This window comes from Coregonus clupeaformis, unplaced genomic scaffold, assembly GCF_020615455.1.
Source record: "Coregonus clupeaformis isolate EN_2021a unplaced genomic scaffold, ASM2061545v1 scaf0695, whole genome shotgun sequence".
In the NCBI taxonomy this organism is placed as follows: domain Eukaryota; kingdom Metazoa; phylum Chordata; class Actinopteri; order Salmoniformes; family Salmonidae; genus Coregonus; species Coregonus clupeaformis.
The window spans coordinates 190,201-262,289 of record NW_025534150.1 but is presented as its reverse complement, the minus strand read 5'-3'; the positions used below and the strand labels follow the sequence as shown (position 1 = coordinate 262,289).

The window sequence follows — 72,089 nt, the reverse complement described above, 5'->3', positions numbered from 1 at the left end:
GGGATTATGCGGGACGGAGAGGATATAATGATATTGGGACGTAAAGCAGATGATGATGACACGGTCGTGATCGCAGAGATGATGATGACATTGTGACGGGGGCAGAGATGAGATGACAGACACGGAGACAGGGACGTGTAAAGATGATGATGTGACATTATGACTAGAAGCAGAGATGATGAGTGAGAGTCAGGATCGGAAGTTTATTGGACGGGGCAGAGATGACAATGAATGGTGACGCAAAAGAGGATGATATGCAGGACGCAAAGCAGATGAGATGACGATGGACTTCAAAGCAGAGGGGATCAGTGTCAGCAGGATAACATTTGATGATGGTATAAGGAATGACATCATGGACGGGGACAGGAGATGATGATGATCATGGGACGTAGCAGATGATGATGAGGCGTTTACAGTGGTGGACGGGGGCAGATGGATGATATTATAGGCAGTTGATGAGAATTTGACAGAGTATGAATGATGACATTGCGTGGACGAGCAGATGATGATGGGTAGAGTGGGGAAGAAGGATGATGCATTATGTGACCAAAGCAGAGATGATGATTACTATGTGACGCAAAGCAGATGATGACGACATTTCAGGACTCGGGCAGAAGGGATATGATATTTATATATGGCGCAGACATATGATGATGATGAGACAGGATCAAATATGATGATGATGACATTATGTGACGCAAAGCAGAGATGGAACATATTATCATGTGATCAGCAAAGAGATGATGACACGACATTATGGTGTGACTGCAAAGTATATGATGATGATGACACTTCGACGTGTAAAGGCAGAGATGATGATGCGACATTATGTGTGACGGGGGCAAGAGTGATGATGATGGCGACATGTGATCATCAAAAGATGAATTGATGATCATGTGATCGGTAGCAGATGATGATATTATCATTTGTGACGCGGGCAGAGATGACGATGACATTGCGTGACCGGGGCAGGAGATGATGATGCGACATTATGATCACGCAGATGATGATGTATCTATGACGTAAAATGACATGATGATATCATGGATCAACAAAGATGACATATAACGCGACGGGGAGAGATGGAGAGGAGACATGCGCATCGTGGGCAGAGATGATGATGGAGACAGGACGCTAAAGATGATGATGGAGACAGGGACGCAGAGATGATGATGACATCAGGACGGGGGCAGATGAAGATGAGATTATGGACGGGGGCAGAGATGATAGGAGACAGACGGGGCAGAGATGATGATGAGACTGATTATCGACGGGAAGATGATGGTGGACGGGGAAGGAGATGATGACACAGGGACGGCGCAGATGATGATGCACATTATGTGGACGAGTGCCAGGAGAAGCAGGATGAGGACATTATGGATCGGGGCAGAGATGATGATGATATCAGGATCTAAAGCATGATGATGGACACAGGACTGGGCAGATGATGGGGAAGACTCATTGACTGTAGCAGAGAAGAGGATGACAGGAGTGACGGGGGCAGAGATGGTGGAGACAGGTGACGGGGCAGAGATGAGATGGAGATTATGTGGATCGGCAGAGAGTAGGTGACCGTGGACGGGGGCAGATGATGATGCGACATCAGGGACGTAAGGCAGAGATGATGTGAGACTATGGGACGCGGGCAGGAGATGATGACGATTGCTGGACGGGGGCTAGATGATGATGACGATTATGTGCGAAGCAGAGATGATGATATGTGTGGGCTAAAGAGATGATGACATCATGACGCAAAGCAGAGATGATGATGAAGGAAGGGACGGCAGGATGATGAAGGGATGATGTGCGGGGACGGAGAATGTGAGATGACGGGCAAAGATGATGGGATGGCGAGGCAGTGAGTGATGCAGGTACGGGTGGATGATGGGGACATTATGTGGCGTGGGCAGAGATGATTTATTTTACAGGTGCGTGACGGGGAAGATGATGCAAGATGACAGGATAGCGAGATGGATGACATCGTGGGACGGAAAGTAAGAGATGATGATGACACGGATCGTACAGATGATGATGAACTTATGTGGCGAATGAGTAGAGGGGTGATGATGATGAGATCAGTGGACGAGGCAGAGAGAGGATGACACGCGTGGGACTGCGGCAGAGATGATGACATTGCGGACGGGCGGGGGGAGAGATGATGAGACAGGACGGGCGCAGATGATGCGACGATTATGTGATCAAAGGGGAGAGATGATGAGGAGAGTATGGGGTGTGTGACTGCAAAGAGATGATGATGACATTGCCGGACGGGGCAGAGATGATGATGTGACTGAGGTGACGGGGGCAGATGATGATGGAGCATTATGTGGATCGTGGGGCAGATGTGATGATGGACATTTATGTGTGACGGGGCAGAGATGATCGATGATATCGCGGTACGGGGGCAGATGATGATGGAGACAGGACGGGGCAGACATAATGACATTGGGACGGGGGCAGAGATGATGATGCACATTATGGATCGGCGGAGATGATGAGTAAACAGAATGGGGCGGGGCAGAGATGATGGATAGACAGGGACGGGGGCAGAGATGAGGACATCAGGTGTGACGCAAGGAGATGATACGGAGAGGGACGGGGCAGATGATGATGATGACATTATAAAGAGATGATGACGGAGACTATGGGACGGCAGGTGATGATGATGAAGAATATGTGGCGCAAAGACATGATGACACGATAAAGGAGACTAGCGGACGTGAAAAAGATGATAGGAGAGCACATTATGTGACGGGGCAGAGATGATGATGACATAGGATCGCGAAGCAGAGATATGATATTATTTGGTGTGATCGGGGGCAGAGATGATGTGTGACATCATGTGGGATCGGGCAAAAGATGATGAGACAGGGACGCGGGCAGATGATGATGACATTTGATGATGATCAAAGCAGATGATGATGACACTAGGACGGGGGCAGATGATGATGAAGATGACGTTATGATGATGATGATTATGCGACGCGGGCAGATGACAATGACATCATGTGGATCGGAGTAAGATGATGAATGGCAAGAATATGACAAAGCAAAGACAAGATGATGAAGACTATGGACGGGCAGAAATGATGATGATGAAGATGTGACTGTTAAGAGGATGATGTGACATTATGGACGGCGAAATGAGATGATGATTTATGACATGATGAGACGCGACGTGCGATGATGGTGACATTATGTGGACGGGCTAAGCAGATGATAAAGACGTACTGGAGACCAAAGCAGAGATGATCATGTGGAAGATTATGTGACGGGGGCAGGATGATGATGACATGCGACGCAAAGAGACGATGATGGACAGTTATGGACGCAAGAGGAGATGATGAGGACATTATGGACGGCTAGAGCATGATGACACTATGTGACTAGACAGAGATGATGATGGGACATCAGTGACGTGCAGATGATGATGTGAGACATCGCACAGTGGGCATGATGCAGATTATGGAAGGGCAGATAGGATGTGACATTATATGGGGCGGGCATAGAGATGATGATGCCACACGGGACGGCAGATGATGATGGACATCAGGAGACGGGGCAAAGATGATGGTTTTTATGGTGACATGGGTAGATGATGAGACACAGGAGCGAAGATGATGATGACATCATGTGATCGGCTAGATGAACGAATGATGACACAGGAGCGGATTATGATGATGATGGTTCAGGACGGGTGAAGATGATGATGATGGTATGTACGAGCAGATGATGATGATGTTATGCTGACGGGCGCAGAAAGCAATGATGATGACATTTATGATCGAAGCAGAGAATGATGCCAACATGGGACGAAGCAGGAAGATGATGCCAGATTATGTGACGGGCAGAGATGATGATATTATCAGATCGAGCGAGATGATGAGCGAGATCGCAGGACAGTGATGATGATTGAGTGACGTGCAAAGATGATGATGATGTTGGTGTGGACGGTGCAGATGATGATGATTGAGGTGAACCGAGGCAGAGATGAGTGACATTATGTGATCGGGCAGAGATGATGTGACATTGCGTGACTCAGAGAAGATGAGGACATCAGGGGGACGGGGGGCATAGATGATGAGTGAAGATCGTGACTGGCAAGAATGATGATACATTGCGCGATCGGCAGAGATGATGGACATGATGGACGTCAGAGGATGATGACACAGGGACGCGGGCAAGATGATGAGAGATGACATGCGTGACGGGGGCAGATGATGATGATTATGTGATCGGCAGAGACGATGATAGCAAGACGGCGGAGATGGATGATGACACAGGACGGGGCAGAGTGTGGTCGGGGGCAGAGATGATGATGGGACGGGCGGGGGCAGAGATGATGCACGATGATGTGATCGGAAAGGAGATGATGATGAGAGGTGGGATCGGGCAAGAGATGATGATGCGACATTATGAGGCTAGCAGATGATGATGACGATGAGTGATCGTGCAGAGATGATGATGAAGGACTGTGGCTGGGAGAAAAATGATCGATGATCAAAGAGACATAATGACATCACGGGACGTGGCTATGACATGGCGCATATTGGCGTGACGCGGGCAGATGATGATGCACATTAGTGACTAAGAGATGATGATGATATCATGGGACGGCATAAGACGATGACAATGCGTGACTGGCGAGATGACATTGATGGACGGGTAAAAGCAGATGATGATGTGACATGCGTGATCGGGCAAGAGATGATGATGACATCACGTGACGGTGGCAGAGATACGATGATGACAAAGGAGTGAGCAGAGAAGATGATGAAGAACGGGAAATGGGGCAAGGCGATGATGATGCACATTGCGACGGCAGAAATGATTATCATGTGACCAAGCAGAGATGATGATGGATGATTGTGGGACGGGGGCAGAGATGATGCGACATTGAGGCGGGATCAGGCAGATGATGATGGCGACATTTGGACGTAAAAGACATGATGACATGCGACGGCAGAGATGATGGCGACCATGTGACGCGATGATGTATGTATTTTATGATCATGAACTGCGGCAGAGATCGATGACGTGAGGCACTGCAAAAGCAGAGATGATGTGACATTGCAGGACGTGTGGCTGCAGATGATGATGTGACAGACGTAAGAGGGGGCAAGATGATGAGCACACAGGAGACGAGGCAGAGATGTATGATGGGGAGATATGTGGACGCAGCAGAGACGATGATGTACATTGCGAGATCGGCAGAGATGATGATGACATCATGGACGCAGAGATGATGAGGAAGACAGGACGGGGCAGAGGATGATGACACAGTGACGGGCAGATGATGATGACATTTCATGTGATCAGCAGAGATGACATGATTATGTGGACGGCAGCAGATGATGATAGACACAGATGGGGAGGTGAAGATGATGATGGTTATTATTTGCGTGCGGCAGATGATACAGGGACGCGAAGAGATGATGTGAGATGATGTGTGATCGGGGGCAGAGGATGATGACATCAGGACGGGGGCAAGAGATGATGATGACATAAGTGGACCAGCAGACTATGTGAGATGATGCCACACTAGACGTGGCAGAGATGATGACAGATGTATGTGACCAAAGCAGATATGATGATAACATGTGACTAGAGATGAATGTGAAGAATATGCATGAATCAACAGAGATGGACACAAGATTAGCTGACTAGCAGAGATGCATGCCAAAGACTATGTGACGGCAGGAAGAGATGATGATGACAGTGATGGCTGGGCGGGGCAGTGATGATGATGGAGATTTCATGGTGATCGGGGGCAGGACATGATGATGACTAGGACGGCAGGATGATGATGACAGGCCAGCGATGCATACAGATAGACATTATAAAGTGACGGGGAAGAGATGATGACATTATGTGACTAAAGACACAGATGATGACTGATGACTGCAAGACGATGATGAAGACAGACGGGCAGATGAGATGTTGACACTATGTGACCAAAGCAGAATGATGATGCATTTATGTGACGAGGCAGTGATGATGTGAAGATTATGGACGACAGCATGATGATGTGACATGTGGACGGGGCAGATGAGGATGACACAGTGACGTGTGCAGATGATGATGTACATTCGTATCACGCAGACATGAATTATGACGTGCAGATGATGTGGATTGGGGGCAGATAGGCAGATATATGATGAGACGGGGCGCGAAGAGAGGATGCACTATGTGATCGTAGCAGAGATGATGATGATATTAGGACGGGGGCAGATGATGATGATGGACACTTGGGACGGGGCAGAGGATGATGATGACATTATGTGACGGGCAGATGATGATGATGCGCACAGGACGGGGGCAGAGAGGGCAGAACACATGGAAGGGACGCAGAGAGATAGAGACAGGTGGACGGGAGGCAGGAGATGATGTGGACATTGGACGGGGGCAGAGATGAGATGGACAATCGTGGACGGGGCAGAGATGATCGATCACAGGCATGGGGCATGGTATATGAGTGACGGACGGAAGCAGTAGATGATGAGGGACATTTGGAAAGACGAAGGAGGGCAGAGATGATGATGGAGACAGGGGACGGGGCAGAGATGAGATGGTGAGACACAGGGACGGGCAGAGATGATGATGGGATATTATGATGCAGATGATGAAACAGGGACGGTGGCAAAAGATGATGTGGGAATTATGGACGGGGGCAGAGATAGAGGGAGACAGGAGGAGAGATGATGGAGGGATGGGAGCAGGAGAGTGATGAGGAAGACATTTATGCGACGTAGAGCAGATGATGAGTGAACATGAATAGCAGAGGATGATGACATTATGTGACGGGGCGAAAGATGATGATGACATCATGGAAAAAGCAGATGAGTGACTGAGGCATGATGGCAAAGCAGATGAGGATGACATTTGGTGACAAGGCAGATGATGATGGAGATCAGGACAGGCAAGAGTGATGATGACGATCAGGACGGCAGAAGAGAGGATGACACCGGGACGGGGCAGGATGATGATGGACATTATGACAGGGGATGGCAAAGAGAGGATGAGGAGACAGGGGGATGGGGGCAGAGATAGATGTGATGACAGGCGACGGCGAAGAGATGTAAAAAATGGCAGACGCAGGAGGAGAGAGCAGGACGGGGGAGAGAAGAGGAGACAGGGGATTGGAGAGGATGGAGGATGAGACTAGGGAACGGGGCAGATGAGGATGGGGAGGACATTGGGAGGGGGGGCAGAGATGAGATGTAAGGCCATGGGGACGCAGAGATGATGAGTGGAGCATTATGTGGGACGGGGCAGAGAGTGATGATGAGACGGCAATAGAGAGCGAGATGAGGCCAAGATCAGGGGACGGCGTAAAGAGAGATGATGATGACATGGGATGGAGACAGATGATGGGACTATCGGGGGCAGAGGATAGTATGACATTGACTGGGTAGAGAGATGATGTGACATTTGACGGCAGCAGATGATGATGATGATATTATGGGACGGGGTAGAGGAGGAGGATGATGCTATGTGAAACAGAGGAGGTGGACACAGAGGCAGAGATGAGGAGAAGTGCAGAGGACGGAGTAGAGATGAGAAGCGAAAGAGATTATTGACATAGTGACGGGGCAGAGGGAGGAGAATATGCGCGAGGACGGGGCGGACATGATTTCCCAAGCTGAAAGATGGGGAAGATGTGATGAGACGCGGACGGGGAAGAGCAATGAGGCAGACGGGATGGCAGAGAGGCGGACGGGAAGGAGATGATGGGATGACTATGTGATGGGAGGGATAGAGAGGATGACATTATGGACGTAAAAAGCAGAGGATGATGAAGATTATGTGACGCGAGATGATGATAGAGACATTGGGTGATGGGCAGGAGATGATGATGAATCACGTGATGGGCAGAGAGATGATATGGAGACATTGCGAAGAGATGATGATGACATCTCGAAGGCGCAGGAGATGATGAACATAGAGGTGGATAAAGAGACGATGGGAGACATTTGGGGATGGGAGAAGCATATGCATATGGACGGGGCAGAGATGATGGGATGACATCAGGAGTGTACGGGGCAAGAGATGATGAATTGGGAGCGTGTTTGTGACGGGGGGGAGAGAAGGAGATGATGTGATAAGTTCTGGGACGGGGCAGAGATGATGACGGGATGAGCGAGGACGGTAGCAGATGATGATGATAGACGCAAAGCAGATGATGAGATGCAGTGGACGGGGCAGAGATGATGATGATGTATGTAGACGTCAGAGATGATGTGAGATTGAGGACGGCAGAGATGATGTACATTTGTGAACGGCAAAGGGCCGATGATGATGAGCGGGCAAAGCAGAGATGATGCGAGATAATGAGGACGGCAGAAAAGATTATGTACGGACGAGAGGATGGATGCATTATGCGACGCAGAGATAAGCACATGGGACGGGGCAGATGATGATGACATCAGTGGATCAGGGGGCAGAGATGATATGACATCGGGCGCGGGGCTAGAGATGAGAATGAGGACAAGGCTGTGGTAGAGATGATGATGACGACGACGGGGCAAAGAGATGATGATGCCAAGACTATGTGACGGGGCGAGAGATGATGCGGGACTATGTGGGGGAGATGATGATGCCAGCATCATGGGACGGCAGATGAGCACGAGGATTATGTGACGGAATGATGATGCCGACTGGTGACGGGGGGCAGAGATGATGAGACAAGCGGACGGGGCAAGGAGGGAATGATGTACACTAGGACGGGCAGAGATGATGTGATATACGGGGCAGAGACAGCAGGACGGCGCAGGGATGATGAGGCGGGCAGTGGACGTTATGGGACGAGGAGGGATGATGATGACATTATAGGGGACGGAATGTAATGATGACGACATCAGAGACGGAGGATGATGCATTATGATGCAGAGATGATGATGGAATTGGTGATTAAAAGCAGAGAGGACATGATCGACGGCAGTATTATGAGATGACGAATGAGAGCAGAGATAGAAGATGGGACGCCAGCAGAGAGGAGGAGGAAGACAGGGTGACGGGGTTAGAGAGGAAGGTAGAGAAGTAGTGATCGGTAGCAGAATGATGACAAGGGATGGGACGGAGAGGCAGAGGATGATGATGAGACAGGATCGGGGTAGGGAGGATGATGACAGGGCGGACGGGGGCAGAGAGGATGATGAGATCAGGACGGGGCAGATGAGAGACGATGGTTCGATCGACGAGGGGCGAGATGATGGCCGAGCACAGGACGGGGGCAGAGATGATTTGAACAGGAGGGACAAAGACATTCGGACGACAAGGATGATGGCAGAGGAGGGGGGAGAGATGGGACCGGACGAAGCAGGGAGATGAGGTAGGAGGGCAGGAGGTGATGTGACATGGACGGGGTAGAGGATGATGGATGAAGATTATGATGACGCGGAGCGGAGGATGATAGGGGGATTATGGAGCAAAGCAAGCGATGATGGGGGGACGCGCAGAGAATGATACAGAATAATGTGGACGAGGGCAGAGATTGACGGGCATTTATGGACGGGGCAGGATGATATGGGACAGGGGTAGCAGATGAGGGAGACAGTGAGAGAGACGGGGCAGAGGGGATGTGAAGGTCACAAGATCGGATGATGATAGGGAATGTGACAGTAGATGAGGATTGATGAAGAATATGTGACGGGGCAGAGATGAAATGACATCAGGATGGGGCAGAGATGATGATGGAGACATTGTGACGGCGGCAGAGATGATGAGACCAGGCGACGGGGCAGAGATGATGATGGGACACAGTGGACGGGGGCAGGATGATGATGGCATTATAAGGGATGGGTAGATGATGAGAGTGAGACAGGGACACACGCAGAGATGATGAGGGACATTATGTAGACTCCAAAGATATGATGATGCGGACATTATGTGGGACGGTGGCAGGAGATGATGATGACATTATGGACGGGGCAGAGGAGTGAGGGATGAAGAGACAGACGGGCAGAGATGGAAGGGATGAGAGGATGATGATGACAGCGGGATGGGCAGAGAGGGGTAGAGAAGAAGTAAGCGTATGAGATAGAAGATGATGATGACAGGATGGCGCGGGGCAGGAGGAGGATGACACAGGTGACGGGGGCAGATGATATAGGAGACATTGGATGTAGAAGACCAAAGTAGGGGTGATGGTGACAGCAGGATGGGAGAGGGATGATGATGACATGAGACAGGTTAGAAGAGGGAACTGCGGGCAGACAGAGATGGCATACAGACGGGGCAGATGAGGATGCGGAACACGTGACGGGGCAGATGAGATGGGAGACAGGGACGGGGCAGAGATGATGAGATCAGGGTGGGACGCGGGCAGAGATGAGGGGAGAGGGACGGGGCAGATGATGAGATCGAAGGAGATCAGGAGGGCAGAGATGATGATGACACTGGGGACGCAGAGGATGATGATGACAATTCGTGACGGGGCAGAGACAGATGATGAGACAGTATAGCGAGAGATGATGATGACACAGGACGAAGGGCAGAGATGATATGGACGCAGACGGAGAGGGGCAGAGATGGATGTGACATTGGTGTGATAGGAGAGATGATGAACAGGACGGGTAGAGAAAAGCAGATGATGATGATGACATCATGCGACAGTAGAGATGATTATGACATATGAGGACGGGGCAGAGAGGTGATGACATTATGTGACGAGGCAGAGATGAGGATGGGACATCATGTGGACGAGGGCAGGGATGATGATGACATCAGGTGGACGCGTAGAGAGAGATGACAAGGATGGACAGGGGCAGAGATGAGGAGACATATGGGGGAGAGCAGAAAGGTGACATCATGGCGTAGACAGGAGGGATGATGCGACATGGGATGGGGGCAGAGATGATGGGAATTATGTGGACGGGGGCAGAGAAGAAGAAGGGACGGGGGCAGAGAGGAGGATAGACATGTATGGTAAAGAGATGAGAGACAGGACATTGTGGAGAGGCAGGGAGATATGAGGACATCGTGGAGAGGGCAGAGATGATATAGCGGGACGGGCAAGAGATGATGATGAGCATTATGCGACGGGGCAGAGATGAGATTTCATGGACGCAAGAGAGTGATATGGATACGAGGACGCCAGATATGTGACATCAGAGCAGATGAGATGACACAGGACGCAGAAGAGGAATGATGCGTACGGGGGCAGGATGATGGGCAAGTGGGGGTAAGGAGTATGCACATCGAGCGGACGGGGCAGATGAGGCATGTATTGGGTGACGGGGTAGAGAGGATGATGATACTTGACATGGCGGCAGAGCAGCGGATATTATACAGGCGACGGCAGATGATGATTGCAAAATTATGTGGGATGCAGATGATGATGAGTACGGCGATCGGCAGATGTTGAGAGGGGAGAGGGAAGAGATGAGGCATGATCGGCAGAGAGATGATGTGACATTATGGATCGGCAAGAGATGATAATGAAGCTATGTGACGGGGCAGAGTAGGCAGAGATATGATGGAGACAGGACGGGCAGAGACGGAGGATGAGCACGATGCGGAGATCGGCAGAGATGATGATGACATCATGACGAGTAGAGAGATGATGATATGATACAGGGATAGAGACAGGACCAGAGATTAGATGATGACATGGACAGGTGATGATGACTGTGCAGAGCAGCAGATTTGAGACGCGATCAGCAGAGATAGGAAGTAAGGACGGGGGGAGGATGAGGAAGCATTCAGACGAGCAGAGATGATGAACACGAAAACACGGGAGAGATGATGATGGAGACGATGCGCGGGCGTAGAGAGGAGATGGAGGACATCATGGACGCAGAGACGATGGTGATGGACATCAGGCAGAGAGATGGTGAGATATACGTGACGGCAGAGATGAGTTTATGAGGGCGGAGTTTCGGGGCAGGAGAGATGAAGATGACATTAGACGGACGGCAGAGATGATGAATGAATGAACACGGCAGAAGATGATGATGATATTATCAGACGGGAGCAGAGTGATGTGATTATGTGGACGGGGGCAGAGATGAAGGGATGTTATGATGAGCCGGCGGACGAGAGAGTGGGGCCATGGGACGGCAGAGTATGATGATGAGACGGGGACGGGGCAGATGATGATAAGACATTATGTGACGGGGGCAGAGATGATGAAATCAGTGACGGGGCAGAGATGATGATGGAGATTAGGAGTGCAGCGCCGGCAATGAGATGCAGTGCAACGGAGTCGGCAAGCAGAGATGATGATGACATTACGTGGACTAGCAGATGATGAGCAACACTGGACGTACAGAGAGAAATGAATCGACGGGCAGTGATGATGTTTACATTGAGGTGCGGACTAAAGGAGATGATGGAGACGTGTGACGCAAAGCAGAGATATTTATGCAGAGTGATGACTACACTGACGGGATAGATGATGATGACATGTGTGACGCAGGGCAGATGATGATGGGCATGATGTGACGGGGAGAGAATGATGACATTATGGACGCGGCAGAGATGATGATGACATTGGTACAGCAAAAAAAGATGAGATCGCCGCGAAAGAGATGATGATGAGCATATATGTGGACGGGCAGCAGAGATGATGATGGACACTAGACGGGGGGGAGATATGATGACATCAAGAGGAAGCAAGATGATGATGATGGATATTTCACGAGGACGTCGCAAGAGATGATGATTTCACTGTCACAGGAGGCAAAGCAGACGATGATGAGACTCGAGGACGGGGCGCAGATGATGACTGCACATATGTGACAGGGGCGGATGTTGCATTATGACGGGGAGATTAGACATATGTGAGGCAGATAGGGCAGAGAGTGATGATATGGGGACAGTGCGCGGGAGAGATGATGTGAACCGAGGATGGGGGCAGATGATGATGACATTGGGACGGGCAGAGATGAGTGATGGAGACGACAGGAGATGATGTGACATTATGTGACGGGGGCAGAGAATAAGGATACGTAGACGCCAGGGGGAAGGACGAGGGGCAGAGATGAATGAGCAGGGAGGGGTACGAGGCAGAGATGAGGAAGGATTTGGGACTTGGGAGAGGATGATGAGAGGCAGGACGGGGGCAGAGGATGATGAGACAGGGGGACGCAAAGCAGAGATGAGGATGACATGCAAGTAGAGGATGACAACGAGTGCGGAGTGATGATGATGGAGATCATGTGACAGTGCAGATGAGGATGACATTGGTGACGCGACGGTGAGAGGGGGGTAGAGAAACAGGTGACAGGCAGAGATGATGTGACATTTGGGGACGGGGGCAGAGAGATGAGACAGGGAGATGAGGGTGAGGGTGAGATATGGGACAGGCAGAGAGTGATGATGTGAACAGGGATGTGGCGGCAGATGATGAGAGGGACGCTATGGGGGGGAGAGATGATGAGAGGAGACAGGGACGGCTAGAGAGGAGTGGAGACAGGGATAAGCAAGAGATGATGAGGGAGAAGGGGATGGGGTAGAGAGGAGATAGACAGGGGTGTACGCGGAGGAAGAGCAGAGGGTGGTACGGGGATGAGAGGATGATGGAGACAAGGGGATGGTCAAAAGAGATGATGATTATTAGGGGGACGAGCAGAGAGTGATGATGGAGACATGGTGGACGGGGCAAGAGAGGATGATGATGGAGACGGGAAACGAGGAGATTAGACGCGGTGGGAGGAGAGATGACGGAGGGGGGAGGATTATGAGAGAGACGGGGATAGGAAGAGGGAGCAGAGAGGAGAATGGGGGAGAGGACGGGGGCAGAGGAGGGAAGGGGATGGGGCAGAGAGGATGAGGATGATAGGTGATGGTGTATGAGAGTGATGATGGGCAGGTGGACGCGGAGCAGAGATGAGTGATGGGCTATGGACGGGCAGACATGTAGGAAGAAGGTGTGGGGCAGAGGAGAAGATGACAGGTGGCAGAGCAGAGGAGGGAAGGCAGATGGGGATGGGAGATGAGTGATATGGAGGGGGCAGAGAGGAGGGGAGACAGGGGACGGGCAGAGGGCGACAGGGATGGCGAGATGAGAGAGGGGGGACAGGGACGGGGCAGAGAGGATGAGACAGTTGGGGAGCAGAGATGATGATGGAGACATAGGGCAGAGTGGCAGGATGGGCTAGAGGAGAGAGGGACAGTAGGAGGTATGATACAGTGGGCAGAGAGATGATGAGACAGGGGATCGGGCAGAGATGATGATGAGAGGACGGGGCAGAGATGATGATGGGAGACTAGATGGGCAGAGAGGATGATGCAACGGTAGGGGGCGGAGAGAATGCACACAGGCGGGGCAGAGATGATGGTGACAGGGCGGATGATGATACATGGGACGGGGCAAGGGATGATGGAAGCGAGATGCAGGGAGGGGGGAAGGGATGATGTGGCGGCAGGATGATGATGGAGACATGTGACGGGGGCAGAGATGATGATCGGGGGCAGAGATGATGATGGGACAGGAGGGATGATGGGGTATGGGGAGAGACGTGGGCAGCAGAGATGATGGACACAGGGACGTGGCAGGATGATGATGACTTGGGACGGAGAGAGGATGAGAGACAGGACGGGGGCAGAGATGATGTGACATTATGTGACGAAGGGCAGTAGATGATGATGACATGTTATGGGACGGGTAAAGATGATGATATATTATGGAGGCAGGCAGAGATATGAGGATGTATATCTATGGGACGGGGGCAGGAGATGATGGGAATTATAGGGGACGTGGCAGAGATGATGTGAGACAGGACGGGGGCAGAGATGATGGGGACAGGAGTCAAGAGGATGTGATGAGGGGGCAGAGAGGATGGGACGGGGACGGGGGCAGAGAGTGATGGCAGAAGACGGGGAGGGGCAGAGATGGGGTGCAGAGAGGACGGGGGAGGCAGAGATGAGGAAGCGAAGAGATGAGTGGGGAGGGCAGAGGATGGAGATTGGGTAGAGGGGTGACATGTGGGAAATAGATGTGACCGGGGGCAGAGATGAGGGGATAGAGACGGGAGGGGTATGATGACCGCCGGCTGGGCAGAGAGGAGGGATGAGACGGGGAGGGGTAGAGAGAGGGGAGGGATGGGACGAGAGAGAGAGGAGGGGAGAGGGGAGACGGACGGGCAGAGAGGATGGGGGAGAGGGAGGGGGTAGAGGATGGGGATGGGGCAGAGGAGGGGGAGACGGGGGGGCAGAGGATGCATGGGGGACGGGGCAGAGAGGAGGGAGGATGGGCAGAGATAGAGGGGACATTGGCGACGGGGCAGAGATGAGGCAGGGACAGGGGATGGGCAGAGATGTGAGAGGGGACGCAGATAGATGGCAGGAGCAGGGGATGGGCAGAGCAGGAGGGCAGAGACGTGTGACGAAGAGAGAGTGATGGGGACAGTGGACGGCAGAGATGATGATGGAGACAGGGGACGGGGCAGAGAGAGAGGAGGAGACATGGGGACGGGGCAGAGAGGAGGGAGACTGGGGACGGGGGCAGAGAGAGGATGGAGAAGGGGGATGGGGGTAGGAAGGACAGAGGATGAGGGGACGGAATGAGAGCAGACAGATGGGGTAGGAGGATGGGAGATTGGGAGGGGGGGAGTGACAGGGACGGGGCAGGGAAGGATGAGAGGAACAGGGGACGGGGCAGAGATGATGGGTGAGACAGGGGACGGGGCAGAGATGATGGGGTAGATCAGGTGGGCGGGGGCAGAGATGTGAGGGGCGACATGATTGGACAGCGGCGGGATGTATGAGACGGGGGCACAGATGATGTGACACAGACGGGGCAGAAGAGATGAGGAAGGACGGGGCAAGAGATGATGATGGGACATTATGACGGGGCAGATGATGATGATGGAGATCAGGACGGGGCAGAGATGATGATCACATGAGGACGGGGCAGAGATGATGATGAGATTATGTGACGGGGGAGGAGTGATGATGGAGACAGGGGGACGTAGAGCAGATGATGCGATATGGGACGGGGCAGGTGAGGACATCGTGTGACGTGGGCAAGAGATGAGGATATCAGTGACGAGGGGCAGATGATGATGACATCATGTGACGGGCAGATGATGATGACACAGTGACGGGCAGAGATGATGATGAAGACTATGGACGGCAGGGACGATGATAGGAGACTGCGGACGCGGCAGAGATGATGACAGACATGTGGACGGGGGCAGATGATGATGGAGAACAGGTGACGGGGGCAGATGATGATGACATTAGACGTGGCAGGATGATGATGTGAGATCATGGACGAGGCCCAGATGATGATGGAGACAGGGACGGGGCAGAGATGATGTGACATTCAGGGGGAGGGGCAGATGATGGGCGTGACTAAGAGAGGATGGGAGACATGATGTGGACGCAGAGAGAGAGGGTGATGATATTATGTGACGGGGCAGAGAGGATGGACATGATGGGGACGGGGAGCAGAGAGGATGGTGGAGACAGGGACGTGGGGTAGATGAGGATGCGAGATCAGGGATGTAGGGTAGAGATGATGGGGATGGGCCAGAGAGGGGGATCGGAGGCAGAGAGGAGGGGGGCAGGGGCAGAGAGGGGGCAGAGATGATGGGGACAGAGACGGGGCAGAGGAGGAGGAACAGAGGCGGGAGGCGGAGGAGATGGGGGTGGGGAGAGGGGGGGGATGGGGCAGAGAGGAGGGGGAGACGGGGACGGGGGCAGGGATGAGGGGACATGGGGACGGGGCAGATGAGGGGTGGGGAGATCGGGGGACGGGGGGGCAGAGATGATGGAGACGTGGGATGTGACAGAGAGGAGGGGACGGGGATTGGGGCAGAGATGAGGGGGAGGGTGGACAGGACGGGGGTAGAGATGATGGTGAGATTGGACGGGGCAGAGGTGATGTGCAGGGACGGGGCAGAGATGATGGTGAGACAGACGTAGGGCGATGATGATAGAGACAGGGAGGTGGGGTAGAGAGGATGGGAGACCAGGGTGACGGGAGATGAGTGAGACATGGAGGGGGGGCAGAGATGATCATGTGATGGCAAAGGATGTGGACATTAGAGATGGGGTATGACAGGACGCAAAGATATTGAGCAGACGGGGCAGAGGATGGATATCAGACGGTGCAGAGATGAGTGATGACAGTATGATGCGGGGCAGATGATGAGGAGGGAGACAGACTGGGGGGAGGAGGATGAGATCATGACGGGGCAGAGAGGGTGGAGACAGGGACGTAGAGATGATGAGGGAGACAGGGACGTAAGAGGATGAGTAGGTGATGGCAGAGATAGACGGGGGCAGAGAGGATGGGGGACGGGGCAGAATGAAGGTGGTGGACGGAGGGGGATGAGGAGGAGATCGGGGACGGGGGCAGAGAGGATGGAGGACGGGGGACGGGGGCAGAGATGGAGGGGGAGATGGGGGATCGGGAGGAGATGGACATTGGGGATGGGATCAGAGAAGCAGGGGAGACGGGGACGGGGGGAGAGAGGAAGAGACTGGGGACGGGGGCAGAGGATGAGGGGAGATTGTGGACGGGGCAGAGATGATATGAGACGGGAGGCAGATAGAGGGATGACGGCGGGGACGGGGGCAGAGGATGGGGAGACAGGATGATGGCAGGAGAGGAGGAGGCAGAGATGATGAGAGGACGGGGCAGAGATGATGATGAAGCATTATGGGACGGGGGCAGATGATGATGGAGCAGGCAAGGGACGGGGCAAGGAGATGATGATGACACGCGGGGACGGGCGAGAGAGGATGATGCAGACATCGCGCGACGGGGGCAGATGATGATGAGATATCAGGACGGGGCAGATGATATGATATTAGACGGGACGGGGGCAGAGATGATGATGACATTATGTGGACGTGTAGAGATGATGATGAACGGCAAATGATGATGACAAGGACGGAGAGGATGGGAGGAGACAGTGGGTGACGGGGGCAGAGATGATGATGAAGATTTATGTGAGGGGGGAGGGTGATGATGGAGGACGGGCAGAGAGATGGGGGGAAATAATGACACATACGGGGCAGATGATGATGACAATGACGGGGACGGGGGAGATGATGATATGACATGTGGACTGCGGATGGTATGATGATGATGCTATGGGAGCAGAGATGATGATAATTTGGACGGGGAGCAGAGATGATGAAGGTAGAGCATTGAGGACGGGAGGGCAGGAGATGATGATGGGATTGTGGAAGCAGAGGATGAGACAGGTGATGGGGCAAGAGATGATGATGCACTATGGGGACGGGGCAGAATGATGTGACATTATGTGACGGGGGCAGAGATGATGGGGAGATCAGGGACGAGCAGAGATGATGTGGACACGGGATCGAGCAGAGATGATGTGGCATTATGTGGACGTAGAGATGTGAAATAGAGGACGTGGCAGATGATGTGACGGGAGACAGGGGATGGGTAGCAGAGGGGGGAGATGAGAGATGATGTGACGGGAGATGATGGAAGGCGGGGGCAGAGATGTGGGCGGCGTGATGGGGGCAGAATGATGTGACGGAAGGAGATGATGGGACGTAAAGCAGAGGATGAGGGGGACGGCGAGAGGAGGGGGAGGGCAGTGACGGGGCAGAGGAGGGGGAGACGGGACGGGGCAGAGAGGAGGGGAGACGGGGATGTAGGGCAGAGAGGAGGGGAGACGGGGGATGGGGCAGAGAGAGGAGGGGAGACTGGACGGGGTAGAGAGGAGGAGGGGAGACTGGGGGATGGGGGTAGAGGAGGGGAGACGGGGACGGGGGAGAGAGGAGGGGGAGACGGGGGATGGGGCAGAGAGGAGGGGGGAGACGGGGGATGGGGTAGAGAGGAGGGGGAGACCCGGGGACGGGGGCAGATATGAGTGGAGACAGGGGACGGTGGGGTAGATGATGGGAGGATTGTGTGACGGGGAGATGATGTGACATCGGGAGCGGGGGAGGGAGAGAGGAGGATGGGATGACATATGGGGACGAGACAGAGAGGATGATGACATCGACGGGCAGAGATGGAGATGAGACATGATGGGCAGAGAGGTGATGAAGTTTGTGGGAGAGGAGGATGATAGATGATAAGGGGTCAGAGGATGGTGATGAGACAGACGTAAGAGAGGTGGAGGTTGCGGGGCAGAGTGATGATGGAGACGGGGGACGGAGAGAGGATGATGGAGACAGGGGACGCAGAGAGAGGATGAGGAGACAGGGGACGGGGTAGAGATGAGGAGATCAGGACGGGGCGAAGGAGATGATGATGAGACATATGTGACGGGCAGAGGAAGATGATGAGGAAGTGGGAATGTGGAGATGATGATGAGAAGGCTGCGTAAGAGATGATGATGAGCAACGGGACGCAGAGATGATGATGGAGCATCGTGGGACGAAGGGAGAGATGATGATGATGTTATGTGGGGGGATGATGGACATGCAGGAGACGGAGGGCAGAGGATGATATAACAGGAGAAGAGAGATGATGATGAATCGACGGGAGGGAGAGATGATGATGAGACATGGGACGGGGCAGAGATGATGGGGATATTATGACGCGGCAGAGATGATGGGGGAGACAGGGGGACGGGGCAGAGATGATGGAGAATGTGGACGGGGGCAGAGATGAGAGAAGGACAGGGACGGAGAGATGATATTATGACTAGGTGACAGCAGAGAGTGATATTTAGACAGGGACGGGGCAGAGATGATGATGAAAGTGACTATGGGACGGGGGCAGAGATGATGATGAGCATGGCGGGGGCAGAGAGGATTATGAGACAGGACTGGGGCAGATGATGATGGGAGCAGGAGGGATGGGACAGAGATGATGGAGACACGGGGCAGAGGGACGTGGACGGGGGCAGACAGGATGATACATTACGAGAGAGAGACAGGAGGGGCGCAGAGAGGTGGAGTGATAGGGTGGAGGCAGGATGATGAGAGCAGGGACGGGGATGGAGGGGGGGAAGGGTAGACGGGCAGAATGATGAGACATTATGGGACGGGGCAGAATGATGGAAGGACGTAGAGCAGAGATGATGGGAGACAGGGATGGGGCAGAGAGGATGATGGTAGAACATGGGTGGACTGGGGCAGAGGATGAGGAGGGACAGGGATGGGAAGGGAGGTGGAGAAGGGTGGGCAGAGGGAGGGTGATGGGAAAGGAGGATGGGGGTAGAGAGAGGGAGAAGAAGATGGGAGGGGGGGAGACAGGAGGGGATGGGGCAGAGAGGAGGAGGAGACAGGGGGATGGGGCAGAGAGGAGGGGGAGACGGGGGATGGGGGCAGAGAGTGAGTGGGGGAGACATGGGGATGGGGTAGAGAGGAGGAGACGGTGGGAGGGGAGGATGGGGTAGACTGGGGGATCGAGAGGGAGGAGGAGACTGGGGACGGGTAGAGAGGAGGGGGGAGACAGGGGGATGGGGTAGAGAGGAGGGGGGAGAGGGATGGGGTAGAGAGGAGGGGAGACATGGTGGAGAGGAGGGGAGACGGGGGGGGGGGGAGAGGAGGGGAACTGGGGGGACGGGGCAGAGAGGAGGGGGAGACGGGGGACTGGGCGGAAGGACTAGTGACGGAAGGAGATGATGATGTGGGGAGGGGGCAGAGAGTGATGAGTGGGGACGGGGGCAGAGATGATGATGACATTATGTGACGGGGCAGACGATGAGGATGACATCGGGACAGGGGCAGAGGATTGAATGTGACGAAGGCAGAATGAGGACTTCGGGCAGGGATGATGGAGACAGGACGAGGCAGAGATGATGAGGGCAGGACGGGAGAGAGGAGGAGGAGACTATGGGACGGGGCAGAGAGGATGAGGAGACAGGGGGACGGGGGCAGAGAGGATGAGCAGATAATGGGGACGCGGAGAGGAGAAGGGGATGGTAGAGACTATGACGGGGTAGAGAGGATGGTGATATTTATGGAGGCAGAGGAGATGATAGGACATCGGTGTGACGTGGTAAGAGATGATGATGAGACAGGGGATCAGAGATGATGCAAAGAACGGGGATAGAGATGATGTGGAGATATGTGATCGGGGCAGATGATGTAAACAGGACGGGGCAGAGATGATGATGAAGATTAGGGACGGGGCAGATGAGATGATGATGACAGGACGGGCAGGGAGAGATGATGGTGAAGACAGGGGACGGGGGCAGATGATGATGGGACATTGCGACGGGCGGCAAAATGATGATGAGACAGGGGGGGGTTAGAGGAGGAGGAGACAGGGGATGGGGTAGAGGAGGAGGAGGAGCGGGGAGAGATGGACAGATGTAGAGAGGAGGAGGAGACAGGGGATGGGGTAGAGAGATGAGGGAGACAGGGGGATGGGGTAGAGGAGGAGGACAGACAGGATGGTCAGAGATGAGGAGGAGACAGGGGGATGGGGTAGAGATGAGGAGACATGGGAGAGAGGAGGAGGGAGACAGGGATGGGGGAGAGAGGAGGAGGACGCATGGGGCAGAGGAGGAGGGAGACAGGATGGATGAGATGAGGAACGCAGGGGATGGGGTAGAGAGAGGGAGACAGGGGAGGGTAGAGAGGAGGAGGGACAGCATGTGACGGGGTAGAGAGGAGGAGAGGAGACAGAGTGATGAGAGGAGGAGGGGAGACAGGCGAGGGGATGATTGGACGTGAGAGAGGAGGAGACAACGGGCAGAGATGATGGAGTGACGAAGAGAGAGGGAGGAGAAGGGGATGGGGTAGAGATGAGAAGCAGGGGAGATGGGGTAGAGAGAGAGGACAGGGGATGGGGGTAGAGAGGAGGGAGACAGGGGGATGGGGTAGAGAGGAGGAGACAGGGGGATGGGGTAGAGAGGAGGAGGGAGACAGGGGGATGGGGTAGAGAGGAGGAGGGAGACAGGGGGATGGGGTAGAGGTAGAGGGATGTGGGGTAGTTATGGGTCTCAGAACCAGTCTTCAGGGCTGTGTTGATGTGGGCTAGTTATGGGTCTCAGACCCAGTCTTCAGGACTGTGTTGATGTGGGGTAGTTATGGGTCTCAGAACCAGTCTTCAGGACTGTATTGATGTGGGGTAGTTATGGGTCTCAGAACTAGTCTTCAGGACTGTGTTGATGTGGGGTAGTTGTGGGTCTCAGACCCAGTCTTCAGGACTGTATTGATGTGGGGTAGTTATGGGTCTCAGACCCAGTCTTCAGGACTGTATTGATGTGGGGTAGTTATGGGTCTCAGAACCAGTCTTCAGGACTGTATTGATGTGGGGTAGTTATGGGTCTCAGAACCAGTCTTCAGGACTGTGTTGATGTGGGGTAGTTATGGGTCTCAGAAACAGTCTTCAGGGCTGTGTTGATGTGGGGTAGTTATGGGTCTCAGACCCAGTCTTCAGGGCTGTGTTGATGTGGGGTAGTTATGGGTCTCAGAACCAGTCTTCAGGGCCGTGTTGATGTGGGGTAGTTATGGGTCTCAGACCCAGTCTTCAGGACTGTATTGATGTGGATACAAGCCTTTGTATGGGTTATAGAGAAGGAGGAATGGACCGGAGCTGGAGGAGGGCGAGGAGGAACCTATGGTAGAGGTACAACACAGGTGCAGTCTGACAGCAGGACATCATAACACTAGCTCTACCTGAATGGAGAAGTCTGCTGGTCATTCAGTGAGTGTGGGAAATGCACTCCACAAACTAAATATCTATATTATTACTATTATTATGTGTCACACAAACAAAGATCTGGCACAAAGCAGCTGAGCGGCATGTCATGAACTGACATCACATGATATGATCCACATGTAAAGGCATTGTATTCAGCAGTAGAACATGAATGGTTCTAAAACGTCTAGATGTTAGAGAAGACTAGTCATGTGGTCCTCTGTAGCTCAGCTGGTAGAGCACGGCGCTTGTAACGCCAAGGTAGTGGGTTCGATCCCTGGGACCACCCATACACAAAAATGTATGCACGCATGACTGTAAGTCGCTTTGGATAAAAGCGTCTGCTAAATGGCATATTATTTTTTATTTTTTTTTAAAGATCACCATCTACTGATAAATCTGACATATGGTCGACCAACTAGCATTACACTCTAGGCTACTAAAAGTTATTGGGTCAATCAGACTGTAGCCTCCTTTGGTGTTTCAATAGGATTTTACTCTAATTATACTGGGAGTTACAGGTTTGTCTTTACAAAAAGTCGCCAGAGATTTTTCAACTAACCTGGTATTGGCGATACCATCTTCGGTCTCGATTCATGGCAAATCTGTAACTCCCAGGATAATGGCTCCCAAAATGTTTGCGTTTAATCACATTATCTGGTGTTACAATCTCTAACTATAGCCTACTATGCTAGTGTCACACTGACACAGAGGACCGAACAAAAATGGCTCCACTGAACATAATGCACAGAAGCCTACAGTAGTAAGCAGCCTAGTGTGAAAGTCCTACCGTCATGTAAGAATTCAACCTGGGACTGATTATAACCAATAGACCGGCATTCAACAGACACGCGCTGTTCCTTCAGGGACTTTGACAACTGCTGGGTTGCAAAATAAAGCAGCAACATAGAGATACAACTCAGCTCAAATTACGCGCCATAAACACGAATCGTGGCGAATGTGATAAACGTGTGATTGTATCCTATGGTTACTTCTGAGACAGGCTGGCTACATTGTAGCCGCTACAAACACACAAACCGAGACATAGATACAGTGGGGAAATAAAGTATTTAGTCAGCCACCAATTGTGCAAGTTCTCCCACTTAAAAAGATGAGAGGCCTGTAATTTTCATCATAGGTACACGTCAACTATGACAGACAAAATGAGATTTTTTTTTCCAGAAAATCACATTGTAGGATTTTTAATGAATTTATTTGCAAATGATGGTGGAAAATAAGTATTTGGTCAATAACAAAAGTTTCTCAATACTTTGTTATATACCCTTTGTTGGCAATGACACAGGTCAAACGTTTTCTGTAAGTCTTCACAAGGTTTTCACACACTGTTGCTGGTATTTTGGCCCATTCCTCCATGCAGATCTCCTCTAGAGCAGTGATGTTTTGGGGCTGTCGCTGGGCAACACAGACTTTCAACTCCCTCCAAAGATTTTCTATGGGGTTGAGATCTGGAGACTGGCTAGGCCACTCCAGGACCTTGAAATGCTTCTTACGAAGCCACTCCTTCGTTGCCGGGCGGTGTGTTTGGGATCATTGTCATGCTGAAAGACCCAGCCACGTTTCATCTTCAATGCCCTTGCTGATGGAAGGAGGTTTTCACTCAAAATCTCACGATACATGGCCCCATTCATTCTTTCCTTTACACGGATCAGTCGTCCTGGTCCCTTTGCAGAAAAACAGCCCCAAAGCATGATGTTTCCACCCCCATGCTTCACAGTAGGTATGGTGTTCTTTGGATGCAACTCAGCATTCTTTGTCCTCCAAACACGACGAGTTGAGTTTTTACCAAAAAGTTCTATTTTGGTTTCATCTGACCATATGACATTCTCCCAATCCTCTTCTGGATCATCCAAATGCACCCTAGCAAATTCAGACGGGCATGGACATGTACTGGCTTAAGCAGGGGGACACGTCTGGCACTGCAGGATTTGAGTCCCTGGCGGCGTAGTGTGTTACTGATGGTAGGCTTTGTTACTTTGGTCCCAGCTCTCTGCAGGTCATTCACTAGGTCCCCCCGTGTGGTTCTGGGATTTTTGCTCACCGTTCTTGTGATCATTTTGACCCCACGGGGTGAGATCTTGCTTGGAGCCCCAGATCGAGGGAGATTATCAGTGGTCTTGTATGTCTTCAATTTCCTAATAATTGCTCCCACAGTTGATTTTTTCAAACCAAGCTGCTTACCTATTGCAGATTCAGTCTTCGCAGCCTGGTACAGGTCTAACATTTTGTTTCTGGTGTCCTTTGACAGCTCCTTGGTCTTGGCCATAGTGGAGTTTGGAGTGTGACTGTTTGAGGTTGTGGACAGGTGTCTTTTATACTAATAACAAGTTCAAACAGGTGCCATTAATACAGGTAACGAGTGGAGGACAGAGGAGCCTCTTAAAGATGAAGTTACAGGTCTGTGAAAGCCAGAAATCTTGCTTGTTTGTAGGTGACCAAATATTTATTTTCCACCCTAATTTGCAAATAAATTCTTTAAAAATCCTACAATGTGATTTTTTTTTCTCAATTTGTCTGTCATAGTTGACGTGTACCTATGATGAAAATTACAGGCCTCTCTCGTCTTTTCAAGTGGGAGAACTTGCACAATTGGTGGCTGACTAAATACTTTTTTTCCCCACTGTACATGTAACTACTGCCACCTAGATTCACCGGGACATAGATACATGTAACTACTGCCACCTAGATTCACCGGGACATAGATACATGTAACTACTGCCACCTAGATTCACCGGGACATAGATACATGTAACTACTGCCACCTAGATTCACCGGGACATAGATACATGTAACTACTACCACCTAGATTCACCGGGACATAGATACATGTAACTACTACCACCTAGATTCACCGGGACATAGATACATGTAACTACTGCCACCTAGATTCACCGGGACATAGATACATGTAACTACTACCACCTAGATTCACCGGGACATAGATACATGTAACTACTGCCACCTAGATTCACCGGGACATAGATACATGTAACTACTGTCACATAGATTCACCGGGACATAGATACATGTAACTACTGTCACATAGATTCACCGGGACATAGATACATGTAACTACTGCCACCTAGATTCACCGGGACATAGATACATGTAACTACTGCCACCTAGATTCACCGGGACATAGATACATGTAACTACTACCACCTAGATTCACCGGGACATAGATACATGTAACTACTACCACCTAGATTCACCGGGACATAGATACATGTAACTACTGCCACCTAGATTCACCGGGACATAGATACATGTAACTACTGCCACCTAGATTCACCGGGACATAGATACATGTAACTACTGTCACATAGATTCACCGGGACATAGATACATGTAACTACTGCCACCTAGATTCACCGGGACATAGATACATGTAACTACTGTCACATAGATTCACCGGGACATAGATACATGTAACTACTGCCACCTAGATTCACCGGGACATAGATACATGTAACTACTGTCACATAGATTCACCGGGACATAGATACATGTAACTACTGCCACCTAGATTCACCGGGACATAGATACATGTAACTACTGTCACATAGATTCACCGGGACATAGATACATGTAACTACTGCCACCTAGATTCAGTAAGGATCAAGCTGAAGCAACTAGAATCAGAATAATGCAATAACACACAAAAAGACAATATACACTATTGATATACAAGTCATTTACACACAAATGTAAATTGTTACTTTTTCTTTAGTCTCCATTGATTGAGAGTTCTGTCCCAAAATGATAGAAGCTTGCTACTCCGTATAACAAACAGGTTTTATTCATGTTTGCAACCAGCAGCTCCTCTACTATTGATTCGAATATTTTGAGCCAGATTCTAATTGGTATGTCTAATTTAATAGATTGTTTAATGGCAGAGAAAACCCTCCTTGGTTGGTCTTTCAGTTCATTCACAGCCAGGATCACAGTTCCCTGTGGAGCTGATTTCTAGTCCTAAATATGTGTAGGTGTGTGTTTTCTACTTTTGCATATTTGTGGTACTGAATGTTATCAGATCTTCAACCAAAACCTAATATTAGATAAAGGGAACATAAGTGAACAAATAACACAACAATTACATATTTATTTCAGAAACAAAGTTATGCAACACCCAATTCCCCTGTGTGAAAAAGTAATTGCCCCCTTACACTCAATAACTGGTTGTGCCACCTTTAGCTGCAATGCCTCCAACCAAATGCTTCCTGTAGTTGTTGATCAGTCTCTCACGTCACTGTGGAGGAATTTTGGCCCACTCTTCCATGCAGAACTGCTTTAACTCAGTGACGTGTGGGTTTTCACGCATGAACTGCTCGTTTCAAGTCCTGCCACAACATCTCAATTAGGATTAGGTCTGGACTTTGACTAGGCCATTCCAAAACTTCCAATTTGTTGCTTTTAGCAATTTTCATGTAGACTTGATTGTGTGTTTTGGATCATTGTCTTGCTGCATGACCCAGCTGCGCTTCAGCTTCAGCTCACAGACGGATGGTCTGACATTCTCCTGTAGAATTCTCTGATACAGAGCAGAATTCATGGTTGCTTCTATTAAGGCAAGTCATCCAGGTCCTGAGGCAGCAAAGCATCCCCAAAGCAACACACCACCACCACCATGCTTGACCTTTGGTATGATGTTCTTACTGTGGAATGCAGAGTTTTGTTTTCGCCAGGCATTACTTGAACCATGTCGTCCAAAAAGTTATACTTTTGAATCATCTGTCCATAGAACGTTCTTGATGATCATCCAGGTGCTTTTTGGCAAACTTGAGTCAACTTTTTGGATGAGATGGGTCCCATTATGCCTGGCGAAAACCAAACATTGCATTCCACAGTAAGAACTTGTGAAAAAAAGTGACATTTGGGGGTTTTCAAGCCCTGCCACTTCTCAATTGGGATTAGGTCTGGATTTTGACTAGGCATTTGATTTCTGTGTCATTAAGAGTGAGAACGGGGGCTGTTGATATCTCAAGCGTTTTGGACAATTCATTTATATGGTTGTCTAGCAATGATCAACAACCAATTTGACAGAACTTGAAGAATTTTGAAAAGAATAATGGGCAAGTGTTGAACAGTCCAGGTGTGGAAAGCTCTTAGACTTAGCTAGAAAGGCTCACAGCTGTAATCACAGGTGACTGTAACATGCTCACAGGGTTGAAGACTTATCTAGTCAAGTTAGTGTTATTTTTATTTTTTATTTTTACAAACGTTAGAATTTTTCTTCCACTTTGACATGAATATTTTGTGTAGATCGTTGACAAAAAAGGACAATTAAATCCATTTGAATCTCACTTTTTAACAAGAAAATGTGGAAAAAAGTAAAGGGGTGTGACTACTTTATGAAAGCACTGTGTGTGTGTGTGTGTGTGTGTGTGTGTACACGCACAGTGCCTTTAGAAAGTAGTCACAACGCTTAACTTTTTTCCACATTTTCTTGTTAAACCATAAAAATCTGCATGGGCAGATTGGGCCAGACCACATTTTAATGGGGTGGGCTGGTCAGAATTGACCCAAAAAAGTATATATACATATACACACATATACACTTTTTTTTGGGGGGGGGGGTCAATTTTGACCAGCCCACCCCCATTAAAAGATGGTCCAGCCCAATCTTCCCATGCAGACAGGTATACTATACTGTATAAAGGACTAATGTAACAATTTTTAGAGTGTAGGACCAAACGTTTAATTCTCCCTGCATCAATTGACTTCATCATCATCGTCACCACCATAGTCACTATCATCACCACCACGATTGAACATTTTCATGACAGGACAGTTCCTGTACAGCCACATTCTGTAGAAGACATTCCAGAACATTCTCAGTTTCGAGGAAGCCTAGTATTCTGATGACCACATTCCCATTCATGCTTTCAGTTTCGACGAAGCAATAATACAAAACGTATCGATATTATTCATACAGTCAGTTAAATGCATTATCGTGATTGGTTCCTTTCTTATTAGGCTAAACTGCCTATATGTTATAACGTAAGGAGAATGATACTAAAATGAAAAGGCGGCAATTTATTTGTATAATATAATGTGCGTGTATTTTAGCATATTATTAACTATGCTGATATAGCCTACTTCTGAAACCCAACATTTAGATACACATATAAAGTTAGTCGTATAATAGCCTATATCAGGTTTGACGAGTTAGAAGCTGTCTAAACCAGATGCAACAGGTGACACCACACCCAGCTTGTCGGTAATCAAGGTACCTCCCCTCTCAGTTTCAGTCTGACAAGTTTTTAAGACAACACTCCAGACTGTCGACTTCAGTTTACTTAGACTAGGCTAGTGCTGCTGTATCACCTGAACAGGTTAGTAACAGCAGTCCAGCAGCTATGCCGAGCCAAACTGAGCAGTGGATCCGCACTTCGTTGCGCACCCCGGGCATTTTTATCTTCGGAATGGTCCTTGCCCCTTGCGGCTGGATCCTAAACCTCACAGCGACAGTCTCTCCCAACTGGAGAACCATCCACACTATCCCCTCAAACCCGCCTGATACGTTCCTTCAGCAAGGCATCTGGGACATATGCCTGGCGTCCGACTCATCCCGAGTGGTCCTCTGTAACCAAAATGACATAACCTACTTCAACAACCAGATTATAGTGGTCGCCCAGGGCTTGATGGTAGCGTCTCTGATACTGACTCTGATCGGGCTGGCCACGGCAACCCCCGGGGTAAGGTGCTGGACAGACCACCCGAACTGGACAGTAGCCGGGCTGGGGGGAATACTCATCTTTCTGTCGGGAGTCATGACGATCATCCCTATTGCATGGTACACTCACATCCTCAAAAGCATCGCAGCATCCAGCACCGACATTCGCGTCGGCTACTGTATTATTTTGGGATACATCGGGGGCATCTTCGAGCTACTGGGCGGCTTGGTCATGTGCATCGGGATGTGTCGTTGCTGTGGCGGTAAGAACCGCGGAGAGACGCGAATCTCGGAGACCACCGCACACTTCAGAAACACCAAACCCCCACGGCGCCGCATCGAGGTGCCTAGCATCGCCCGAACCCTGAGCAGCGCTAGCAGCGTCCCCTACTCTAAAGACTCCATGGAAGACGAGGCGGACTTTCCCCGGGCAAAGAGCACCTCGTACGGAGGAAGACGACCTGCTTATGACGCTGATCTGTGAGGACATTATGGTGAAGAGGGTCAGTTGCCATTGATAGAAGTTGTGACATGTACTGTACAGTGCTATAGAAGATATATCTACCAAATGAAGGACATTTACCTCTACATGTAGGCATGTTGTTTTAACCATAAAACACATTTTAACTACACCTAATCTTGTTGTTTGGGTGAATATGATAGAACTAAAAAGTATTTCACACTTTTAGGAATATGCCTATGATGTGGCCTATGGCATTTTTGTATTTGAAGATGTTTGGTAGTCATTTGTAAATGGTTACTATGTCAGCTCCATAGAACATGGAATATATATATATATATATATATATATATATATATATACACACTTAAATATTGGATGGGTCAGGATCTGTGAGCTCAAATCATTGTGGACTTAACTGTCTAAATACACTTTACATTCTATTCCAGGAGGATAGACTGTTAGGCCTACATGTTGTGATCCTACTGTAAATTAGTTTAATAAGGGCTGCTAGGCCTACAAGTTATCCTACATGTTAGGCCTACATGTTGTGATCCTACTGTAAATTAGTTTAATAAGGTTAGGTACAAGTTATCTCATGTTAGGCCTACATGTTGTGATCCTACTGTAAATTAGTTTAATAAGGGCTGCTAGGCCTACAAGTTATCCTACATGTTAGGCCTACATGTTGTGATCCTACTGTAAATTAGTTTAATAAGGGCTGCTAGGCCTACAAGTTATCCTACATGTTAGGCCTACAGTTACGTATTAGTTTATCTGCTAGGCACAAGTTATCCTACATGTTGTGATCCTACTGTAAATTAGTTTAATAAGGGCTGCTAGGCCTACAAGTTATCCTACATGTTAGGCCTACATGTTGTGATCCTACTGTAAGTGATTTTTAGGGCTGTTAGGCCTACATCTCCCGAGTGGCGCAGTGGTCTAAGGCACTGCATTGCAGTGCTAGCTGTGCCACTAGAGATCCTGGTTCGAATCCAGGCTCTGTCGTAGCCGGCCGCGACCGGGAGAACCATGGGGCGGCGCACAATTGGCCCAGGGTAGGGGAGAGAATGGCCGGCAGGGATGTAGCTCAGTTGGTAAAGCATGGTGTTTGCAACGCCAGGGTTGTGGGTTCGATTGCCACGGGGGGGCCAGTATGAAAAAATAAACAATAAAAAAAGCACTCACTAACTGTAAGTCACTCTGGATAAGAGCGTCTGCTAAATGACTAAAATGTACATGTTGTGATCCTACTGTAAGTGATTTTTAGGGCTGTTAGGCCTACATGTTATGTTCCTACTGTGGGATTTTAATAAATACACTTTTTTTATAGTTGTGTTGGGGTTTTCTGTTGAATATATTGTATTAATTCCTACTGGGGATTGACATGTTGTTGAATTGACAGTTTAACGGTCGACTAGTGAAACAAAAGTCACAGGAATTAGAGTTGACAGACAATCGCTAGGGTGAACATTTAAAGGGATGATTTTGCAGGACAGTGTAGCCTATACATTCATATTTTGGGGGGCTTAACATCACCAGCACCACATCCTTATGATATAATATCTTGTAAGTGCAACGTGACAGGTTGGAATGTCAATTCTCATCAAATGAAGTCTGAAATACGTGGCAAATTTACCTTTTTTTGTAAATTAGTGGTTTTAATTTGTTGATAAAATGTGGGACATGATTGTTTGGGTGCAGGACAAAGGGCCAACATGTGGAACTAAAGTGATCTATACTATTCCGGAACAGAACCGTATTCCGGAACAGAACCGTTATTTTAAAAGCATGGGATCGGTTAATAACTTTATTTTACGTTCTTTTTAACCCACAAAACTCAAAGCCATCCTATGCAAAGCCATCCTTCTGTCAATCAGAAACTTCTTTCAGTGTCTGCCTGCAAGCTGAAAATCTTTGACTGTGTGTGGTCTACCTGCCAAAAATAATTTGTTCCAAACCCTGCTTTCTAATCTCAGAATGCCAACGAGTTGTTTTGTTGGCCAAGTGCATGGATGTCATAAACAGGTAAAAACTAGGCCTAGTGATCTAAAGGTTAGTTCTGCAAAGTGTGATGGGTTCTCCAAATGTGATAGACAATCTGTTTAAAAGCATACCACTGGGAGACATTGACCACACAGAAGTGAAGTAAACAGTGTTTAATGTGAATTTGCCCAGGTTTAAACATTTCCATATGTAAATTCAGATACAATAACAAAGCTTAAAAAATTAAAATAATAAAACATTTTGTTCGCAGTGCTTCTACTATAATTATTCAAGAACATAATAGCATTTTATCTACATAGAATGAACAACGCGGTTGTGCGTTCCAAAGGTCCATGACCAGGCTTCCACTGTGTTCTCACCAACATCCAGATGGAGACTCCAGCAGCTTGGAATTAACACATACAAAAAACACTAGAGTTTACAACAGAGTTTACAGTTACAAGAGAAAATTATATCAGCGAGGGGACCAGACTTGTATACAACGGTATATATTTTCAAACCTCTGTGGCCAATGAAAAGCACTGTTGGAATTCCTGTCATGTTTTGGAGCAACTGAATGTTTCCATTGCTTAGGTGTGCCTATCGGTCACTTGTCATGAGTCAGAGATAACACTAAGTCAGGCAACACAAAATCAGTCAGGCAACAGTCAGGCAACACAAATCAGTCAGGCAACAGTCAGGCAACACAAACCAGTCAGGCAACAGTCAGGCAACACAAATCAGTCAGGCAACAGTCAGGCAACACAAACCAGTCAGGCAACAGTCAGGCAACACAAACCAGTCAGGCAACGGAGTGCATCACCACACTAACCAGTCATAACAGCCTTTATAACCATATAAACCAGACAGGCCAGGATCAGTGTGAGAAAACCTGCTGCTCGTTATGGCTTTGGTTTCCCAGAATGCAAAGCATAAAGTCAGTCAGTGTAAAGTAGCCAAAAAAAGTCCTTTATACAAGTAGTCCTACCATTGTGATTTATATTAGTACCACAGCATAGTTGTTTATATAAGTAGTCCTATGGTATAGTAGTTAACACTCGTACTAGCGTATGTAGTTTACATGAATAGTACTACAGTATATAGTTGTTTATATGAAGAGTACTACAGAATATAGTTGTTTATATGAAGAGTACTACAGTATATAGTTGTTAATATAAAAAGTACTAAAGTATTTAGTTGCTTGTATTAATAGTACTACAGTATATAGTTGTTTATATGAAGAGTACTACAGTATATAGTTGTTTATATGAAGAGTACTACAGTATATAGTTGTTTATATGAAGAGTACTACAGTATATAGTTGTTTATATGAAGAGTACTACAGTATATAGTTGTTTATACATGTACCAGGGATTGAGCCGATGAAGAGGCCAGTCAACTTCCCGTTGATCTAAGGCACTCCGCAGCACTATAGGGATAGTCATGCAATCCAAAGTATGCAAGACGAAACCTGTTTTCAAGAACACTACAGCCTGTATACAACAGTGTTTATTTTCAAACCTCAATCCCCAGCGGATGCTTTCTGTTGCCAATGAAAAGCACTGTCCACAGTATACATCACCATATAAACCAGTCAGTCCACAGTAGACCACCATATAAACCAGTCAGTCCACAGTATACATCACCATATAAACCAGTCAGTCCACAGTATACATCACCATATAAACCAGTCAGTCCACATCACCATATAAACCAGTCAGTCCACAGTATACATCACCATATAAACCAGTCAGTCCACATCACCATATAAACCAGTCAGTCCACATCACCATATAAACCAGTCAGTCCACATCACCATATAAACCAGTCAGTCCACAGTATACATCACCATATAAACCAGTCAGTCCACAGTATACATCACCATATAAACCAGTCAGTCCACAGTAGACATCACCATATAAACCAGTCAGTCCACAGTAGACATCACCATATAAACCAGTCAGTCCACAGTAGACATCACCATATAAACCAGTCAGTCCACATCACCATATAAACCAGTCAGTCCACAGTAGACATCACCATATAAACCAGTCAGTCCACAGTAGACATCACCATATAAACCAGTCAGTCCACAGTATACATCACCATATAAACCAGTCAGTCCACAGTATACATCACCATATAAACCAGTCAGTCCACAGTATACATCACCATATAAACCAGTCAGTCCACAGTATACATCACCATATAAACCAGTCAGTCCACAGTATACATCACCATATAAACCAGTCAGTCCACAGTATACATCACCATATAAACCAGTCAGTCCACATCACCATATAAACCAGTCAGTCCACAGTATACATCACCATATAAACCAGTCAGTCCACAGTAGACATCACCATATAAACCAGTCAGTCCACAGTATACATCACCATATAAACCAGTCAGTCCACAGTATACATCACCATATAAACCAGTCAGTCCACAGTATACATCACCATATAAACCAGTCAGTCCACAGTATACATCACCATATAAACCAGTCAGTCCACAGTAGACATCACCATATAAACCAGTCAGTCCACAGTAGACATCACCATATAAACCAGTCAGTCCACAGTATACATCACCATATAAACCAGTCAGTCCACAGTAGACATCACCATATAAACCAGTCAGTCCACAGTATACATCACCATATAAACCAGTCAGTCCACAGTATACATCACCATATAAACCAGTCAGTCCACAGTCCACATCACCATATAAACCAGTCAGTCCACAGTATACATCACCATATAAACCAGTCAGTCCACAGTATACATCACCATATAAACCAGTCAGTCCACAGTATACATCACCATATAAACCAGTCAGTCCACAGTATACATCACCATATAAACCAGTCAGTCCACAGTAGACATCACCATATAAACCAGTCAGTCCACAGTATACATCACCATATAAACCAGTCAGTCCACAGTAGACATCACCATATAAACCAGTCAGTCCACAGTATACATCACCATATAAACCAGTCAGTCCACAGTATACATCACCATATAAACCAGTCAGTCCACAGTAGACATCACCATATAAACCAGTCAGTCCACAGTATACATCACCATATAAACCAGTCAGTCCACAGTATACATCACCATATAAACCAGTCAGTCCACAGTCTACATCACCATATAAACCAGTCAGTCCACAGTATACATCACCATATAAACCAGTCAGTCCACAGTAGACATCACCATATAAACCAGTCAGTCCACAGTAGACATCACCATATAAACCAGTCAGTCCACAGTATACATCACCATATAAACCAGTCAGTCCACAGTAGACATCACCATATAAACCAGTCAGTCCACAGTATACATCACCATATAAACCAGTCAGTCCACAGTAGACATCACCATATAAACCAGTCAGTCCACAGTATACATCACCATATAAACCAGTCAGTCCACAGTATACATCACCATATAAACCAGTCAGTCCACAGTAGACATCACCATATAAACCAGTCAGTCCACAGTATACATCACCATATAAACCAGTCAGTCCACAGTAGACATCACCATATAAACCAGTCAGTCCACAGTATACATCACCATATAAACCAGTCAGTCCACAGTAGACATCACCATATAAACCAGTCAGTCCACAGTATACATCACCATATAAACCAGTCAGTCCACAGTAGACATCACCATATAAACCAGTCAGTCCACAGTAGACATCACCATATAAACCAGTCAGTCCACAGTAGACATCACCATATAAACCAGTCAGTCCACAGTAGACATCACCATATAAACCAGTCAGTCCACAGTAGACATCACCATATAAACCAGTCAGTCCACAGTAGACATCACCATATAAACCAGTCAGTCCACATCACCATATAAACCAGTCAGTCCACATAACATCACCATATAAACCAGTCAGTCCACAGTAGCATCACCATATAAACCAGTCAGTCCACAGTATACATCACCATATAAACCAGTCAGTCCACAGTAGACATCACCATATAAACCAGTCAGTCCACAGTATACATCACCATATAAACCAGTCAGTCCACAGTATACATCACCATATAAACCAGTCAGTCCACAGTAGACATCACCATATAAACCAGTCAGTCCACAGTATACATCACCATATAAACCAGTCAGTCCACATCACCATATAAACCAGTCAGTCCACAGTATACATCACCATATAAACCAGTCAGTCCACAGTATACATCACCATATAAACCAGTCAGTCCACAGTAGACATCACCATATAAACCAGTCAGTCCACAGTAGACATCACCATATAAACCAGTCAGTCCACAGTCCACATCACCATATAAACCAGTCAGTCCACAGTATACATCACCATATAAACCAGTCAGTCCACAGTAGACATCACCATATAAACCAGTCAGTCCACAGTATACATCACCATATAAACCAGTCAGTCCACAGTAGACATCACCATATAAACCAGTCAGTCCACAGTATACATCACCATATAAACCAGTCAGTCCACAGTATACATCACCATATAAACCAGTCAGTCCACAGTAGACATCACCATATAAACCAGTCAGTCCACATCACCATATAAACCAGTCAGTCCACAGTATACATCACCATATAAACCAGTCAGTCCACAGTAGACATCACCATATAAACCAGTCAGTCCACAGTATACATCACCATATAAACCAGTCAGTCCACAGTAGACATCACCATATAAACCAGTCAGTCCACAGTATACATCACCATATAAACCAGTCAGTCCACAGTAGACATCACCATATAAACCAGTCAGTCCACATCACCATATAAACCAGTCAGTCCACAGTAGACCACCATATAAACCAGTCAGTCCACAGTAGACATCACCATATAAACCAGTCAGTCCACATCACCATATAAACCAGTCAGTCCACAGTAGACATCACCATATAAACCAGTCAGTCCACAGTATACATCACCATATAAACCAGTCAGTCCACATCACCATATAAACCAGTCAGTCCACATCACCATATAAACCAGTCAGTCCACAGTAGACCACCATATAAACCAGTCAGTCCACAGTAGACATCACCATATAAACCAGTCAGTCCACAGTATACATCACCATATAAACCAGTCAGTCCACAGTAGACATCACCATATAAACCAGTCAGTCCACAGTATACATCACCATATAAACCAGTCAGTCCACAGTATACATCACCATATAAACCAGTCAGTCCACATCACCATATAAACCAGTCAGTCCACAGTATACATCACCATATAAACCAGTCAGTCCACAGTATACATCACCATATAAACCAGTCAGTCCACAGTAGACATCACCATATAAACCAGTCAGTCCACATCACCATATAAACCAGTCAGTCCACAGTATACATCACCATATAAACCAGTCAGTCCACATCACCATATACCGTCAGTCCACAGTATACATCACCATATAAACCAGTCAGTCCACATCACCATATAAACCAGTCAGTCCACAGTAGACCACCATATAAACCAGTCAGTCCACAGTAGACATCACCATATAAACCAGTCAGTCCACAGTATACATCACCATATAAACCAGTCAGTCCACAGTAGACATCACCATATAAACCAGTCAGTCCACCGTAGACATCACCATATAAACCAGTCAGTCCACATCACCATATAAACCAGTCAGTCCACAGTATACATCACCATATAAACCAGTCAGTCCACATCACCATATAAACCAGTCAGTCCACAGTATACATCACCATATAAACCAGTCAGTCCACATCACCATATAAACCAGTCAGTCCACAGTATACATCACCATATAAACCAGTCAGTCCACAAAAACCAGTCAGTCCAGTAGACATCACCATATAAACCAGTCAGTCCACAGTATACATCACCATATAAACCAGTCAGTCCACAGTATACATCACCATATAAACCAGTCAGTCCACAGTATACATCACCATATAAACCAGTCAGTCCACAGTATACATCACCATATAAACCAGTCAGTCCACAGTAGACCACCATATAAACCAGTCAGTCCACAGTAGACCACCATATAAACCAGTCAGTCCACAGTATACATCACCATATAAACCAGTCAGTCCACAGTAGACATCACCATATAAACCAGTCAGTCCACAGTATACATCACCATATAAACCAGTCCGTCACATCACCATATAAACCAGTCAGTCCACTAACATCACCATATAAACCAGTCAGTCCACAGTATACATCACCATATAAACCAGTCAGTCCACAGTATACATCACCATATGTACATCACCATAAAACCAGTCCGTCCACATCACCATATAAACCAGTCAGTCCACAGTATACATCACCATATAAACCAGTCAGTCCACAGTATACATCACCATGTAAACCAGTCAGTCCACATCACCATATAAACCAGTCAGTCCACATCACCATATAAACCAGTCAGTCCACAGCACCATAAACCAGTCAGTCCACAGTATACATCACCATGTAAACCAGTCAGTCCACAGTAGACATCACCATATAAGGATAAAAAATTAGGTAAAATCATCAGGGCAGAATCTAAAGGAGGTAACCAGTCAGGCCAGAATCAAAATGAGGTAACCAGTCAGGCCAGAATCAAAATGAGGTTTAAAAGAAGTCAAGCCAAGATCAAAAGAGCTAAAAAGGTCAGGCCAGGATCAAAAGGAGGTCAAACTAAACAGGCCAGGATCAAAAGGAGGCCAGGATCAAAATGGAGTTAAACCAGTCAGGCCAGGATCAAAATGAGGTAAACCAGTTAAGCCAGGATCAAAAGGATGAAATGAGGTAAACCAGTTAAGCCAGGACCAAAAGGAGGAAAGGAGGTAAACCAGTTAAGCCAGGATCAAAAGGAGGAAACGAGGTAAACCTGTTAGGCCAATACCAAAAGGTGGTAAACCAGTCAGGCCAGGATCAGAATTAGTTAAGGAGGTAAACCAATCAGGCCAGGACCAAAAGGAGGTAGACGAGTCAGGCCAGAATCAAAAGGGAGTAAACAAGTCAATATAGGATCAAAAGCAAGTAAAAAAGTCAGGTCAGGATCAAAATGAGGTAAACCAGTCAGGCCTGGATTAAAATGAGAGGATGTCAACCAGTCAGGCCAGAATCAAAAGGAGGTAAAAAAAAAAAGTCATGCCAGGATCAAGAGGTAAAAAGGTCAGACCAGGATGAAAGGGAGGTAAACCAGTTAAGCCAGGATCATATGGAGGTAAACTAGTCAGGCCAGGATCATATGGAGGTAAACTAGTCAGGCCAGGATCATATGGAGGTAAACTAGTCAGGCCAGGATCATATGGAGGTAAACTAGTCAGGCCAGGATCAGACATAAACCAGTCAGGCCAGGATCAAACGGTGGTAAACTAGTCAGGAAAGGATGAAACTGAGGTAAACCAGTCAAGCCAGGATCAAACGAAGGTAAACCAGTCAGGCCAGGATCATATGGAGGTAAACTAGTCAGGCCAGGATCAGACATAAACCAGTCAAGCCAGGATCAAACGAAGGTAAACCAGTCAAGCCAGGATCAAATGAAGGTAAAACCAGTTAAATCTCTCCATATAAACCAGTCAGGTTTACCTTCGTTTGATCCTGGACTGCCTGGTTTACCTCGGTTTGATCGTCGAGGCTTTGGTTTCCCAGAATGCAAAGCATAACGTCATTCAGTGTAAAGACATAAGCTGTGTTCGAATACTCATACTAACAGCACTATTTGTGAAGTAAATTGAGTACGTAGTATGCTTATTGGTCATAGTATGGACATAGTTAGTATGCCAAAGGTTCTTGGATGTCGTACTACATTCGCCAAAATACGAAGTATACAAGCAGTGGACACTATTTCCGTGCTTTTAGGGTCCATAATGCAATTCTTCAGAAAATGGGCGTTGCTTCACAACATTTTCAGATTTGAAAAAAATGCCGGAAAATATGCAGCCGAAGTCCGACGAGAGCGGATACAAATTCACTGCTTTAACTAATTATGACAAATGTTAAGAAAATGTTGAGCAATGTAATAAAGTAATGACTTTTCAAATAAGTTACATTACACGTTATGTTGGCTGACAATTTGTTAGCTACGCTATCCTTACGAACTGCATACCATATCATTACAGCAGTTGCTCGTATGTACCGTATGTTAGCTAGCTACCTAAAGTTAGCTGGCTACTAATACATCGAACTTGCCAGTATATTAACTATATGCTAACTACCCAACGTTTACTGACTTGTTTATTCATGTCATTCTTAGCTTAGCTAAGTGGTATAGTCGTTGTGCGTTCTCGATGGACATTGTTAATGAAGTCATAAGATGTCAAGCTAGTAATTTGTTAGCTATGCTAACAAGAAGTTGCATAGCAACAGTATCAGCTTCCGGTAGACAGGCGAAATGCTAGTACACTCAACTGAAAGGATACCGTTCGTTTACAGTATACTAAAATCAACAAATAGTATATAGTATGTAATATATACTCATTAAGTATGTAGTATACAGTATGTTAGTATGGGTATTTGAACACAGCTATAGCCAAAAAACAGTCCTTACTTTATACAAGTAGTCCTACCATTGTGATTTATATTAGTACCACAGCATAGTTGTTTATATAAGTAGTCCTATGGTATAGTAGTTAACACTCGTACTAGCGTATGTAGTTTACATGAATAGTACTACAGTATATAGTTGTTAATATGAAGAGTACTACAGAATATAGTTGCTTATATAAATAGTACTACAGTATATAGTTGTTTATACCGGGGATAAAGCCTGATGAAGAGGATGTGCTCTGATGTGGACAGTCAACCTAACCTACAAGAAGAGAAACAACGTCATTCAAATCACACAGAAGACATTCAGTTCTCTAGCCATGTTAAACACTTAATAAACGTTAAACATATATACTAATTATTTTAACTACTGTAAATCACAACATATCATACCTGTTTTTTGTTAGCATGAAATTCATGTTTTTGTGGCATGAGCTAGAGTTTAGTTCATGCTAATTGTCCTACCTTGAGTATGATGGTGCAACAGAATGCCTTTCTCTACCCCGTTGGAATCCTTGGCTGCAGCTTTCCTATAACGACACAAGGAGTAAGGTTTCATCATACGTTCAGTTGGCTGTATTTATATTGAGTTATTATGATTATAATGATTCTATAGTTACCGCCTTTTGGCCTTGACCCTCTGCCTGATGAAAGAAATGAGGAAGGACAGGATGAGGATACCAACGATTAAGGCCAACACCCCCAGGGTGAGCGGAATCCTGATTTCCTCATTGACACTCTCATGGCAGAACTCTCCTCTGTACCCCAGGATACACTCACAGGTGGTGGCCTGGCCCTGAGCCACACAATGACCATGTCCCTTACACAGCTGGGCAGCACAGGACTGCAGGTCCAGACCACGCACCACACCATCGTCCAGGTGTAGGGTTACAGTGGGAGAGATGGCCATGATGTCGGCTGAGCCTTAGGTCACACCAGGGGAGCTGGGGATAGAGCATAGACTTAGAGCCTTAACATATAGTATGTATAGTAACATCTATACCATGTGCTCTAATGGAATCCATACAGTATGTATAGTAACATCTATACCATGTGTTCTAATGGAATCCATACAGTATGTATAGTAACATCTATACCATGTGTTCTAATGGAATCCATACAGTATGTATAGTAACATCTATACCATGTGTTCTAATGGAATCCATACAGTATGTATAGTAACATCTATACCATGTGTTCTAATGGAATCCATACAGTATGTATAGTAACATTTTTTATTTTATTTTTTTATTTCACCTTTATTTAACCAGGTAAACCAGTTGAGAACAAGTTCTCATTTACAACTGCGACCTGGCCAAGATAAAGCAAAGCAGTGCGATAAAAACAACAACACAGAGTTACATATGGGGTAAAACAAAACAAAAATCAAAAAAAAAAATACAACAGAAATACAATTAATATACAGTGTGCAAATTTAGCAAGTTATGGAGGTAAGGCAATAAAATAGGCTATAGTGCAAAATAATTACAATTTAGTATTAACACTGGAATGATGTGCAAGAGATGATGTGCAAATAGAGATACTGGGGTACAGATGAGCAAAATAAATAACAATATAGGGATGAGGTAGTTGGGCGGGCTAATTTCAGATGGGCTGTGTACAGGTGCAGTGATCGGTAAGGTGCTCTGACAACTGATGCTTAAAGTTAGTGAGGGAGATAAGTGTCTCCAGCTTCAGAGATTTTTGCAATTTGTTCCAGTCATTGGCAGCAGAGAACTGGAAGGAATTGCGGCCAAAGGAGGTGTTGGCTTTGGGGATGACCAGTGAGATATACCCGCTGGAGTGCAGACTACGGGTGGGTGTTGCTATGGTGACCAATGAGCTAAGATAAGGCGGGGATTTGCCTAGCAGTGATTTATAGATGGCCTGGAGCCAGTGGGTTTGGCGACGAATATGTAGTGAGGACCAGCCAACAAGAGCGTACAGGTCACAGTGGTGGGTATTATATGGGGCTTTGGAGACAAAACGGATGGCACTGTGATAGACAACATCCAATTTGCTGAGTAGAGTGTTGGAGGCTATTTTGTAAATGACATCGCCGAAGTCAAGGATCGGTAGGATAGTCAGTTTTACGAGGGCATGTTTGGCAGCATGAGTGAAGGAGGCTTTGTTGCGAAATAGGAAACCGATTCTAGATTTAACTTTGGATTGGAGATTCTTAATGTGAGTCTGGAAGGAGAGTTTACAGTCTAACCAGACACCTAGATATTTGTAGTTGTCCACGTACTCTAGGTCAGACCCGTCTAGAGTAGTGATTCTAGTCGGGTGGGCGGGTGCAAGCAGCGTTCGGTTGAAGAGCATGCATTTAGTTTTACTAGTGTTTAAGAGCAGTTGGAGGCTACTGAAGGAGTGTTGTATGGAATTGAAGCTCGTTTGGAGGTTTGTTAACACAGTGTCCAATGAAGGGCCAGATGTATACAAAATGGTGTCGTCTGCGTAGAGGTGGATCTGAGAGTCACCAGCAGCAAGAGCGACGTCATTGATATACACAGAGAAAAGAGTTGGCCCAAGAATTGAACCCTGTGGCACCCCCATAGAGACTGCCATAGGTCCAGACAACAGGCCCTCCGATTTGACACATTGAACTCTATCTGAGAAGTAGTTGGTGAACCAGGCGAGGCAGTCATTTGAGAAACCAAGGCTATTTAGTCTGCCAATAAGAATGCGGTGGTTGACAGAGTCGAAAGCCTTGGCCAGGTCAATGAAAACGGCTGCACAGTACTGTCTATTATCGATCGCGGTTATAATATCATTTAGGACCTTGAGCGTGGCTGAAGTGCACCCATGACCAGCTCGAAACCGGATTGCATAGCGGAGAAGGTACGGTGGGATTCGAAATGGTTGGTGATCTGTTTGTTGACTTGGCTTTCAAAAACTTTTGAAAGGCAGGGCAGGATGGATATGGGTCTGTAACAGTTTGGATCTAGAGTGTCACCCCCCTTTGAAGAGGGGGGATGACCGCGGCAGCTTTCCAATCTCTGGGGATCTCAGACGTTACGAAAGAGAGGTTGAACAGGCTAGTAATAGGGGTTGCGACAATTTCGGCGGCTAGTTTTAGAAAGAAAGGGTCCAGATTGTCTAGTCCAGATGATTTGTAGGGGTCCAGATTTTGCAGCTCTTTTAGAACATCAGCTGTCTGGATTTGTGTGAAGGAGAAGCGGGGGGGGGCATGGGCAAGTTGCAGCGGAGGGTGCAGAGCTGGTGGCCAGGGTAGTGGTAGCCAGGTGGAAAGCATGGCCAGCCGTAGCAAAATGCTTGTTGAAATTCTCGATTATTGTAGATTTATCGGTGGTGATAAATCTACAATAGTGTTTCCTAGCCTCAGTGCAGTGGGCAGCTGGGAGGAAGTGCTCTTATTTTCCATGGACTTTACAGTGTCCCAAAACTTTTTGGAGTTAGTGCTACAGGATGCAAATTTCTGTTTGAAAAAGTTAGCCTTTGCTTTCCTAACTGCTTGTGTATATTGGTTCCTAACTTCCCTGAAAAGTTGCATATCACGGGGGCTATTTGATGCTAATGCAGTACGCCACAGGATGTTTTTGTGCTGGTCAAGGGCAGTCAAGTCTGAGGAGAACCAGGGGCTATATCTGTTCTTAGTTCTGTATTTTTTGAATGGGGCATGTCTATTTAAGATTGAGAGGAAATTACTTTTAAAGAACAACCAGGCATCCTCTACTGACGGAATGAGATCTATATCCATCCAGGATACCTGGGCCAGGTCAATTAGGAAGGCCTGCTCGCTGAAGTGTTTTTGGGAGCGTTTGACAGTGATGAGGGGTGGTCGTTTGACCGCGGACCCGATTACGGACGCAGGCAATAAGGCAGTGATCGCTGAGATCCTGGTTGAAGACAGCGGAGGTGTATTTAGAGGGTAAGTTAGTCAGGATGATATCTATGAGGGTACCCATGTTTACGGATTTAGGGTTGTACCTGGTAGGTTCGTTGATAATTTGCGTGAGGTTGAGGGCATCTAGCTTGGATTGTAGGATGGCTGGGGTATTAAGCATATCCCAATTTAGGTCACCAAGCAGTACGAACTCTGAGGATAGATGGGGGGCAATCAATTCACATATGGTGTCCAGGGCACAGCTGGGGGCTGAGGGGGGTCTGTAGCAAGCGGCAACAGTGAGAGATTTATTTCTGGAAAGGTGGATTTTTAGAAGTAAAAGCTCAAACTGTTTGGGCACAGACCTGGATAGTATGATGGAGCTCTGCAGGCTATCTCTACAGTAGATTGCAACTCCACCCCCTTTGGCAGTTCTATCTAGACGGAAAATGTTATAGTTGGGGATGGAAATTTCAGAATTTTTGGTGGCCTTCCTAAGCCAGGATTCAGACACTGCTAGAACATCAGGGTTGGCGGAGTGTGCTAACGCAGTGAATAACTCAAACTTAGGAAGGGAGGCTTCTGATATTTATGTGCAGAAAACCAAGACTTTTACGGTTACAGAAGTCAACAAATGATAGCTCCTGGGGAGTAGGAGTGATACTGGGGGCTGCAGGGCCTGGGTTAGCCTCTACATCACCAGAGGAACAGAGGAGGACTAGAATAAGGATACGACTAAAGGCTTTAAGAACTGGTCTTCTAGTGCGTTGGGTACATAGAATAAAGGGGACAGTTCTCCGGGCGTTGTAGAAAAGATTCAGGGCATTATGTACAGAAAAGGATATGGAAGGATATGAGTACAGTTCAGGTAATCCTAAGTGTTGGGTAACAATGAAAGAGATAGCGTCATTGGAGGCATCGATTGAGCCGGTCTCGGCGTGTATGGGGGGAGGAACAAAGGAACTATATGAGACAGTTTGAGAGGGACTAGGGGTTCTACATTGAAATTGTATAATAAGAACTAACCCAAACAGCAATAGGCAAGGCATAATTGACATGGGAGAGACACATAAAGCAGTCACGTGTTATTAGAGAGAGCTAAGACACAACTGGAAATAGCGATAACGTTTGGGCTAAGACTAAACAGGACAGAGTACCGTGTAAAGGAACAGTCCAGCAGGCATCAGCTGTGCAGCTGAGTGATCATAAGGTCCAGTGAACAGCAATATGTGAGTCCGAGAGCAGTTCAAATTGGTGCTTCAGCACAGCTAGCAGGGAGCTAGCAGGCTAGCTCAAGGCTAACTGGTGCTTGCTATATGGCAATGGTAATGGTAATCAGCCAACAACAGGTTGCAGCTAGCTAGCTGGTTGTGATGATCCGGCGCTAGGGTCCAGTGATTCCGGCAGAAAGTCCAATAAGCTATGGGTCGATAGCACGCTGGGTCGATAGCACGCTGTGCAGACTGGCCGACGAATTGTCCAGGCTAGCTAGAGCTGGCTGGTGGATAGTGTAGGCCACGGACAGTGGTGAAGACGCTAACGGTAACTAATAGCAGGTAGCCAATTCAGATTGCGGCTACACACGTTTCAGCTTACGGTTCTTGATGAAAGTTATAAAGAAATAATAGAATCCTTTCCACGTTGGGTGAGGCGGGTTGCAGGAGAGTATATTTAGTTAAAGAATGAAAGTAAAAAATTGAGAAATATAGACAAAAAAAACAAGAAACGGGATATTTACACAGGACGAAAAAATAAAAGCGACCGTACTGCTACGCCATCTTGGAATAATGGAATCCATACAGTATGTATAGTAACATCTATACCATGTGTTCTAATGTTATACATTCAGATGTAGTTATGGCAGAGCAGACAACTAGATTAGAAGTCAAATGTAGCCTTTTTATGGCTGAGCAGAGAACTACATCTGTCTTCTAATCTAGCTATGGCTGAGCAGACAGCTAGACTAGAATACAAATGTACAGTGCAGTCGGAAAATATTCAGACCCCTTCACGTTTTTCACATTTTCAATCAATACAAAATACCCCATAAATGACAAAGGAAATAGGTTTAGAAATTCTTGCAAATCTATTTAAAATAAAAAACTGAAATATGCCATATATATAAGTATTCAGAGCCTTTACTCAGTACTTTGTTGAAGCACCATTGGCAGCAATTACAGCCTCGAGTCTTCTTGGGTATGACGCTACAAGCTTGGCACACCTTTATTTGGGGAGTTTCTCCCAATCTTATCTGCAGATCCTCTCAAGCTCCGTCAGGTTGGATGAGGAGCGACGCTGCACAGCTATTTTCAGGTCTCTCCAGAGAGATCGGGTTCAAGTCCGGGCTCTGGCTGGGCCTCAAGGACATTCAGAGACTTGTCCCGAAGCCACTCATGTGTTGTCTTGACTGTGTGCTTAGGGTCATTGTCCTGTTGGAAGGTGTACAGGTGCAGTGCAGTGATCGGTAAGGTGCTCTGACAACTGATGCTTAAAGTTAGTGAGGGAGATAAGTGTCTCCAGCTTCAGAGATTTTTGCAGTTCGTTCCAGTCATTTGCAGCAGAGAACTGGAAGGAATGGCGGCCAAAGGAGGTGTTGGCTTTGGGGATGACCAGTGAGATATACCTGCTGGAGCGCATACTACGGGTGGGTGTTGCTATGGTGACCAATGAGCTAAGATAAGGCAGGGATTTGCCTAGCAGTAATTTATAGATGGCCTGGAGCCAGTGGGTTTGGCGACGAATATGTAGTGAGGACCAGCCAACAAGAGTGTACAGGTCACAGTGGTGGGTAGTGTATGGGGCTTTGGAGACAAAACGGATGGCACTGTGATAGACTACATCCAATTTGCTGAGTAGTGTTGGAGGCTATTTTATAAATGACATCGCCGAAGTCAAGGATCGGTAGGATAGTCAGTTTTACGAGGGCATGTTTGGCAGCATGAGTGAAGGAGGCTTTGTTGCGAAATAGGAAGCCGATTCTAGAATTAACTTTTGATTGGAGATGCTTAATGTGAGTCTGGAAGGAGAGTTTACAGTCTAACCAGACACCTAGGCATTTGTAGTTGTCCACATACTCTAGGTCAGACCCGCCGAGAGTAGTGATTCTAGTCGGGTGGGCGGGTGCCAGCAGCATTCGATTGAAGAGCATGCATTTCGTTTTACTAGTGTTTAAGAGCAGTTGGAGGCTACTGAAGGAGTGTTGTATGGCATTGAAGCTCATTTGGAGGTTTGTTAACACAGTGTCCAATGAAGGGCCAGATGTATACAAAATGGTGTTGTCTGCGTAGAGGTGGATCTGAGAGTCACCAGCAGCAAGAGCGACATCATTGATATACACAGAGAAAAGAGTCGGCCCAAGAATTGAACCTTGTGGCACCTCCATAGAGACTGCAATAGGTCCAGACAACAGGCCCTCCGATTTGACACATTGAACTTTATCTGAGAAGTAGTTGGTGAACCAGGCGAGGCAGTCATTTGAGAAACCAAGGCTATTTAGTCTGCCAATAAGAATGCGGTGGTTGACAGAGTCGAAAGCCTTGGCCAGGTCGATGATGACGGCTGCACAGTACTGTCTATTATCGATTGCGGTTATAATATAACATGCTTCACCGTAGGGATGGTGCCAGGCTTCCTCCAGACGTGACGCTTGGCATTCAGGCCAAAGAGTTCAATCTTGGTTTCATCAGACCAGAGAATCTTGTTTCTCATGGTCTGAGAGTCCTTTAGGGGTATTTTGGCAAACTCCAAGCGGGCCGTCATGTGCCTTTTACTGAGTAGTGGCTTCCGTCTGGCCACTCTACCATAAAGGCCTGATTGGTGGGAGTGCTCCAGAGATGGTTGTCTTTCTGGAAGGTTCTCCCATCTCCACAGAGGAACTCTGGAGCTCTATCAGAGTGACCATTGGTGTCTTGTCACCTCCCTGACCAAGGCCCTTCTCCCCCGATTGCTCAGTTTGTCCGGGCAGACAGCTCCAGGAAGAGTCTTGGTGGTTCCAAACTTCTTCCATTTAAGAATGATGGAGGCCACTGTGTTCTTGAGGACCTTCAATGCTGCAGACAATTTTTGGTACCCTTCCCCAGATCTGTGCCTCGACACAATCCTGTCTCTGAGCTCTACGGACAATTCCTTCGACCTCATGGCTTGGTTTTTGCTCTGACATTAACTTTCAACTGTGGGACCTTTATATAGACAGGGGTGTGCCTTTCCAAATCATGTCCAATCAATTGAATTTACCACCGGTGGACTCCAATCAAGTTGAAGAAACATCTCAAGGATGATAAATGGAAACAGGATGTACCGGAGTTCAATTTCGAGTCTCATAGCAAAGGGTCTGAATACTTACGTAAATGTGATATTTCCTTTAAAAAATATATATAAAATACAGTTTGGGTGTGTGTATCTAAATACTTACATAAATAAGAGATATATATATACACATACACAGTTGAAGTCGGAAGTTTACATACACCTTAGCCAAATACATTTAAACTCAGGTTTTTCACAATTCCTGACATTTAATCCTAGTAAAAATTCCCTGTCTTAGGTAAGTTAGGATCACCACTATTTTAAGAATGTGAAATGTCAGAATAATAGTAGAGAGAATTATTTTATTTCAGCTTTTATTTATTTCATCACATTCCCAGTGGGTCAGAAGTTTACATACACTCAATTAGTATTTGGTAGCGTTGCCTTTAAATTGTTTAACTTGGGTCAAACGTTTCAGGTAGCCTTCCACAAGCTTCCCACAATAAGTTGGGTGAATTTTGGCCCATTCCTCCTGACAGAGCTGGTGTAACTGAGTCAGGTTTGTAGGCCTCCTTGCTGCACACGCTTTTACAGTTCCGCCCACACATTTTCTATAGGATTGAGGTCAGGGCTTTGTGATGGCCACTCCAATACCTTGACTTTGTTGTCCTTAAGCCATTTTGCCACAACTTTGGAAGTATGCTTGGGGTCATTGTCCATTTGGAAGACCCATTTGCGACCAAGATTTAACTTCCTGACTGATGTCTTGAGATGTTGCTTCAATATATCCACATAATTTTCCTTCCTCATGATGCCATCTATTTTGTGAAGTGCACCAGTCCCTCCTGCAGCAAAGCACCCCCACAGCATGATGCTGCCACCCTCGTGCTTCACGGTTGGGATGGTGTTCTTCGGCTTGCAAGCCACACCCTTTTTCCTCCAAACATAACGATGGTCATTATGGCCAAACAGTTCTATTTTTGTTTAATCAGACCAGAGGACCTTTCTCCAAAAAGTACGATCTTTGTCCCCATGTGCAGTTGCAAACCGTAGTCTGGCTTTTTTATGGTGGTTTTGGAGGAGTGGCTTCTTCCTTGCTGAGCGGCCTTTCAGGTTATGTCGATATAGGACTCGTTTTACTGTGGATATAGATACTTTTGTACCTTTCCTCCAGCATCTTCACAAGGTCCTTTGCTGTTGTTCTGGGGTTGATTTGCACTTTTCACACCAAAGTACGTTACTCTCTAGGAGACAGAACGTGTCTCCTTCCTGAGCGGTATGACGGCTGCGTGGTCCCATGGTGTTTATACTTGCATACTATTGTTTGTACAGATGAACATGGTACCTTCAGGCGTTTGGAAATTGCTCCCAAGGATGAACCAGAATTGTGGAGGTCTACAATTTTTTTTATGATGTCTTGGCTGATTTCTTTTGATTTTCCCATGATGTCAAGCAAAGAGGAACTGAGTTTGAAGGTAGGCCTTGAAATACATCCACAGGTACACCTCCAATTGACTCAAATGATGTCCATTAGCCTATCAGAAGCTTCTAAAGCCATGACATCCTTTTCTGGAATTTTCCAAGCTGTTTAAAGGCACAGTCAACTTAGTGTATGTAAACTTCTGACCCACTGGAATTGTGATACAGTGAATTATAAGTGAAATAATCTGTCTGTGAACAATTGTTGGAAAAATTACTTGTGTCATGCACAAAGTAGCTGTCCTAACCGACTTGCCAAAACTATAGTTTGTTAACAAGAAATGTGTGGAGTGGTTGAAAAACGAGTTAATGACTTCAACCTAAGTGTATGTAAACTTCCGACTTCAACTGTATGTATGTATGTATATATATGCAAAAATATCTAAAAACCTGTTTTCGCTTTTCATTATGGGGTATTATGTGTAGATTGATGAGGAAAAAAATGAATTTATTCAATTTTAGAATAATGCTGTAACGTAACAAAATGTGGAAAAAGTTAAAGGGTCTGAATACTTTTCAAATGCACTGTATCCTAGTTATGGCAGAGCAGACAGCTAGATTAGGAGACACAGATTTAGTTATGGATGAGCAGACAACTAGATTAGAAGACAAATGTAGTTATGGCTGATGAGATTGCTAGAAAGAAGAGATGGAGCCTAGTTATGGCTGAGCAAACGCCTAGATTAGAAGACGTACACTACCGGTCAAAAGTTTTACAACACCTACTCATTCAAGGGTTTTTCTGGAATAATAGTGAAGACATCAAAACTATGAAATAACACATATGGAATCATGTAGTAACCAAAATAAATATATTTGAGATTTGAGATTCTTCAAATACCCACCCTTTGCCTTGACAGCTTTGCACACTCTTGGCATTCTCTCAACCAGCTTCATGAGGTAGTCACCTGGAATGCATTTCAATTAACAGGTGTGCCTTCTTAAAAGTTAATTCGTGGAATTTCTTTCCTTCTTAATGCGTTTGAGCCAATCAGTTGTGTTGTGACAAGGTAGGGGGGGTATACAGATGATAGCCCTATTTGGTAAAAGACCAAGTCCATATTATGGCAAGAACAGCTCAAATAAGCAAAGAGAAATGACAGTCCATCATTACTTTAAGACATGTAGGTCAGTCAACCCGTCAAGTGCAGTCACAAAAACCATCAAGCGCTATGACGAAACTGGCTCTCATGAGGACCGCCACAGGAATGGAAGACCCAGAGTTACCTCTGCTGCAGAGGATAATGTCATTAGAGTTACCAGCATCAGAAATTGCAGCCCAAATAAATGCTTCACAGAGTTCAAGTAACAGACACATCTCAACATCAATTGTTCAGAGGAGACTGATTTAGGCCTTCATAGTCGAATTGCTGCAAAGAAACCACTACTAAAGGACACCAATAAGAAGAAGAGATATTAGACCGGTGGAAATCTGTCCTTTGGTCTGTAGTCCAAATTTGAGATTTTTGGTTCCAACCTCCGCACGTGTATTTCACACCGTAAAGCAGGGAGGAGATGGTGTGATGGTGCTTTCCTGGTGACAGTGATCTGCAGCGATGCGCCATCCCATCTGGTTTGGGCTTAGTGGGACTATCTATTACATTTTTTTCAACAGCACAATGACCCAACACACCTCCAGGCTCTGTAAGGGCTATGTTTACCAAGGAAGAGAGTGATGTAGTGCTGCATCAGATGACCTGGGCTCCACAATCCCCGACCTCAACCCAATTGAGAAGGTTTGGGATGAGTCGGACCGCAGAGTGAAGGAAAAGCAGCCAACAAGTGCTCAGCATAAGTGGGAACTCCTTCAAGACTGTTGGAAAAGCATTCCAGGTGAAGCTGGTTGAGAGAATGCCAAGAGTGTGCAAAGCTGACATCAAGGAAAAGGGTGGCTATTTGAAGAACCTCAAATATAAAATATATTTTGATTTGTTTAACACTTTTTTGGTTACTACATGATTCCATATGTGTTATTTCATAGTTTGTGTCTTCACTATTATTCTACAATGTAGAAAATAGTAAAAATAAAGATAAACCCTTGAATGAGTAGGTGTTCAAACTTTTGACCGGTAGTGTATATTGCCTAATTATGGCTGAGCAGACAAATAGATTAGAAGACACACGTAACCTAGTTATGGCTGAGCAGACAGCTAGATTAGACAGATAAAGCCTAGTTATGGCTGAGCAGACAGCTAGATTAGACAGATACAGCCTAGTTATGGCTGAGTAGACAGCTAGATTAGACAGATAAAGCCTAGTTATGGCTGAGCAGACAGCTAGATTAGACAGATACAGCCTAGTTATGGCTGAGTAGACAGCTAGATTAGACAGATAAAGCCTAGTTATGGCTGAGCAGACAGCTAGATTAGACAGATATAGCCTAGTTATGGCTGAGTAGACAGCTAGATTAGACAGATAAAGCCTAGTTATGGCTGAGCAGACGGCTAGATTAGACAGATATAGCCTAGTTATGGCTGAGCAGACAGCTAGATTAGACAGATAAAGCCTAGTTATGGCTGAGTAGACAGCTAGATTAGACAGATAAAGCCTAGTTATGGCAGAGCAGACAGCTAGATTCGACAGATATAGCCTAGTTATGGCTGAGCAGACAGCTAGATTAGACAGATATAGCCTAGTTATGGCTGAGTAGACAGCTAGATTAGACAGATAAAGCCTAGTTATGGCTGAGTAGACAGCTAGATTCGACAGATATAGCCTAGTTATGGCTGAGCAGACAGCTAGATTAGACAGATAAAGCCTAGTTATGGCTGAGTAGACAGCTAGATTAGACAGATAAAGCCTAGTTATGGCTGAGTAGACAGCTAGATTAGACAGATAAAGCCTAGTTATGGCTGAGCAGACAGCTAGATTAGACAGATAAAGCCTAGTTATGGCTGAGCAGACAGCTAGATTAGACAGATAAAGCCTAGTTATGGCTGAGCAGACAGCTAGATTAGACAGATAAAGCCTAGTTATGGCTGAGCAGACAGCTAGATTAGACAGATAAAGCCTAGTTATGGCTGAGCAGACAGCTAGATTAGACAGATATAGCCTAGTTATGGCTGAGTAGACAGCTAGATTAGACAGATATAGCCTAGTTATGGCTGAGTAGACAGCTAGATTAGACAGATAAAGCCTAGTTATGGCTGAGCAGACAGCTAGATTAGACAGATATAGCCTAGTTATGGCTGAGCAGACAGCTAGATTAGACAGATAAAGCCTAGTTATGGCTGAGTAGACAGCTAGATTAGACAGATAAAGCCTAGTTATGGCAGAGCAGACAGCTAGATTCGACAGATATAGCCTAGTTATGGCTGAGCAGACAGCTAGATTAGACAGATATAGCCTAGTTATGGCTGAGTAGACAGCTAGATAGACAGATAAAGCCTAGTTATGGCTGAGTAGACAGCTAGATTAGACAGATAAAGCCTAGTTATGGCTGAGCAGACAGCTAGATTAGACAGATAAAGCCTAGTTATGGCTGAGTAGACAGCTGGATTAGACAGATATAGCCTAGTTATGGCTGAGTAGACAGCTAGATTACAATACATATGTAGCCTAGTTATGTCTGAACAAACACCTAGAATAGAAGACAGATGTATCCTAGTTATGTCTGAACAAACACCTAGAATAGAAGACAGATGTGTCCTAGTTATGGCTGAACAAACACCTAGAATAGAAGACAGATGTGTCCTAGTTATGGCTGAACAAACACCTAGAATAGAAGACAGATGTGTCCTAGTTATGGCTGAACAAACACCTAGAATAGAAGACAGATGTGTCCTAGTTATGGCTGAACAAACACCTAGAATAGAAGACAGATGTGTCCTAGTTATGGCTGAACAAACACCTAACCCTAACCCTAACCCAATAGAATGTTATTTATATGGGGGATACAATCTTCCCAGCTCTGCAGGTTTTGCTGTGAAGAGACAGAATCATTAGATCATTTGTTTTGGTTCTGTCCATTTGTAGCTTGTGTTTGGACACAGGTCCAGGAATGGCTAAAGGATTGCAATATTTACCTGGAACTAACCTTGCAGATAGCATTACTGGGTGATCTGAAAAGTCATAGTCAATCATTCAATAATATAATAATACTTTTAGCAAAAATGTTTATTTTTAATTCACAATCTGTAGAAGCAATGAGAATAGAAAGGTTCAGAATTTTTGTAAAACATCACAGTACGGTTGAAATATATATGGCAAATAGAAATCCTATATGGATGGTGTTAAGAGATGTGAGGTATTAAATAGAGTTAAAGGATGGGACTAATAACAAATAACAACAAATAATAACAAAGATAGCTAATAATGTAAGCATACTGTGTCCATAATAAGTATATAGGTTGTATGTTGGGAGCTTTTGGGAAGGAGCACAGTTAGAAAGATATGGCATATAAAAGCAAACCAGATGGACATCATGAAAATGATCGGAGAGTTTGAGAGTAGAAGAAGTTCAGGGGCAAAAAAATAAAAATAAAAAATCTCTATATATATATATATAATAGAATTATTGTAAAATTAACTCTGTCCATAAGGTGTAGATAGTAAGTATAGACCGGAAGTAGAGGCCTGGGCATTGTTGTTCACTAATTTACTCCAAGTAGGGAAAGGATGGTGGGGTTGAAAAGTAATAAAGGGGAGTATATATATAAAAATAAAAATAAACATGGGGGATTGGAAGTGATGCAGACAATTACATTGATAGAAGATACAATCTTTCTGCAATATTAAGCTGATCCATTCCCCCCAAATATATATATATATATATAAAAAACAAAAAAACAACAACACCTAGAATAGTAGACAGATGTGTCCTAGTTATGGCTGAACAAACACCTAGAATAGAAGACAGATGTATCCTAGTTATGGCTGAACAAACACCTAGAATAGAAGACAGATGTGTCCTAGTTATGGCTGAACAAACACCTAGAATAGAAGACAGATGTGTCCTAGTTATGGCTATCAGACATGGTTCTACGGGAGGCTTTATCTGGACATGGTTCTACAGGACCCTTTATCTGGACATGGTTCTACAGGAGGCTTTATCTGGACATGGTTCTACAGGACCCTTTATCTGGACATGGTTCTACAGGACCCTTTATCTGGACATGGTTCTACAGGACCCTTTATCTGGACATGGTTCTACAGGACCCTTTATCTGGACATGGTTCTACAGGACCCTTTATCTGGACATGGTTCTACAGGACCCTTTATCTGGACATGGTTCTACAGGACCCTTTATCTGGACATGGTTCTACAGGACCTCCACCAGCCGAAGCTAAGTAGTAACATTAACCCTATGCCATCTAATTGCAGTCGCTGTACTCATAATATACAGGAGAACTATCGCCTTATGGTGAGGATAGCCGTGCTGCAAGTACAGCTTCAGATGCAATCCTTAGGCAAGGGCAATTTAATTGTAGGTAAGGATGAAAGAGCGTCTGTGCCACCAGTAAGTACAGATAGTAGTATAAATCCCCTCTCAGAGTCCACGCAGCCGGACAATTTTCTCAAGGCTTCTGGAAAGAAATGTTGTTGGCATGCTCAACCGGTGTCGCTCATTCAGCCGACAAACTTTCAACCGGTTCTCCCCATTAAGCAACGAGTCGGAGTCAGAGGCAGAGCCTTCTCAGTTCTCTCCTCCACCCGTTACGGGGTCTGAGCTGCCGAAGCCTCCCACCATTATCTGACTAATTGAAAACCCTAGTCATTTGCGACTCTATTACCCGCAATATTAGACTTAAAAATAATCATCCAGCGATCATACACTGTTACCCAGGGGGCAGGGCTACCGACATAAAGGCTAATCTGAAGATGGTGCTGGCTAAGGGTAAAACTGGCGAGTGTAGAGAGTATAGGGATATTGTTATCCACGTTGGCACCAACGATGTTAGGATGAAAAAGTCAGAGGTCACCAAACGCAACATAGCTTCATCGTGTAAATTAGCTAGAAAGATGTGTCGGAATTGAGTAATTGTCTCTGGCCCCCTCCCAGTTAGGGGGAGGAGTGATGAGCTCTACAGCAGTAATTGTCTCTGGCCCCTCCCAGTTTGGGGGAGTGATGAGCTCTACAGCAGTAATTGTCTCTGGCCCCTCCCAGTTAGGGGGAGGAGTGATGAGCTCTACAGCAGAGTCTCACAACTCAATCGCTGTTTGAGAACTGTTTTCTGTCCGTCCCAAAAGATAGAATTCGTAGATAATTGGCCCTCTTTCTGGGACTCACCCAGAAACAGGACCAAGCCTGGCCTGCTGAGGAGTGATGGACTCCATCCTAGCTGGAGGGGTGCTACAGGACCAAGCCTGGCCTGCTGAGGAGTGATGGACTCCATCCTAGATGGAGGGGTGCTCTCATCTTATCTACCAACATAGACAGGGCTCTAACTCCTCTAGCTCCACAATGAGACAGGGTGCAGGCCAGGCAGCAGGCTGTTAGCCAGCCCAATGAGACAGGGTGCAGGCCAGGCAGCAGGCTGTTAGCCAGCCTGACAGCTTAGTGGAGTCTGCCACTAGCACAGTCAGTGTAGTCAGCTCAGCTATCCCTGTTGAGACCGTGTCTGTGCCTCGATCTAGGTCAGGCAAAACAAAACATGGCGGTATTCGCCTTAGCAATCTCACTGGAATAAAGACCTCCTCCATTCCTGTCATTATTGAAAGAGATTGTGATATTTCACATCTCAATATAGGGTTACTTAATGTTAGATCCCTCACTTCCAAAGGAGTCATAGTCAATGTACTAATCACTGATCATAATCTTGATGTGATTGGCCTGACTGAAACATGGCTTAAGCCTGATGAATTTACTGTGTTAAATGAGGCCTCTCCTCCTGGTTACACTAGTGACCATATCCCCCGCGCATCCCGCAAAGGCGAAGGTGTTGCTAACATTTATGACAGCAAAATTACTGCGTTTTATTATTTTGAGGTTCTAGTCATGAAATCTATGCAGCCGACTCAATCCCTTTTTATAGCTACTGTTTACAGGCCTCCTGGGCCGTATAAAGCGTTCCTCACTGACTTCCCTGAATTCCCATCGGACCTTGTAGTCATGGCAGATAATATTCATATTTTGGTGCCTTTAATAATCACATGGAAAAGTCCACAGACTCAGTGGGTTTTGTCCAACATGTCTCCGGACCTACTCATTGCCACAGTCATACACTAGATCTAGTTTTGTCCCGTGGAATAAATATTGTGGATCTAAATGTTTTTACTCATAATCCTGGACTGTCGGACCACCATTTCTTTACGTTTGCAATCGCAACAAATAATCTGCTCAGACCCCAACCAAGGACCATCAAAAGCCGTGCTATAAATTCTTGGACAACCCAAAGAACCCTAGATACCCTTCCAGACTCCCTCCACCTACCCAAGGACGTCGGAGTACAACAATCGGTTAACCACCTAACTGAGGATCTTAATTTAACCTTGCGCTATACCCTAGATGCAGTCACACCCCTAAAAACAAAAAACTTTCGTAACAAGAAATTTGCTCCCTGGTATACAGAAAATACCAGAGCCCTGAAGCAAGCTTCCAGAAAATTGGAACGGAAATGGCGCTGAAGCAAACTGTCTTCCGACTAGCTTGGAAAGACAGTACCGTGCAATATCGAAGAGCCCTCACTCATGATCATTAGAAAGCAAATTATGGACTCCACATTGAATCTGCGTATTTCTCCAATGCTCAGTTGTCCTGAGTCTGCACAGAACTGCCAGGACCTAGGATCAATGGAGACACTCACGTTTTTTTATCCTGTATCTCGACACATTCATGAACATAGTCATGGCCTCTAAACCTTCAAGCTGCATACTGGATCCTATTCCAACTAAACTACTGAAAGAGCTACAGTGCCTTGCAAAAGTATTAATCCCCCCCCCCCTTGGCGTTTTCCCTATTTTGTTGCATCACAACCTGTAATTTAAATGGATTTTGATTTTGATTTCATGTAATGAAAGCTGGAGACTTATCTCCCTCACTAACTTTAAGCATCAGTTGTCAGAGCAGCTTACCAATCACTGCAACTGTACACAGCCCATCTGTAATTAGCCCACCCAACAACCTCATCCCCATATTGTTATTTATTTTGCTCATTTGCACCCCAGTATCTCTATTTGCACATAATCTCTTGCACATCTAGCATTCCAGTGTTAATACTAATTGTAATTATTTTGCAGTATGGCCTATTTATTGCCTTACCTCCATAACTTACTACATTTGCACACACTGTATATATATTTTCAATTGTGTTATTGACTGTACGTTTTGTTTATCCCATATGTAACTCTGTGTTGTTTTTAAATCGCACTGCTTTGCTTTATCTTGGCCAGGTCGCTGTTGTAAATAATATAATAATATGCCATTCAGCAGACGCTTTTATCCAAAGCGACTTACAATCATGCGTGCATACATTTTTGTGTATGGGTGGTCCCGGGGATCGAACCCACTACCTTGGCGTTACAAGCACCGTGCTCTACCAGCTGAGCTACAGAGGACCACTACAAGTTCACATCCAAATGAGAACTTGTTCTCAACTGGCTTACCTGGTTAAATAAAGGTTAAATAAAATAAAAATACAAAAAATAATGGACATACAAAAAATAGTCCAAATTGGTGAACTGAAAATATAAAAATTATAAAAAATAAATAACGGAAAAGTGGTGGGTGCATATGGATTCACCCTTTGCTATGAAGCCCCTAAATAAGATCTGGTGCAACCAATTACCTTCAGAAGTCACATAATTAGTTAAATAAAGTCCACCTGAGCGCAATCTAAGTGTCACATGATCTCAGTATACAGTGGGAAGAACAAGTATTTGATACACTGCCGATTTGCAGGTTTTCCTACTTACAAAGCATGTAGAGGTCTGTAATTTTTATCATAGGTACACTTCAACTGTGAGAGACAGAATCTAAAACAAAAATCCAGAAAATCACATTGTAGGATTTTTAAGTAATTAATTTGCATTTTATTACATGACATAAGTATTTGATCACCTACCAACCAGTAAGAATTCCGGCTCTCACAGACCTGTTCGTTTTTCTTTAAGAAGCCCTCCTGTTCTCCACTCATTACCTGTATTAACTGCACCTGTTTGAACTTGTTACCTGTATAAAAGACACCTGTCCACACTCAATCAAACAGACTCCAACCTCTCCACAATGGCCAAGACCAGAGAGCTGTGTAAGGACATCAGGGATACAATTGTAGACCTGCACAAGGCTGGGAAGGGCTACAGGACAATAGGCAAGCAGCTTGGTGAGAAGGCAACAACTGTTGGCGCAATTATTTGAAAATGGAAGAAGTTCAAGATGACGGTCAATCACCCTCGGTCTGGGGCTCCAAGCAAGATCTCACCTCGTGGGGCATCAATTATCATGAGGAAGGTGAGGGATCAGCTCAGAACAAGCTCCTTCCCCCCTCCCAGTTAGGGGAAGTGACGAGCTCTACAGCAGAGTCTCAGCACTTAATCGCTGGTTGAAAACTGTTTTCTGCCCCTCCCAAAAGATAACATTTGTGGATAATTGGCCCTCTTTCTGGGACTCACCCACAAACAGGACCAAGCCTGACCTGCTAAAATAAAATTGATTGATTGATTGATACACGGCAGGACCTGGTCAATGACCTGAAGAGAGCTGGGACAACAGTCTCAAAGAAAACCATTAGTAACACACAACGCCGTCATGGATTAAAATCCTGCAGCGCACACAAGGTCCCCCTGCTCAAGCCAGCGCATGTCCAGACCCATCTGAAGTTTGCCAATGACCATCTGGATGATTCAGAGGAGGAATGGGAGAAGGTCATGTGGTCTGATGAGACAAAAATAGAGCTTTTTGGTCTAAACTCCACTCGCCGTGTTTGGAGGAAGGAGGATGAGTAGAACCCCAAGAACACCATCCCAACCGTGAAGCAAGGAGGTGGAAACATTATTTGGGGATGCTTTTCTGCAAAGGGGACAGGAAGACTGCACCGTATTGAGGGGAGGATGGATGGGGCATTGTTTCGCGAGATCTTGGCCAACAAGCTCCTTCCCTCAGTAAGAGCATTGAAGATGGGTCGTGGCTGGGTCTTCCAGCATGACAACGACCCGAAACACACAGCCAGGGCAACTAAGGAGTGGCTCCGTAAGAAGCATCTCAAGGTCCTGGAGTGACCTAGCCAGTCTCCAGACCTGAACCCAATAGAAAATCTTTGGAGGGAGCTGAAAGTCCGTATTGCCCAGCGACAACCCAGAAACCTGAAGGATCTGGAGAAGGTCTGTATGGAGGAGTGGGCCAAAATCCCTGCTGCAGTGTGTGCAAACCTGGTCAAGACCTACAGGAAACGTATGATCTCTGCAATTGCAAACAAAGGTTTCTGTACCAAATATTAAGTTCTGCTTTTCTGATGTATCAAATACTTATGTCATGCAATAAAATGCAAATTAATTACTTAAAAATCATACAATGTGATTTTCTGGATTTTTGTTTTAGATTCCGTCTCTCACAGTTGAAGTGTACCTATGATAAAACCTCTACATGCTTTGTAAGTAGGAAAACCTGCAAAATCGGCAGTGTATCAAATACTCTCATAATTCTCCCCACTGTGTGTGTGTGTGTGTGTGTGTGTGTGTGTGTGTGTGTATATATATATATAAACACACAGTGAGGGAAAAAAGTATTTGATCCCCTGCTGATTTTGTACGTTTGCCCACTGACAAAGACATGATCAGTCTATAATTTTAATGGTAGGTTTATTTGAACAGTGAGAGACAGAATAACAACAAAAAAATCCAGAAAAACGCATGTCAAAAATGTTATAAATTGATTTGCATTTTAAATGAGGGAAATAAGTATTTGACCCCTCTGCAAAACATGACTTAGTACGTGGTGGCAAAACCCTTGTTGGCAATCACAGAGGTCAGACGATTGTTGTAGTTGGCCACCAGGTTTGCACACATCTCAGGAGGGATTTTGTCCCACTCCTCTTTGCAGATCTTCTCCAAGTCATTTAGGTTTCGAGCCTGACGTTTGGCAACTCGAACCTTCAGCTCCCTCCACAGATTTTCTATGGGATTAAGGTTTGGAGACTGGCTAGGCCACTCCAGGACCTTAATGTGCTTCTTCTTGAGCCACTCCTTTGTTGCCTTGGCCGTGTGTTTTGGGTCGTTCTCTTGCTGGAATACCCATCCATGACCCATTTTCAATGCCCTGGCTGAGGGAAGGAGGTTCTCACCCAAAATTTGACGGTACATGGCCCCGTCCATCATCCCTTTGATGCGGTGAAGTTGTCCTGTCCCCTTAGCAGAAAAACACCCCCAAAGCATAATGTTTCCACCTCCATGTTTGACGGTGGGGATGGTGTTCTTGGGGTCATAGGCAGCATTCCTCCTCCAAACATGGCGAGTTGAGTTGATGCCAAAGAGCTCGATTTTGGTCTCATCTGACCACAACACTTTCACCCAGTTCTCCTCTGAATCATTCAGATGTTCATTGCCAAACTTCAGACGGGCCTGTATATGTGCTTTCTTGAGCAGGGGGACCTTGCGGGCGCTGCAGGATTTCAGTCCTTCACGGCGTAGTGTGTTACCAATTGTTTTCTTGGTGACTATGGTCCCAGCTGCCTTGAGATCATTGACAAGATCCTCCCGTGTAGTTCTGGGCTGATTCCTCACCGCTCTCATGATCATTGCATCTCCACGAGTTGAGATCTTGCATGGAGCCCCAGGACGAGGGAGATTGACAGTCCTTCTGTTTCTTTCATTTGCGAATAATCGCACCAACTGTTGTCACCTTCTCACCAAGCTGCTTGGCGATGGTCTTGTAGCCCATTCCAGCCTTGTGTAGGTCTACAATCTTGTCCCTGACATCCTTGGAGAGCTCTTTGGTCTTGGCCATGGTGGAGAGTTCGGAATCGGATTGATTGATTGCTTCTGTGGACAGGTGTCTTTTATACAGGTAACAAACTGAGATTAGAAGCACTCCCTTTAAGAGTGTGCTCCTAATCTCAGCTCGTTACCTGTATAAAAGACACGTAAGAGCCAGAAATCTTTCTGATTGAGAGGGGGTCAAATACTTATTTCCCTCATGAAAATGCCAATCAATGTATAAAATTTTTGACATGCGTTTTTCTGGATTTTTTTGTTGTTATTCTGTCTCTCACTGTTCAAATAAACCTACCATTAAAATTATAGACTGATCATTTCTTTGTCAGTGGGCAAACGTACAAAATCAGCAGGGGAATCAAATACTTTTTTCCCTCACTGTACATCTGCATTGCTTGCTCTTTGGAGTTTAAGGCTGGGTTTCTGTATAGCATTTTGTGACATCTGCTGATGTAAAAAGGGCTTTATAAATACATTTGATTGATTGATAGATCTACCAAGAGAGTTTATCTATATTCTTCCACAAACCGATGCTGGCACTAAGACCGCACTCAACGAGTTGTATAAGGCCATAAGCAAACAAGAAAATGCTCATCCAGAAGAGGCGCTCCTAGTGGCCGGGAACTTTAACGCAGGCAAACAAATCCGTTTGACCTCAATTCAACCAGCACGTCACGTGCAACCAGAGGAAAAACAACTCTAGACCACCTTTACTCCAAAACACAGAGAATCCTTCAAAGCTCTCCCTCGCCCTCCATTTGGCAAATCTGACCATAGTGACCGTACGTACATATCCCAACCAGAAGCCATGGATTACAGGCAATATCCGCACTGAGCTAAAGGCTAGAGCTGCCGCTTTCAAGGAGGACACTAATCCGGACGCTTTTAAGAAATCCTGCAATGCCTTCAGACGAACCATCAAACAGGCAAAGTGTCAATAAGGACGAAAATTGAATCTTACAACACCGGCTCTGAAACTCGTCAGATGTGCCAGGGCTTACAAACTATTACGGCCTACAAAGGGGTCCCAGCGGGCAAGCTGCCCAGTGACGTCAGCCTACCAGACGAGCTAAATGCCTTTTATGCTCGCTTCGAGGCAAGCAACACTGAAGCATGTATGAGCACACCAGCTGTTCCGGACGACTGTGTGATCAAGCTCTCCGTTGCAGATGTGAGCAAGACCTTTAAACAGGTCAACATTCACAAGGCCGCGGGGCCAGACGGATTTCCAGGACGTGTACTCAGAGCATGCGTGGACCAACTGGTAAGTGTCTTCACCTACATTTTCAACCTCTCCCTGACCGAGTCTGTAATACCTACATGTTTCAAGCAGACCACCATGAAAAGCGAAGGTAACCTGCCTAAATGACTACCCCATAGCAATCACGTCGGTAGCCATGAAGTGCTTTGAAAAGCTGGTCATGGCTCACATCAACACCATCATCCAGGAAACCCTAGACCCACTCCTATTCGCATACCGCCCCAACAGATCCACAGATGACGCAATCTCAATCGCACTCCACACTGCCCTTTCCCACCTTTCCAAAAGGAACACCTGTGAGAATGCTGTTCATTGACTACAGCTCAGCACTCAACACCATACTGCCCACAAAGCTCATCACTAAGTAAGGACCCTGGGACTGAACACCTCCCTCTGCAACAGGATCCTGGACTTCCTGACGGGCCGCCCCCAGGTGGTAAGGGTATGCAACAACACATCTGCCACGCTGATCCTCAACACGGGGGCCCCTCAGGGGTGCGTGCTCAGTCCCCTCCTGTACTCCCTGTTCACCCATGACTGCTTGGCCAGGCACGACTCAAAACACCATCATTAAGTTTGCTGACAACAACTGTGGTAAGCCTGATCACAGACAACGATGAGACAGCCTATAGGGACGAAGTCAGAGACCTGGCAGTGTGGTGCCAGGACAACAACCTCTTCCTCAACGTGAGCAAGACAAAAGGAGCTGATCGTGGACTACAGGAAAAGGAGGGCTGAACACGCCCCCATACACATAGACATGGCTTTGGTGGAGCGGGTCGAGAGTTTCAAGTTCCTTGGTGTCCACATCACCAACAAACTATCATGGTCCAAACACACCAAGAAAGTTGTGAAGAGGGCACGACAATGCCTTTTCCCCCTCAGGAGACTGAAAAGATTTGGCATGGGTCCCTAGATCCTCAAAAGGTTATACAGCTGCACCATCGAGAGCATCCTGACCAGTTGCATAACTGCCTGGTATGGAAACTGATCGGCATCCGACTAAGGCGCTACAGAGGGTCGTGCGTATGGCCCAGTACATCACTGGGGCCAAGCTTCCTGCCATCCAGGACCTACAGTTGAAGTCGGAAGTTTACATACACTTAGGTTGGAGTCATTAACTTGTTTTTCAACCACTCCACAAATTTCTTAACAAACTATAGTTTTGGCAAGTCGGTTAGGACAACTACTTTGTGCATGACAAGTAATTTTTCCAACAATTGTTCACAGACCAATTATTTCACTTAAAATTCACTGTATCACAATTCCAGAGGGTCAGAAGTTTACATACACTAAAGTTGACTGTGCCTTTAAACAGCTTGGAAAATTCCAGAAAATGATGTCATGGCTTTAATTAGCCTATCAGAAGATTCTGACATTATTTGAGTCAATTGGAGGTGTACCTGTGGATGTATTTCAAGGTCTACCTTCAAACTCAGTGCCTCTCTGCTTGACATCATCGGAAAATCAAAATAAATCAGAAAAAAAATTGTAGACCGCCACAAGTCTGGTTCATCCTTGGGAGCAATTTCCAAACGCCTGAAGGTACCACGGTCATCTGTACAAACAATAGTACGCAAGTATAAACACCATGGGACCACGCAGCCGTCATACCGCTCAGGAAGGAGACGCGTTCGGTCTCCTAGAGATGAACGTACTTTGGTGTGAAAAGTGCAAATCAACCCCAGAACAACAGCAAAGGACCTTGTGAAGATGCTGGAGGAAAGGTACAAAAGTATCTATATCCACAGTAAAACGAGTCCTATATTGACATAACCTGAAAGGCCGCTCAGCAAGGAAGAAGCCACTGCTCCAAAACCGCCATAAAAATAGCCAGACTACGGTTTGCAACTGCACATGGGGACAAAGATCGTACTTTTTGGAGAAATGTCCTCTGGTCTGATTAAACAAAAATAGAACTGTTTGGCCATAATGACTATCGTTATGTTTGGAGGAAAAAGGGGGAAGGCTTGCAAGCTGAAGAACACCATCCCAACCGTGAAGCACGGTGGTGGCAGCATCATGCTGTGGGGGTGCTTTGCTGTAGGAAGGACTGGTGCACTTCACAAAATAGATGGCATCATGAGGAAGGAAAATTATGTGGATATATTGAAGCAACAGCTCAAGACATCAGTCAGGAAGTTGGTCGCAAATGGGTCATCCAAATGGACAATGACCCCAAATATACTTCCAAAGTTGTGGCAAAATGGCTTAAGGACAACAAAGTCAAGGTATTGGAGTGGCCATCACAAAGCCCTGACCTCAATCCTATAGAAAATGTGTGGGCAGAACTGAAAAAGCGTGCGCGAGCAAGGAGGCCTACAACCCTGACTCAGTTACACCCGCTGTCAGGAGGAAAGGTGTATGTAAACTTCCGACTTCAACTGTATATACTTGGTGGTTTCAGAGGAAGGCCCAAAAAATTGTTGAAGACTCCAGTCACCCAAGTCAGACTGTTCTCTCTGCTACCGCACGGCAAGCTGTACCGGAACGCCAAGTCTAGGCCCAAAAGGCTCCTTAACAGCTTCTACCCACAAGCTATAAGACTGCTGAACAATTAATCAAAATGGCCACACTGACTATTTACATTGACCCCCCCCCCATTTGTTTTTACACTGCTGCTACTCTGTTTATTATCTATGTATAGTCACTTTACTCCTACCTACATGTACATATTACCTCGACTAACCTGTACCGCCACACATTGACTCTGTACCGGTACCACCTGTATATAGCCTCGTTATTGTAATATATTTTCTAAACTCTATTTCTTGAACAGCATTGTTGTTTAAGGGTTTGTAAGTAAGCATTTCACGTTAAGGTCTACACCTGCTGTATTCGGCGCATGTGAAATAAAATTTGATTTGATTTTTTGAATAGAAGACAGATGTATCCTAGTTATGGCTGAGCAGACAGCTAGATTATAAACACAGATGTAGTTATGGCTGAGCAGACAGCTAGATTACACACATAAAGCCTAGTTATGGCTGAGCAGACAGCTAGATTAGAAGACAGATGTATCCTATTTATGGCTGAGCAGACAGCTAGATTATAAACACAGATGTAGTTATGGCTGAGCAGACAGCTAGATTACACACATAAAGCCTAGTTATGGCTGAGCAGACAGCTAGATTAGAAGACAGATGTATCCTATTTATGGCTGAGCAGACAGCTAGATTATAACACAGATGTAGTTATGGCTGAGCAGACAGCTAGATTAGAACACAGATGTAGTTATGGCTGAGCAGACAGCTAGATTACACAGATAAAGCCTAGTTATGGCTGAGCAGACCGCTAGATTAGAACACAGATGTAGTTATGGCTGAGCAGACAGCTAGATTATAACACAGATGTAGTTATGGCTGAGCAGACAGCTAGATTACACAGATAAAGCCTGGTTATGGCTGAGCAGACAGCTAGTCTAGACAGATAAAGCCTAGTTATGGCTGAGCAGACAGCTAGATTAGAACACAGATGTAGTTATGGCTGAGCAGACAGCTAGATTAGAACACAGATGTAGTTATGGCTGAGCAGACAGCTAGATTAGAACACAGATGTAGTTATGGCTGAGCAGACAGCTAGACTAGACAGATAAAGCCTAGTTATGGCTGAGCAGACAGCTAGATTAGAACACAGATGTAGTTATGGCTGAGCAGACAGCTAGATTAGAACACAGATGTAGTTATGGCTGAGCAGACAGCTAGATTAGAACACAGATGTAGTTATGGCTGAGCAGACAGCTAGACTAGACAGATAAAGCCTAGTTATGGCTGAGCAGACAGCTAGATTAGACAGATAAAGCCTAGTTATGGCTGAGCAGACAGCTAGATTACACAGATAAAGCCTGGTTATGGCTGAGCAGACAGCTAGTCTAGACAGATAAAGCCTAGTTATGGCTGAGCAGACAGCTAGATTAGAACACAGATGTAGTTATGGCTGAGCAGACAGCTAGATTAGAACACAGATGTAGTTATGGCTGAGCAGACAGCTAGATTAGAACACAGATGTAGTTATGGCTGAGCAGACAGCTAGACTAGACAGATAAAGCCTAGTTATGGCTGAGCAGACAGCTAGATTAGAACACAGATGTAGTTATGGCTGAGCAGACAGCTAGATTAGAACACAGATGTAGTTATGGCTGAGCAGACAGCTAGATTAGAACACAGATGTAGTTATGGCTGAGCAGACAGCTAGACTAGACAGATAAAGCCTAGTTATGGCTGAGCAGACAGCTAGATTAGACAGATAAAGCCTAGTTATGGCTGAGCAGACAGCTAGATTAGAACACAGATGTAGTTATGGCTGAGCAGACAGCTAGATTAGAACACAGATGTAGTTATGGCTGAGCAGACAGCTAGATTAGAACACAGATGTAGTTATGGCTGAGCAGACAGCTAGATTAGAACACAGATGTAGTTATGGCTGAGCAGACAGCTAGACTAGACAGATAAAGCCTAGTTATGGCTGAGCAGACAGCTAGATTAGACAGATAAAGCCTAGTTATGGCTGAGCAGACAGCTAGATTAGAACACAGATGTAGTTATGGCTGAGCAGACAGCTAGATTAGAACACAGATGTAGTTATGGCTGAGCAGACAGCTAGATTAGAACACAGATGTAGTTATGGCTGAGCAGACAGCTAGATTAGAACACAGATGTAGTTATGGCTGAGCAGACAGCTAGATTAGAACACAGATGTAGTTATGGCTGAGCAGACAGCTAGATTAGACCGATAAAGCCTAGTTATGGCTGAGCAGACAGCTAGATTAGAAGACCGAGGTAGTTATGGCTGAGCAGACAGCTAGATTAGACAGATAAAGCCTAGTTATGGCTGAGCAGACAGCTAGATTAGAACACAGATGTAGTTATGGCTGAGCAGACAACTAGACTAGACAGATAAAGCCTAGTTATGGCTGAGCAGACACCTAGATTAGAACACAGATGTAGTTATGGCTGAGCAGACAGCTAGATTATAACACAGATGTAGTTATGGCTGAGCAGACAGCTAGATTAGAACACAGATGTAGTTATGGCTGAGCAGACAGCTAGACTAGACAGATAAAGCCTAGTTATGGCTGAGCAGACAGCTAGACTAGACATATGTATCCTAGTTATGGCTGAGTAGACAGCTAGATTAGACAGATAAAGCCTAGTTATAGCTGAGCAGACAGCTAGATTAGAACACAGATGTAGTTATATCTGAGCAGACAGCTAGATTAGAACACAGATGTAGTTATGGCTGAGCAGACAGCTAGATTATAACACAGATGTAGTTATGGCTGAGCAGACAGCTAGATTACACAGATAAAGCCTAGTTATGGCTGAGCAGACAGCTAGATTAGAACACAGATGTAGTTATGGCTGAGCAGACAGCTAGATTAGAACACAGATGTAGTTATGGCTGAGCAGACAGCTAGATTAGACAGATAAAGCCTAGTTATGGCTGAGCAGACAGCTAGATTAGACAGATAAAGCCTAGTTATGGCTGAGCAGACAGCTAGATTAGACAGATAAAGCCTAGTTATGGCTGAGCAGACAGCTAGATTACACAGATAAAGCCTGGTTATGGCTGAGCAGACAGCTAGATTAGAACACAGATGTAGTTATGGCTGAGCAGACAGCTAGATTAGAAGACCGATGTAGTTATGGCTGAGCAGACAGCTAGATTAGACAGATAAAGCCTAGTTATGGCTGAGCAGACAGCTAGATTAGAACACAGATGTAGTTATGGCTGAGCAGACTGCTAGATTAGATCACAGATGTAGTTATGGCTGAGCAGACTGCTAGATTAGATCACAGATGTAGTTATGGCTGAGCAGACTGCTAGATTAGATCACAGATAAAGCCTAGTTATTGCTGAGCAGACAGCTAGATTAGAACACATATGTAGTTATGGCTGAGCAGACAGCTAGATTAGAACACAGATAAAGCCTAGTTATGGCTGAGCAGACAACTAGATTAGAACACAGATACAGCCTAGTTATGGCTGAGCAGACAGCTAGATTAGACAGATAAAGCCTAGTTATGGCTGAGCAGACAGCTAGATTAGACAGATAAAGCCTAGTTATGGCTGAGCAGACAGCTAGATTAGACAGATAAAGCCTAGTTATGGCTGAGCAGACAGCTAGATTAGACAGATAAAGCCTAGTTATGGCTGAGCAGACAGCTAGATTAGACAGATAAAGCCTAGTTATGGCTGAGCAGACAGCTAGATTAGACAGATAAAGCCTAGTTATGGCTGAGCAGACAGCTAGATTAGACAGATAAAGCCTAGTTATGGCTGAGCAGACAGCTAGATTAGACAGATATAGCCTAGTTATGGCTGAGCAGACAGCTAGATTAGACAGATAAAGCCTAGTTATGGCTGAGCAGACAGCTAGATTAGACAGATAAAGCCTAGTTATGGCTGAGCAGACAGCTAGATTAGACAGATAAAGCCTAGTTATGGCTGAGTAGACAGCTAGATTAGACAGATATAGCCTAGTTATGGCTGAGCAGACAGCTAGATTAGACAGATAAAGCCTAGTTATGGCTGAGCAGACAGCTAGATTAGACAGATAAAGCCTAGTTATGGCTGGGCAGACAGCTAGATTAGACAGATAAAGCCTAGTTATGGCTGAGCAGACAGCTAGATTAGACAGATAAAGCCTAGTTATGGCTGAGTAGACAGCTAGATTAGACAGATATAGCCTAGTTATGGCTGAGCAGACAGCTAGATTAGACAGATAAAGCCTAGTTATGGCTGAGCAGACAGCTAGATTAGACAGATAAAGCCTAGTTATGGCTGAGCAGACAGCTAGATTAGACAGATATAGCCTAGTTATGGCTGAGCAGACAGCTAGATTAGACAGATAAAGCCTAGTTATGGCTGAGCAGACAGCTAGATTAGACAGATAAAGCCTAGTTATGGCTGAGCAGACAGCTAGATTAGACAGATAAAGCCTAGTTATGGCTGAGTAGACAGCTAGATTAGACAGATATAGCCTAGTTATGGCTGAGCAGACAGCTAGATTAGACAGATAAAGCCTAGTTATGGCTGAGCAGACAGCTAGATTAGACAGATAAAGCCTAGTTATGGCTGAGCAGACAGCTAGATTAGACAGATAAAGCCTAGTTATGGCTGAGCAGACAGCTAGATTAGACAGATAAAGCCTAGTTATGGCTGAGCAGACCGCTAGATTAGACAGATACAGCCTAGTTACGGCTGAGTAGACAGCTAGATTAGACAGATAAAGCCTAGTTATGGCTGAGTAGACAGCTAGATTAGACAGATAAAGCCTAGTTATGGCTGAGCAGACAGCTAGATTAGACAGATAAAGCCTAGTTATGGCTGAGTAGACAGCTAGCTTCGAAGACCGATGTAGCCTAGTTATGCTTGAGCAGCTTGGAGGCAGTCAGTCTAATTATACTACAGTCACCCAGTCAGTCAGGTTGAACAGGATCACAGACCTTAAACAATGGCTCCAGGTGAGAAACGGAAAACGCCTAAGGCAGGAATGGTGGAGAACATTACATACCAACACATCTCTAAAAGGTATACTTACTCGTATCAGAGTGTAGAGAAGACTAACCAGTCAGGGCGTAGAGAATGCTTCTTTAAAGAGGATTCCTTGGTTTAATCTGGGATATGAGTCTGAATGTAAACTCCTGCTGTAGAGGTGTTCAGAGAGAGAGCGAGAGAAAGAAACTTTCCTTTACAAAAGAAATCAGGAACAGAGGGGGGAACAGGAAGGAGGCGAGCCCTACCCCAAGCTCTGAATACCTGAAAACAGGAACTATCAGCTCAGCTGGAGGTAACTACCCCTCCCTGCTGGGCAGCAGTCACACAGCCACTCACTGAACTGCTGCAGAGAAGACAGGCTGCATTTACACAGGCAGCCCAATTTTGATCTTTATTTCACTAATTGGTCTTTTGACCAATCAGATAAACTCTGAAAAAGATCTGATGTGAAAAGATCTTATGTGATTGGTCAACAAAAAAAAAATCAGAATCGGGCTGCCTGTTTAAAGGCAGCCACAGACATTCACTGGACAGCTGCAGAGAGCACAGGAATTAAGAAAAACTCATGCAAATTATTGCTAGAAAAAAACTAGAAATGAGGTGCAAATGGACAGTTGAGAGCTAGAGCATTCAATGGTAAATCAGTTTCAGGGCAGTGTCCTCTACTGCTCCTCGAAACTGCTCTGTTTTGGCCATTGTGTAGAGTGAGCGAGAGACTAGCGCGTGTTGCATGACCTAATATTGCTGCACTCGCTAAGTCTAAGGGTCTTATGTTGTCTGATTAATCATGCTGTAATACACTATTCAGCAGTGGTGGAATAAGTACCCAATTGTCATACTTGAGTAAAACTAAAGATACCTTCAAAAGTAAAAGTATAAATCATTTCAGATTCCTTATATTAAGCAAACAGCACCATTGTGCTTATTTTTACTTAAGTACTTTACACCACTGCAATTCATTGGTTTAATACAGCCTGAACCATGAGTGCAAAATCGTGTAAATGTTCCTTTTAAGCCAGAATATTGAATAACATTTAATTTAAAACGTACTCTACCAGTTGGTCCTTCAGCTGCTCGACAGGAAGGATTGTTTACCATACTTTTTAGAGAGGTGGTAGGTTTGGCACTGCCAGCTGAAAGCGAGGAAACCGATCATTCGTAATGTGCAGTCTGTGGTTCAGTTACTCTCTGCTGTTGTTTACATATTGTGCAAGTGTTTTAGTCGTGTGCGTCAGAACTAAAATACACACCGGAAATACAACCTACCGGCGCTCTAAACAGTTGGTTAACAATACTTTCCTGTGAATACTCAAATGTAGAGCAGCTGAAGGACAACCGGTAGAGTAAGTTCACATGTAATGTTATTCAACATTCTGGCTGGTTAGGAACATTTACACGATTTTGCACTTCAAGGTTTCAGGCTGTATGCAGTACGTGCATTACATACAGCCTGATTAATCAGACAAGTTGTCATGAACGCCTTGTTATCTGGTCTGTAACCTGATTTAAGATGTGCATATATAGCTAGGTTTCCATCCAAAAAGGTGACATTTTCCTGAAACTATAAAACCCGCATAAAGAAAAATGTGGTGCACACAAAATGTGCTTTTTCGCTTAAATTGTCATCTACCAAATAAATGTCGAACAAATTATCTGT

The 72,089-nt window shown here is 45.9% G+C and overlaps 2 protein-coding genes across 4 annotated transcripts; one reads left to right on the top strand and one right to left on the bottom strand.

Annotated features, from left to right (window-relative positions):
• The first annotated feature begins 28,802 nt into the window (after positions 1-28,802).
• cldn23.1 (claudin 23.1) lies at positions 28,803-30,350 on the top strand. Its single transcript, XM_045216370.1, has 2 exons — positions 28,803-30,267; positions 30,334-30,350. Exon 1 carries the CDS (start codon positions 28,912-28,914, stop codon positions 29,710-29,712), a length of 801 nt encoding a protein of 266 aa, XP_045072305.1. The 5' UTR covers positions 28,803-28,911; the 3' UTR covers positions 29,713-30,267; positions 30,334-30,350.
• Positions 30,351-31,832: 1,482 nt separating this feature from the next.
• LOC121559370 (interphotoreceptor matrix proteoglycan 2-like) lies at positions 31,833-71,607 on the bottom strand. 3 transcript variants are annotated; one of them, XM_041872602.1, is made up of 6 exons: positions 71,483-71,607; positions 70,476-70,581; positions 40,856-41,179; positions 40,701-40,765; positions 40,444-40,497; positions 31,833-32,080 (listed from the first exon to the last, which is right to left on the bottom strand). In XM_041872602.1, the coding sequence occupies exons 3-5, from the start codon at positions 41,143-41,145 to the stop codon at positions 40,493-40,495; spliced, it is 360 nt and encodes a 119-aa protein (XP_041728536.1). In that variant the 5' UTR covers positions 41,146-41,179; positions 70,476-70,581; positions 71,483-71,607; the 3' UTR covers positions 31,833-32,080; positions 40,444-40,492. The 3 variants fall into 3 exon arrangements, with proteins under 3 accessions (XP_041728536.1, XP_041728537.1, XP_045072303.1); XM_041872603.1 differs by having other exon boundaries at positions 70,476-70,578; XM_045216368.1 differs by lacking the exons at positions 70,476-70,581; positions 71,483-71,607 and having other exon boundaries at positions 40,856-41,507.
• Positions 71,608-72,089: the final 482 nt, after the last annotated feature.

What these genes read in the sequence shown, in the direction of transcription:
- cldn23.1 (XM_045216370.1), top strand. Translation starts at nt 28,912, where the DNA reads ATGCCGAGCCAAACTGAGCAGTGGATCCGCACTTCGTTGCGCACCCCG.
- LOC121559370 (XM_041872602.1), bottom strand. Translation starts at nt 41,145, where the DNA reads ATGGCCATCTCTCCCACTGTAACCCTACACCTGGACGATGGTGTGGTG. An exon ending in AGGGTCAAGGCCAAAAGGCG is followed by an intron (nt 40,766 to 40,855) that starts GTAACTATAGAA and finishes GTGTCGTTATAG; the next exon opens with GAAAGCTGCAGCCAAGGATT.